This window comes from Macrotis lagotis, chromosome X (genome assembly GCF_037893015.1).
Source record: "Macrotis lagotis isolate mMagLag1 chromosome X, bilby.v1.9.chrom.fasta, whole genome shotgun sequence".
NCBI classification, from domain to species: domain Eukaryota; kingdom Metazoa; phylum Chordata; class Mammalia; order Peramelemorphia; family Peramelidae; genus Macrotis; species Macrotis lagotis.
The window spans coordinates 29,858,222-29,927,190 of record NC_133666.1 but is presented as its reverse complement, the minus strand read 5'-3'; the positions used below and the strand labels follow the sequence as shown (position 1 = coordinate 29,927,190).

Genomic DNA, 68,969 nt, shown 5'->3' with positions numbered 1-68,969 from the left:
TCAGATTTTCCATAGTTTTTTCTCTGAATGTCGATGACATTTTTCCATCACAGGTCTTTTGGAATTGTCTTTGATCACTGTATTGCTGAGAAGAGCTAAGTTGATCATAGTTGATCATCATATAATGTTGCTGTTAGGGTATGCAATGTTTTCCTGCTTCTGCTCAGTTAACTCAGAATCAGTTCAAATAAATGTAAAAGGTTGGTTTGAAATATGCCTGCTCATTCCTTCTTTTTTCTTTTAATTTTAATTTTATTTTTTCCAATTACATGTAAAGATAATTTTCAACATTCATTTTCTGTAGGATTTTGAGTTCCAGAAATATCTACTTCCTTCCTTTCCTTCTTCTCTCCCCATGACAGTGTGTAATATGATATAGGTTAAACATATATAATCATGTCAAAAATATTTATATATTGGTCATGTTGTGAAAGAAGAATCAGAATAAAAGGGGAAAAGAAACCTTGAGAAAGAAAAACAACAAAAAAACTAATTTAAAAAACTGAAAATAGTCTGCTTGGATCTAAATTCAGACTCCATAGTTTTTTCTCTGGATGTGGATGGCATTTTCCATCATAGATCTTTTGGAATTGTCTTTGATTACTGTATTACTGAAAAGAGCTAAGTTTATCATCGTTGATCACCATTATGCAGTGTTGCCATTAATGTGTACCATATTCTCTTGGTTCTACTCACTTCACTCAGCATCAGGTCATGTAAGTCTTTCCAGGTGTGTTTGAAATCTGCCTGTTCATTATTTCTTTTTTATTTTAATTTTACTCTTTTCCAATTACATGTAAAGATAGTTTTCAGCATTCATTTTTTCTTTTTTTAATTTGTGAATTATTTATTTTTTGTGTTAATGGAATGACATAGAACACATAAATGTCACATTAAAAACACAAAACTATAGTTATACGTTCTGAAAACATCACAATATATAGAAAACCTGAAGAGACCTGAAGTTCATTGCACTAAGACAGTTTTTCAGTCTTTTGTCATACTAGATATTTTTATATTGTTGACTTTTGAGAGAAATAAAACTTGTATTTTGCTCAGGGGGTAGAAGAAGAGATTTTTACATGGCATATATGGCAGCTTAATTTTTAATACTTCATTCTCAAACTTAATAACAATGGTAAATGATAACCTAAAGTTTAGGACTTCAACTTTAGAATCTTCATTTTAAATCATAAAGACCAGAGGCCAATCCTGACAGAACTTCCAGGACAGGATCTCAAATTCAATCATGAGTACCCTAAAGATGACTGGGAAATGGAAGTGTCTAGTTTCTGGATACTTTTCAAATTTTAAGATAGCTTTGATTCAATATTTAGCTTAACTAGTTGCTCTAGGGTAAATAGAGTCAAAAAACAGTATCTTTTAGGAGAAAGAAATAAGGAGAGACAGGATAGGTGATTTCTTGGTGATGAAGAACTTGTAAGAAAGAAACTTCTCTAACTCAGCAAAGGTTCTATAAATTTTGAGGTTAAATGATATCAGCATTTATTTTCTGTGAGAATTTGAGTCCCACAGTTATTTACCTCCCTTCCTTCCCATGACAGTGAGTAATTTGATATGTTAAACATGTACAATCATGTTAAATTTATTTCTATATTAGACATTTTGTGAAAGAGGAATCAGAATGAAAGGGAAAAGTAAAACATAAGAAAGAAAAAACAAACAAAAAACAAATTTTAAAAAGTGAAAATAGCGAGCTGTGGACTGCATTCAGATTCCATATTTCCTTCTCTGGATGTGGATAGTATTTTCCACCAAAAGTCTTTTAGAGCGGCGGCTAGGTGGTGCAGTGGATAGAGCACTGGCCCTGGAGTCAGGAGGACCTGAATTCAAATCGGACATCAGACACTTAATAATTACCTAGCTGTTCGCCTTGGGCAAGTCACTTAACCCCATTGTCTTGTAAAAACCTAAAAAAAAGTCTTTTAGAATCGTCTTTGATACAAAGTGTATCATAGTTGATCATCAACGATATTATTGCTAAGTACAATGTTCTCTTGGTTTTGCTCAGTTAACTCAGCATCAGTTCATACAAGTTTTTTCCAGGTTTTCCTAAAATCCCCCTGTTCATTATTTCTTAGAGAAAAATATAAACTTTAATTTCTTAGACAAATTTATGAAGTTGTTACCCTAATACAAGAGTTTCTAACCTGGAGTTAACTATTTTGATAAATATATTTCAATATATTGTAATTGCTTTTCTTTACAATCTCCTGAGTTTTATTTCATGCATTTAAAAATCTTATTCTGAAGAGGTTCATAGGCATCTCCAGACTGCCAAAGGGGACCAGGTCTCTATAAAAAGTTAAAGGGGGGCGGCTAGGTGGCATAGTGGGGACGGCTAGGTGGCGTAGTGGATAAAGCACTGGCTCTGGAGTCAGGAGTACCTGGGTTCAAATTCGATCTCAGACACTTAATAATTACCTAGCTGTGTGGCCTTGGGCAAGCCACGTAACCCCATTTGCCTTGCAAAAACCTAAAAAAAAAGTTAAAGGCCTCTGCTTTCGATGAACAAGGGTCCAAAAGAGGGATCATTTTGTAATTTTATGGCCATTCTTTATACCAACTGAGCAGTATAGAATTTAACATCTATTGAGCAGCTAAAATTTCCTTGAGAAATAAATCTCCAACTGGAGTTTGCATTTTCACACTCCATAGGAGGTCAACCCCATCACCCCCACCTTGTGTGCCCCAGACTGCCAATGCTATTGCAGGGACTGCCTTAAGCTGCCTGCTTCTATCCCGCATTTTCCCTTACTGAAATGAATGGAAATCTAATCTTCCTCTTTCCAACAATTGTTGCCTCAAACCCCTTCCCTCATTGGTCTGCTCCCTCCTTGTCTTTTGGGCAAAGGGAAGGAGATGAAATGTCTGAGAAAAACTCTGCTAAACTGTAATTTTTTTTTGCAAACTTTCTTCTTTCACAACATGATTAATATGGAAATAGGTTTTACATGATTACACATTTATAACCTATATCAAATTGCTTACCATCTTTGTGGAGAGGAGGGAAGGCAGGGAGGGAGAAAATTTGTAACTCAAAATTTTATAAAAAATGAATGTTAAAAATTGTCTTTACATATAATTGGAAAAAAATGAAATACTATCAATAATGAAAACTTTTTTTTAAAAAAAACCATCCCTGTTAGAGGACTGTTGATGAGATTTTTTTTTTTATTTTGAAAGATTTTATTTGTTGGTGAGATTTTTGAGCAGACTACAAAAACCTTAGCCCCTTTCCCAGCAAATGTTAAGAAAACACTCTTCTTTCTTCAGTTCCTAACCAAGAATCCATGGAGATGAGGGCTCAAAGAAATGTTTTCTGCTAATGCTAAATCAAAACTCAATTTATAACCTATGCCTGCTATGCAGAACTTAAAAATAGGCCTCTTCATTGAGGATGTAGTGGAAAGAACACTGGCCTTAGAGTCAGACTATGACACTTTGCATGAATCACTTGCATGCCCCAATTTTTACCTCTAAAAAATAGGCAAATAATCCTTTTATTACCTAATATAGAAGGCTATTTATTGCAAGAAAAGTACCCTGTGAGCAAGTCCCAAAAATCTCTGAAAAAGTACTCTCCATAAACTTTTTAAACAATAGGAGTATTTGGTTGGAAATCAGCTTTTATAATAAACCCACCTTTAGTATTGTATTATTTAAAAATACAGCAGAATGGTTATACTTGGGAGATTTGTTGCCTATCACAATATAAGAAGTGAAATATAAAAAAGCCACACAATCAATCAGCTCAAAAGATTTCATTTGGAGAAAAATTTTGGGAAAAAACCCAAATGCTGATTTCGGAAAGTGTGAAATTTTCTCTTAAGTCATCCCATTATTCTTGAATTTGAAATATGCTCCCTCTGGAATGGGTTAATTTTGTCTATAGACTTCTATTTCTGCATGACTTTCTTGGGTGCATAAATCTGATAGGATTGCTGGGTCCAAAGGTAGTTTAGTCTTTTAGCTTGCCTATTTCCAAACAGATATCCAGAGGAGTTAGACCAATTGAGAGTTCCATAGACAGTGTGTTAATTGCCTGTCTCTCATAGTCTCAACAACATTGACTTTTCTCATTTTTGTTTCAGCTAATTGACAGTATTCGAAGAAAGCAACCTTCAGATTTGTTCTAATTTGCATTTCTTTTACTTTAATCATTCAGAGATGTTTTTGAATGACTCTTGAACATATAAGTTGTCCCAAAAGTCTTAGTGAAGTCTCAAGCTAAACCTAAAGACTTTGCTTTTTAAAAAAAATAATGTTTATTTGTTTATGGATTTACAAGGAATCAGCATGGTATTACTTGAAAGAGAAACAAAGGTTTTTTCTTTTTACAAACTTTCATTGATCTCATTATTCACAGGATGAAATAGTCATAATTATTTCTGAGGAAAAAATTTCATTACTGTAAATAAATTGAGGCTACCAAGGAGAGTCAAAACGTTTTACTGCTATTATATGTACCATGAAACTTTATTCTGATATGTTGGCATTTTTTGGTGGTGACCCTCAGTTCCCCAAGATGAAGTCAATGGGTAGCTCTTTATTATTATTATTATTATTATTATTATTTAAAGATTTTATTTATTTTTTTGAGTTTTACAATCTTTCCCCAATCTTGCTTCCCCCCCTACAGAAGGCATTCTGTTAGTCTTTACATTGTTTCCATGGTATACACTGATCTCAGTTGAATGTGATGAGAGAGAAATCATATCCTTAAGGAAGAAAAATAACTTATGAGATAGTAAAACAATAGTGTTCCATGACATACATATACCACAGTTTGCTAAGCCATTCCCCAAATGAAGAATATTCACTTAATTTCCAGTTCTTTGCCACCACAAACAGGGCTGCTAGGAATATTTCTGTACAAGTGATGTTTTTACCTTTTTTTCATAATCTCTTCAGGGTATAGACCCAGTAGTGGTATTACTGGATCAAAGGGTATGCACATTTTTATTTCCCTTTGGTAATTCCAAATTTCTCTACAGAAAGGTTGGATGAGTTCACAGCTCCACTAAAAATGTAATAGCGTCCCAGATTGCCCACATTCCTTCCAACATTGATCATTGTCCTTTCTGGTCATATTGGCCAGTCTGAGAGGTGTGAGGTGGTACCTCAGAGAAGCTTAAATTTACATTTCTCTAATAATTAGTGATTTAGAACAATTTTTCATATGACTATGGATCCCTTTGATTTCCTCATCTGTAAATTGCCTTTGTATATCCTTTGACCATTTGTCAACTGGAGAATGGCTTTTTTTTTGAAAATTTGACTCAGTTCTTTGTATATTTTAAAAATGAGTCCTTTGTCAGAAATACTAGTTGTAAAAATTGTTTCCCAATTTACTACATTTCTTTTGATCTTGGTTACAGTGGTTTTGTCTGTTCAAAAGCTTTTTAATTTAAAGTAATACAAATTATCTAGTTTGTTTTTAATGATGTTCTCCATCTCTTCCTTGGTCATAAACTGCTCCCCTTTCCATAGATCTGACAGGTAAACTACTCCTTGATCTTCTAGTTTGCTTATAATATTGTTTTTTAGGTCTAAATCCTGTATCCATTTTGATCTTATCTTGGTAAGACTCAAGGTTTTTAATTGCATTCATCAAAGTCTAAAGGCTTTCAGTGTTTTTTTTAAATACTATTGTCATCATATAAATTGTTCTCTTACTTCTGCTCATTTCACTCTGATTCAGTTAAATATCTTCTCAGACTCTTGTGAAAATGTCTATTTCATTATTTCTTATGGCACAATAATATTCTAGTACATTTATATACTATAATTTCTTTAGTCATTCTCTAATAGGAAGACATTTCCTTCATTTTTGCTTCTGTGAAAAGAGCTGTTATAAATAATTTTGTACCCGGTTACTTTTCCTCTTATCTAATCTTTTGGAGGTACAGGCCTAGTGGTGATATTTCCAGGCCAAAGGGCATAGGAGGTTTAATGATTTTGGAGGCTTGTTCCAAATTGCTTTTTTTTTTTAGGTTTTTTTTTTTTTTTGCAAGGCAAATGGGGTTAAGTGGCTTGCCCAGGGCCACACAGCTAGGTAATTAATTATTAAGTGAGTCTGAGACCGGATTTGAACCCAGGTACTCCTGACTCCAAGGCCTGTGCTTTATCCACTACGCCACCTAGCCACCCCCCAAATTGCTTTTTAAAAAAATTTTTCATTTATTTAAGGCAATGGGGTTAACAGTGATTTGCCCAAGGTCACACAGCTAGACAATTATTAAGTGTCTGAGGCCAGATTTGATCAAAGTGTTTTTCAGAATGACTAGATCAATTAATGGCTCAACTAAGGTGCACGGTTTACCTGCAGTCCCTCCAATGTCTGTCATTTTTCTTTTCTCAACTTTGCTAATTTGACAGGTATAAGGTATGACTTCAGAGTTGCCGTCATTTGTATTTCTCTATTATTAGTGATTTAAAGTAATTTTTCAAATGGTGGTTGCTGTTCTTCCTTTGAAAACTACTTGTACATGTGCTTTGGTCATTTATTTATTGAGAAATGGCTTTAATTCTTACCAACTTAAATCAGTTCTTTTTTTTTTAGTTTTTGCAAGGCAAAAAGATCACATAGCTAGGTAAATTATTAAGTGTCTGAGGCTGGATTTGAACTCAAGTCTTCCTGATTCCAGGGCTGGTGCTCTGTCTACTGCACCACCTAGCTGTCCCAGAATCAGCTCTTTATATATCTCAATCAGAGAAAATTGCTATAAAGTTTTGTTCTCCAGTTCCCTATTAATTTCCAAATTTTAATTTAATTATGTTTGTATTAAATCTTTTTAATTTTATACAACTTAAATTGTCCATTTTATCTTGTATTTTTTGCTATCCTTGCTTGGTTATTACTTTTCTGTATTTTAATTGGTACAAAATAGTGCTGGTGATTACTGCTTCATAATGTAGTTGGAAGTCTGGTAATGCTAGGTCCATTTTATTCATACCTTTACTAATAATTTCCATTGAAATTCCAGACTTTTTGTGGAATGAATTGTCTAACAGGTTCTGCCATGGAGGAGTTAGCATCATCTGCCTCCCCACACATTTACTTTATATATACATACATACATATATATATATTTGTATATATGATTTAATTTTTTAAAATTTATTTAAGGCAATGGAGTTAAATGACTTGCCCAGCTAGGTAATGATTAATTGTCTGAAGTCGCATTTGAACTCAGGTCCTCCTGACTTTAGGGCCGGTAATCTATCCACTGCGCCACCTAGCTGCTCCCCAAGTACTTACACTTCTCCACTCCTCTCTACCAGTCACCCTGAGCAGGAGAGCAGGTCAGACCACCATTCACCATCCCCTTTAACTCCTCACTCCTCATCTCCACCTCTCCCCATGTTGCCACCCACTATTATTCCTGTGGTTCTTTCTGTTTCTCTCCTTATGACTGCAATAATTAATTACAGGCCATTTAGGAAGAAAATTGTCTCCTGTCTCCTCTTTCTGTTCTCTCATAGCCAACCCCCCCCCCCAACTCAATCCCACTTATGTCATAGGACCAATCTTGCCCATACCTTTGTATCCATATTTAATCCTCCATCCTCCTTCATCTTGGGCCACTTTCACTCACACTCTCTATTAGAATTCATGAAGACTGGATTTCCCCTTGAGGTAGGACAGTGCATCTTTGCCTACCTTCTCCAGCATTGTTTGAATTCCTCTCTGCCTTACACTGGACTAGAAAGAACACCAGAATATTTTTTGTTCCCCACTATTACTCCCAGATTCTCCTTTCCCCTGTCAGTAATTTTTCTTCATTTGAAGTCCAGATAATTAAAATTTTCATCCCAATCAAAATTATGATAGTATTACAATGGCCCCCAGGTGGTATATAAACTCCCTTCTTTTTCAAGGAGTTCCGCATCCGACTCATCATTTTCTTCTTCTTCTCAACTCCTATCCATATTGCCCCAAATTTTTAACCTTTTTAAACCTCATGACCTCCTCCTTTATTCCACCTCAGTCTCACACATAGGCATGCATGGTCATACACAAGATCTGGAGATTACTCACAAATGTTCCACTTCCCTAATTAGAAACTCTGACATTCTCCTATCTGACCATAACCTCCTATCATTCCACCTCTCCTTTTGCTTTCCCCCTTCACCTGTTCTCCTCTGTCATCGAGATATCTATTCTTTCCACCCCTTAGTACTTTCTCAGGCCATTGCCCCTGCTTCGACATCTTTCACCAAACCCAAATTAGTAGTGTGCCATTCCAACTCTACCCTTGATTTTGCTCTTGAATCCCTTGCCCCTTTGTCTTATTATCTCTCTTCTTTGCCATATCTCAGCCCTAAATTATGTTCATTCTTTACCACTCCTACCTCTACTCATGAGCTACTGAAGGAAGCTAGAGGAAAGCCCACAACTATGTTGACTGTGTACATCAGAAATTCATGTTATCCAAGCAAAATTGGGCCCTCACTACAGCAAAGCAATCCTTTTATTCCTTGACTACTGATTTCTTTCTTTCTTTTTCTGGCACGGCAGTAAGGGTTAAGTGACTTGCCCAAGGTCACACAGCTAAATATTTATTAAGTGACTGAGGTCAGATTTGAACTCAGGTTCTCCTGACTCCAGGGCTGGTGCTCTATCCACTGTACCACTTACCTTGTCCTTGACTACTTATTTCATTTTCTGTAGAAGCTTTTTCAGTTTCTTCTTTCCTCAAGTCTCCCCTCCCATCTCCTCCTTGCTCCTTTTCTCAAAACTGAGTCTTGACTCTTTATTGAAACAAAACAAAACTGAGGCCATTCAATATAAGCTCCTTCTTTGCCTACTTTTTTTTTACAAGGCAATGGGGTTAAGTAACTTGCCCAAGGTCACACAGCTAGGTAATTATTACATGTCTGAAGCTGAATTTGAACTCAGATCCTCCTGAATCCAGGGCCAGTGCTCTATCCATTGTGTCACTTAGTTGCCTCTTTGCCTACTTTCTTGATGTCAAAACCACTTGACACCCTCCTTTCCCCTAATTGCTGACAAAAATGCTCTATATGGACCCTTGGATCCATTTTTACCCATCTCCTTCAGATAACTGTATTCTTAGTTATCTTTCCTCCTCAGGCTTTTTTGAATCTTCATCCTCTATCACCTGGTTCCTTCTCTGCCTTCAAACATGCCCTTCTCCCCCATCCTTTAAAAAAAACTCCATTAGGATTTTCCAGCCCCTCAAGCTATCCTCCTATATATCTCTCCTTTTTCCATCCAAACTCCTTGAAAAGGTTGTCCACACTCACTACCTTTAGCTTTCCACTTATTCCTCAACCCTTTCCAATCTGACTTTTAATCCAATCACTTGAATGAAAATCTTTTCCAAAGTTAGCGGTGTTTCACTAATCTTCCCATCTCACGGCATTTTCTCAGAACCAATCCTTACTGACCTGCCTGTAGTATTTGACATTGCTGACTCTCTTCTTTTCCTGGCTACTTTCTCCTCCTATGTTTTTGTTACACTGAGCTTTTCTGCTTTGCCTTCTGCTTAATGGACCACTCTTCTGTCTTGTTTTCTAGCTCATCGCACCTTCCTTCTGGCTTCCCTTTGTTTCTCTTCCCTTACTACTTTTCTCTTAGTCAGCTCAGGGACTAAGCTCTCAAGGGATGTGGTGGAAGACTCTCAGTTGTATATATTCAGCCCTAATCTCTCTCCTGAGCCTTAGTTCTCTATCACCAATTGCAAATGGCTATTTTTTTTTCATCTTGTTTTTTTTTAGGGGTTTTTTTACAAGGCAAATGGGGTTAAGTGGCTTGCCCAAGGCCACACAGCTAGGTAATTATTAAGTGTCTGAGACCAGATTTGAACCCAGGTACTCCTGACTCCGGGGCCGGTGCTTTATCCACTGTGCCATCTAGCCGCCTCTCCATCTCATTTTTATATTTATTTATTTTCCCAACCATATTCAACAATCACATTTTGTAAGGTTTTGACTTTCACATTTTTCTCCCATCCTCTTTTTCCTCCCCCTTCCTCATTAGAGAACAATCTAATATAGGTTATACATATATAATAATGTTAAACATATTCCATAGTAATCATGTTGGGAAAGAAGAATCCAAAGAAAAAGGGAAAAAACATGAGGGAAAAATCCATAAAATATAAAACAAATTTTAAAAATTGAAAATAATAAGCTTTGGTCTGCATTCAGACTCCATAGATCCTTCTCTGGATGATATTTTCCATCACAAGTCCTTTGATTATTATACTGTCGAGATGAACAAGTCCATCATAGTTGATCATCACCCTATGCTGCTGTTAGTGTGTATAATGTTATTTTTTTCTGGTTCTGCTCACTTCACTCAGCATCAATTCATGCAAGTCTTTCTGGCTATTCTGAAGTTCCATCCCTCATCATTCCTTTTCTTATTTTTTTAAAAAAATGCTTTTTTTTGGTCCTTTTTAAAAGGTTTTTGCAAGGCAAATGGGACTAAGTGGCCTGCCCAAGGCCACACAGCTAGGCAATTACCAAGTGTCTGAGACCAGACCCGAACCCAGGCACCCCTGACTCCAGGACCGGTGCTTTATCCACTGCACCACCTAGCCTCCCCCATTCCTTTTCTTTTCTTTTTTCTTTTGGTTTTTGCAAGGCAATGGTGTTAAGTGACTTGCCCAAGGTCACACAGCTAGGTAATTATTAAGTGTCTGAGGCCAAATTTGAAATCAGGTCTTCCTGACTCCAGGGTCAATGCTCTATACACTGTGCCATCTAGCTGCTCCATTCCCTCAATTTCTAATTCTTTGCCACTACAAAGAGAGCTGCTATAAATATTTTTGTACATGTGGGACTTCCCCTGGTTTTTTTTTTATCCTTTTGGGATACAGATTTAGGAGTGGTATTACTGGATTAAAGGGTATGCAGTTTTATTTCCCTTTTGGCATAGTTCCTTGCAAACTGTATGTTCTGGAAACATCTAAAACTCGAAGTATCTAAAAACTTGTTATCTTTGTTCCTAAACCATCCTGTCTTCCAACCTTCTCTATTTCTGACTAAGGTATAACTAACTATCCTTTCAGTTTTTTAGGCTTGTAATCTGGGTTTTATCCTGGTCTCCTCACTCATCGTTTACCCCATATATTTACTCATCAAATCTTGATATTTGTGCCTTCATGACATCTCTTGAATCCAACCCTTTCTCTTCACTTATACTTCTACTACTGTGATTGAAACTCCCATCCTCCTGACTCCAAGGTCAGTGATCTATCCACTGTACCACCTAGCTGCCCTAATTGTATGACAGCTTCCTATTTGGTCTCTCAGCCTCAAGTCTCTCAACCAATCCAAGAACATCCTACACATTGCTGTCAAATCAAATTCAGATCTAGCTATGCAATTCCTCCACTTGCCTCTAGGATAAATATAAATGCCTCTTTACTTTTTAAAGCCTAAACCCAACCTATGTTCCCAGCCTCAATGGATATCATTCCCCCTCCCACACCCTGTGATCCAACCAAAATTAGTTTCCTCTCTAGTCCTCATATGACACTCTGTCTCCCATCTCCCTGTGTTTGCACTGGTCATCTGTTTTATGCCTTGATTACAGTTCTGCATCACCTGAACTCAAGTCCCTTTCTTTCTTTAAGACAGCTCAAATACCATCTTTTGCCTTATGACTTTCCTGATTTTCCCAAATGGCTAGTGCCCCCTCCCAAACTACCTTAAATCTAACTACTTTGTTATCATATAGATGTGTATTTATTTATTTATTTTCCCAGAGATTTTATTTATTTTGAATTTTACAATTTTTCCCCTAATCTTGCTTCTCCCCCCCCCCCCCCACAGAAGGCAATTTGCCAGTCTTTACATTGTTTCTTTACATTGTTGCCATGGTATACATTGATCCAAATTGAATGTGATGAGAGAGAAATCATATTCTTAAGGAAGAAACATAAATTATAAGAGATAAGAAACTACATAAGATAATGGTTTGTTTTTTTTTCTAAATTGAAGGTAATAGTCTTTGGTCTTTGTTCAAACTCCACAATTCTTTCTCTGGATACAGATGGTATTCTCCATCACAGAAACCCCAAATTGTCCCTGGTCGTTGCACTGAAGGAATGAGCAAGTCCATCAAGGTTGATCAGCGCTGCCATGTTGCTGTTAGGGTGTACAGTGTTTTTCTGATTCTACTCTAGATGTGTAGTTATTAACTTTATATATATATATATATATTATATATATATATATATTATATATATATATATATATATATATATATATATATATATATATATATATATATATATATATATACTTGTTGTCTCTTCCATTAGAATGCAAGCCTCTTGCCAGTATGGATTGTGTCATTCTTCATACTAGTATTTCCATGTACCTAGCATGGTGTCTAGGATACAGCAAGTGCTTAATAAATGCTTGTTGATTGAAGGTAGGATTATCATTTGCTTAATTTTTAAGGACATAACTAGAATAAATGAATAAAAGAAACTTTTAAAAAGAAAATCAATAAAACTTCCACTTACAGGAAATCCATTTTGTCTCTGGACATTCAGGTTAAGTCTTTGCTAAAAATCTTCAGCTGAAAAGTGAAACATTTAATCAATCTACTTTTTAAAAAAAACATATATATTTTTTAAACTGACCAGTTGTTAGACCTAATTGTAACCTTAGGAATAAGAAACATCACCCTGTAGAGGAGGGTCATTTGATCCCTCCACTAGAACAGTACACTTCAAGTGTACTGAACAGTCTACTACATTTAATTTCGCACGTATGGAGCAGTGTCTCTATATGGGTTCAAGGAACAGCTGTTGGGCAATTTGTTCCACTAGAGAAGTGAGGGGGAAGGGAAATGCTCTAGCAGTTCCCTGTTGCCAAACCTTAAAATATTGCTGTTAATAATAAATAAGATGGAAAACCTTTTAACCTTAACCCTTTCATGTATAGAAAGTAGGGTTTTGAGTTTAAAATGTACTCTAGTTCCTAAGGCACTGACAAGTTTGAAGGTTTAAGGCATTTCTTTTTTCATCCCTGAAGTAGGGGGATATGAACATTATTGTTTCTATTTAGAGGGAGAAACTGAGGTTTGGTTCGGGAAACAACTTCATCCTATTCAGTTTGGCCAAATGCTCTAGCCTGCTCTTTTTTTTTAAATTTATTTAAGGCAATGGGGTTAAGTGACTTGCCCAAGGTCACACAGAGAGGCAGTTATGAAGTGTCTGAGGCTGCATTTGAATTCAGGTCCTCCTGACTCCAGGGCTGATGCTCTATCCACTGAGCCAGTGGAAAGCATGTAAGATCTGCTGAAATCTTTCCATTTCCTGATTTTCTGAAATAGCTATTCACATTTTGAGAGTACTTTTCTCACAGTCACAGGAGGGAGGAAGTGGGGCAAGTTTAATGATCATCTCCCCCTCATTTTACTATCTAAGTCGGAGGTTTGGAGAGGTAGCTAAATGGTTGAGTTGTGTCTTGAATTCAAGTATTCTGACTCTACTTCATGGCACTGCTTCTCTAACACAATCATTATTGAAAAAATAAGTACGCTGTGAACTCATCCAACCTTTCTGGAGAGAAATTTGGAGCTACGCCCAAAGGGCAACAAAAATGTGCATCCCCTTTGATCCAGCAATACCACTACTGGGCCAATACCCTGAAGAGATGATGAAAAAGGGTAAAAACATCACTTGTACAAAAGTATTCATAGCAACCCTGTTTGTGGTGGCAAAGAATTGGAAATCAAGTAAATGTCCTTCAGTTGGGGAATGGCTTAGCAAACTGTGGTATATGTATGTCATGGAACACTGTTGTTCTATTAGAAACCAGGAGGGATGGGAATTCAGGGAAGCCTGGAGGGATTTGCATGAACTGATGCTGAGGGAGATGAGCAGAACCAGAGAAACACTGTACACCCTAACAGCAACATGGGGGTGATGTTCAACCTTGGTGGACTTGCTCGTTTCATCAGTGCAACAATCAGGAACAATTTGGGCCATCTGCAATGGAGAATACCATCTGTATCCAGAGGAAGAAGTGTGGAGTTTGAGCAAAGACCAAGGACTATTACCTTTAATTTAGAAGAAAAAACCTGATATCTTATTGTCTGATGTTGCTCTCTCTTATACTTTGTTTCTTCCTTAAGGATGTGATTTCTCTCTCATGACACTCAATTTGCATCAATGCATACCATGGAAACAATGCAAAGACTGACAAATTGCCTTCTGTGGGGGGGGGGAGGGAAGTAGGATTAGGGGAAAAATTGTAAAACTCAACATAAACTCTGAGTAAAAAAAAAAAGAAAAAATAAGTTTAAAAACACCCTAATATTCTTGACCCCCCTAAAACCCCATTTACTTCAGGCAATTTTAATCTTTTTTGATGTCTTGTGCCTCTTTGGGGATAGTCTGGTGAAGCCTATGGACTCCAAGTAATGTTTTTCAATAATTAAAGGAAATGTTAAATTTCATTTAGAGGTAAATTAAAATAAAGATGTAAATTTCCCCCCAAGTTCACGCACCCTTAAAACTTTTATGTGGTGCTCTGGGACCTAGAACTCCTGTTCTAGTCTAAATATTCATAGGGTACTGATCACATTATTGAAAGTGAAGTATTTTGAATTAAGTACCATGAAAAAATGTGGTTTATTCCTTTCAGTATTTGGGTAAATGAAAATGGAGCAAATCCCTTCTATATTTTAGTATTGATGGCAATTTCCCTTTGTTATAGCATATGGACAGAGGCACATGGCAGGCAGGGTCTTAACAGATAAGCAGCAGAATTGAGTTGCTGACTTGTGAAGCAAAGATCTCAAGGCCACTGGCTACATAACGCACACGTGGCCATTGTAGGCAATGTTCCCAGAGGCTCTGAAAATTCATCAGCAAGAATACTTCCTTTGCCTTCATAGATGATAATCAAGCAACTTAACGAATGGTCTTGAGAGATGCTATGGCTGAAAAATCCATCCCTTTTGTAGATAACCTGTTGATGAGTCTCTCTAATAGTAGTGATAATAATATTTATTGAACATTTACTATCTGCCAGGCACTATGCTAAAATGCTTTCAATGATCTTATTTGATCTTCACAATAATCTTACACTGATGCTGTTGTTATCCCTATCTTACAGATGAGAAAACAGGCAAACAGAGATGAAATGACTTACCCAGGGTCACATGGCTAGTAAATGTCTCAGGTCAGATTTGAATTTGGATCTTTCTGACTCCAGATCCAGTGCTCTATCCATTGTACCTCTGGCATGATTTACTTAGGTTGGTTCTTTGTACCAACTTTGTACCAACCTGTTGCCTGGCTCATCCAATCAAGTTTGGTAGGAATCACTGAGCTTGTGTTCCACAGACAGATACTTAAAAGAGTCCAAGGATGAGGCACTGAAGTAGGGTCACTTAAAAGGTAAGCCAAATCAGCACACTGGACACATTGAGAAAGTTTTGCCCCCCCTCTTAGAGATGAACCAACTTTAGGTTTTTTTTTTTGCAAGGCAAATGGAGTTAAGTGGCTTGCCCAAGGCCACACAGCTAGGTAATTATTAAGTGTCTGAGGCCGGATTTGAACTCAGGTACTCCTGACTCCAGGTCTGGTGCTTTATCCATTGTGCCACCTAGTTGCCCCGAGATGAACCAACTTTAAGAACTTTTCTAGGAACTGCTATCAAGTTTTTTTTTTATTAACTATAACATAGGGGAAATGGGATAGATGACCTCTAAGGTCTCTTTGAGTAATAGGGAAGTTTGGAAAGGGGGTGGGTTTAATGGGGAAAAAAATAACGAATTCAGCTTTGGGCATGTTGAGTTTTAAGATGTTTATGGGACATCTAGCAATGTCCAATGTGCAGCTGGTGATACAGGATCAACCTCAGGTTAAGACTTAAGAGTTCTATGTGAAGATCTGGGAATCATCTCCATAGGGAGAATTCAACCCAAAGGAGCTAATGAGGTCACCAATGAGATAGTATATAGGGAGAAGAAGGTTCAGGATAAGAGTCTTTGAAGACACCCATGATTACTGGATGTGACCTGGATGAATATCCAGTAAGAAATTGAGATAGGAGAAACCGAAGAACACAATGTTAATAAAAACTCAGAGTATCCACGAGAAAAGGGTGATAAAGCCAAAGGTCACAAAGAATGAGGATTAAGAAAAGGTTTCCCATTTCATGAATATGAGAGATCAATGATAATTTTGAGAAAGCAGTTTCAGTTAAATATCAGAAGCCAGACTGATTAGGAGAGGTAGTAGGGGCATTGATTGTAGATGGCTCCCCTCAAGGAATTTAGCAAAGGGAGAAAATATACAGAACAATACCAAGCACTTTTTTAGGGTTAGAAGAGCCTGGATGTGTTTATTGTCAGAAAGAAAGCAGCCAGTAATCAGGAGAGGATAAAAAATCACTAAGTGGGAAAGACAGAGGGGGAACTACTGGAGAAAATGAGATGGAATTGGACCAAGGGTTTATACAGCTGGGTTAGAGATTGGAATGAAAAAGTCTGGAAAATTTGCTGTGTAGAGTGGGACAGTGAATCTGTTGGGAGGTGAAAAAGGCCATCTCTTTGGGAGACAGAGGTAAAGGAGGAGAGTGGAGGAAGACATCTGGGTGATATGAAATGAAAAGAGAAGAAAGAGCTCTCAAGGAACAGCCACAATTTTAAAAAGTGAAATATCTAGCAGTTGTTAAAGAAAAAGGGTGGCCGTGGGGAGGCTTGAGAAAGATGAAAAGACCTCATAAAACCATTGTAATGAATAGGATAGTGAACTATGGAGGTGAAAAAGATGACCTTAGTGCAGTGAGGTCCTAGGTGAAATGATGTAACATAAATTTGCAGTGGACTCAGTCAGCATGGTTTCATGATTTTTTCACTCTCCATTTAGCAAAGTTATGAATGGAAATCAAAGGCAGCTGATGGAGGGAATAAGCCAAGGCTAAGGCTTAGCAAGGCCTGATCAGTGAAGAATAAGAGAGCGAGGGAGTATATAAAAGTGTAAGGTTGAATACAGTCACTAAGAGATTGATAAGAAAGAAATACTGTAACCAGTTCCAGAAATAATGCTGGGAAAACTGTGTAGCATAGATTGGAGGTCATGGTATGGACAAAGGACAAAGGAGCTGTAAGAAATCGATTAATATGGAATAACAGCATTTATGAACATACAAGTGAAACATTTCTGGGCAATGGAAACTATAACTGAGGTAAAGTGGAGGAATAGTCATGGAAAATGGTAAGTTGTATGGCAAATTATGATGTTAGATGGAGCATCGCCATATAAGTCAAAGTCCTATAGTATGAAGACAGGAATTTGAATGGAGTGAAAGACACTTGAACTCAGGAAGAACGGAGTGTATCCTCCGTTTTGGGAAGTAACTGTTACTAGAATCTTGACTGGGTAATAAGTATGGATTGAACGCATCTCAAAGGGACAGAGGTTGCAGAGTGATGGTAGAAAAGGAAAATCTGAAAATGGCAATGGAGTATTTTGACAACCCCCCATCCAAAAAAAAACCCCAAACCCCACTGAAATTCAGTAAGTTGATAGGTATGAGTGAATTGGAACAGGTCACAAGAATTCATTGTGTGCTAGAGGATAGAAGGAGTAAGAAAGGAAAAGATTTAAGAAGAAAACAAGTTGGTTAACTATGGAGCAGACAGATGTTCCAATGGTAGGGGTGGGCAGATTTCCAGTGGGGTCATTTGAAAGACTATGGGAATAAAGGAGTTAGGTAGAAAATGGGGTTGCTGCAGGTGATCCCGGGGGTGGGAGGGGCGCGATGGCTTCAGAATCGCTGGGATAAAGAAAACTGAAGGTGAATGAGGAATAAGTTCAGGGGGCAGTTAGGTGGCACAAGGCATAGAGCACTGGCCCTGGAATCAGGACCTGAGTTCAAATATGACCTCAGATACTTGATAATTACCTAACTGTGTGACCTTGGACAAGTCACTTAACCCTACTGCTTTGCAAAATCCCCCCCCCAAAAGTATTCAGGCACATTATCAATGACTAGAGAGAAGTTCATTGAAGAAGGCAGGTGGACAGTAGGCTCATTCATAGTTAGCTTAAAAAAACCCAACTGTTGAAGGATCTACATTTGAACTGCTCAATAAAATATGATCAAAATGGGGCAGCTAGGTGGCACAGGGCATAGAGCACAGGCCCTGGAGGTCCTGAGTTCAAATCTGACCTCAGACGCTTAATAATTATCTAGTTGTGTGACCTTGGGCAAGTCACTTAATCGCAATGCCTTGCAAATTGCCCCCCCCCCCATGATCCAAATAAGATTTTCACAGAAAACATAAAAAAAAAATCTTCACACACTAAACTATATCAACACATAGCAAGATGCTTTGTCATGTTCTATCAATTTAGATCTGTTTGGTTTTGCATGAAATGCTGCCTTCATTGATGCCTGTACATCCACCTTGGGCCAGTCATCTGGACCCATTGGGAAGAATCAGAGGGAACATAAGTGGACACATAAATAATCTGCTCCCTATCTGAGGTGCTGGCACTTTGAGCAAATATACTGTTTGCACATAGTGTCAAGCCAGCCATAGCATCAGTGGACATTTTGAAATTATGAGTGAAGGCCTCCCCAACTTTTTTAAACATTGAGAAGATTGGACTGCTAGCCACTATAAACATGGGTAATGTCAGATTTTTACTGTATCATAACAATGATAAGAGTAACGTCCCCATGAACACATAGTCAGTATATCTAAATCCGTGTAATAGTAGGCTAAAATGTAAAAGGTTGAGGTAGGGGAGAGATGTAGGAGGGGAACTTTCACTGAATTTTCAAAAGGAATAAAAATACTTTTATCTGGTGCAAGATGATGATTCTAATGGTGAAATCTGAGAAAGAGTAGTCAATCTCTTAATAATGCTTTACATTCTGAGCCTTTTCATTTTCCTTCCTCCCATAAATGGTTAGCAACCAGTTATTAAACTTAACTATCTTACCACAAAATAATGCAAAATTAAGAGGAATTCAGCACATAATGACTCATGGAGCTAAACCATAAATTTCATCAAATGTTCTCATAAAAAAAAGACATATGCCAGTAAGAAAGTTTTAACTCATTTATTGAATATATGCAAGAATACCAATAAAAAGAAACTAATACTGCAAACTACAATTTTGGAAATAAAAGCCAACAGAACCAGAACAAAATATACATAACATAGTTGAGAGGAATGTTTTTGTTTGTTTGAAACCCCATAACACATTCCTTGTCTTAGTATTTAGTGTAGTTGTATGTGAGAGCAAAAACTACAGGCTGTGATCTAAACAAACTTCAGTGCTTTTCAAAAAGCACCATGCCAGGATCCTCTCTAGTTTGTTTTGAGATAAGATTGATATTTCGCTGATGATTATTTTATGTGCATCTATTTATATAGACAAAGGTTGACTTAATGGAGGGTTTGTGTTATTACTTGCCTAGTAATAGGATGCACTCCTGAGCAAGAAATGACTGAAATCTTAAAATTAGAGATCTTGGAAATAAATTATTTTCAATTGTGGTCTTTAAAATTATGAAATGAAAGTAAAACACACCCATCAAATTGTTTTCTTTTCCAGGAACAAATAGATCTTATTAAAAGTACAGAAATTCAAGTCTATCTTTCTACTATAAAGAACTTTCTTTACTAACATTTCTGGTAAGGCAGTAAATGCTCCAGAATAATCTTCAATATATGCTTGCAAAGATTACACTGTTTAAAAAAAGGAAACAGAAAAGACACTCTTTAAAATTCCAAGCTAAAATACGCATAAAAGACAGTAATGGCAGTATTGTTTGCTTTTAAAATTATGTCGATGCTGTATACTGATCAAATAATTTTCATGCTTAATAAAAGTACAATTAAGGACATAGGAGATGTATAGTAAATACACTGCTGAGGTACATTTTTCTAAATATTGACACCACAATGTAATTACTACCCAGAAGATGATATTGGGAACATAAGTACTGTACAATTTTTACATTGTAAGGCACTTTGACTCAGCATATGACAAAAATATGAAGAGAATTAGAATATTGTAGGTTTATGACCCAAAGTGATTTTTCATGTGACTTTAGTTTACACTTCATTACGAATGAAAAATCATTTAGCCAAATCATCACACCACAGTGAAAGAATAGGTAGCCAGCCACTTGTTCTGTCAACCAAAGTTAAAGTGCTATTCTGGTTGCTAGTGGCACAGAATGGATTGAAGAAACCCATACACACTTAATTTTACTAAAGACCAAATCCAGCAATTGACACCGAGAGCATTGAAAGTCCTTGTTTATACAATAGTTATATTAGACTGGCCATAATACCCCAAACACCTTGCATTTTCCTTAATTCAAAGCAATACAGTAGTTGTTCAGAAATGAAGGCGTTCTGTTCCATGGGTAAGCCATGCCTGTGGCACACAATATAAAAAAAGTGATCGAGACACAGTGATTTCAAGATTTAGACTAATCCATTTTCAAGCTGTTGCAAGAAACCGAAGCACAGATCTTTTAGGGGAAAAGTCACATACCTTGGTAAACAATTATCTAGAGATCTGTCATTGCAATTCAAGTCATGTTGAATTTTGAAAATCATATTTACAAAAAAAATCAATGGCATGAATAAGAACAGAAAGAAAACATTTATAACCTACAAGACAAGCTCCTACTAAAGCTACATGATCCTTTTAGAAAAAAAAAAAAAGAAAAACAGTTTTGACTATAGCCATAATTGGGTCCCTTGATTTAAGTATATGCGTGAAAATATATTTGACAAACGTGGCTTTAAAATCCTAACAGTAAAAAAGCAACAAAATCTTAAGCACAGTGTAAGTTTTCACCTGTTACATAAAAAAGAACGGTTTATATCAGCTGCAGAATAATCTTCTCAATGTACAGTCAAGTTGTCAATGTGTCTTGCTTGTCATTTTGCTTCAAATGTAGAAAATCAGAATTCCTATCTTGCTACTGAGGTGCTATGGTAGTATCAGGCAGACCACAAAGGTTTTTTGGTTTTATTAGAAAGAAATGTACTCATGTGCTTCAACAAGTAAATGCAAGAAACTAGCCTTATCACTCACTAGAAGGGCCAGTGGAAAAATACTCTTTTTTTTTTTTAAGAGAACTGAGCAGTTGGCCACTGATTAACCCCAACCTACGAAACCAACAACCAGGAGCACACAGAGCCAGCCCTACACACACAAGATAACAGTAGGGCATAAAAATCAAAGCAATGACTCCAAAGAGTCACAAATCTTAACTATGGTTTCTAAAATAGTGGTCACATACTCAAAAGAAATACTGCTGCTTTATGAAAAGAGTCTTTATTATTCCTATAGCACACAAGACCTACTTTCATACTTGGGACCAATATGCGAAGTGTTCCATACAACAGGGCACTTGAGAGGTGTGGGTTTCAGACACGGTGGCTAAATTCCTCAATGAATAATGACCCTCTAAATTTCAAGGAGGTTTAATTTGCTGCTTCCATATATTAGTAGAAAGATTTCAACCATTTTTGCCCAAAGCTCTTGGTATATTTTGGAAAGAGGAAAGGTATATGGGCAAGGGGGGAGGCTAGGGGCGTTAGAAAAAGAAAATACACACAGCCCTTTGGCGTAAGCACTGGAGCTCACCAGTTGCTTGGAGTCCATGCTGGTAAGTGGGAACAACTTCAACTGGAACAAACTGAAAAATCTTTATTTAGCACACTTTGTGGTAAAGAAAAATTCTTTTATGCATGTGCTTTCCAAGCAAAGAGAGGACGAACAGGCAGCCATCTTGCTTTGTAGCCTTGATTGTTTGCGTGTGTAGAGAAATCACAAAACTCATAATTAACTGTGCTGTCACCCTGGCCACGTCTGCAATGTGAAGTACAACTGGCTTCAACTTTTCCTTGATACTGAATCCACTAAACATTTTACACATTCCAGATCTTAGAATTTTATTCAGTCCAGAAATAGAGCTTAGTTCATTTCAATGTCTGCCTTAACTTTTGACACTGTACATATCATTGAGTGTTTCTATTTTTTTTCCAGACACTGCAGACTACAAACTACATAATATCAACAAGTAAAACTCTGCCACTTATTGAAGGCTCACACACATGAACATCTCAGGCAGCTCAATGAAGGATCTAATAGCGTCAGGCAGTAGAAAGTTCCTAACCCTTTCTGATTTTTAGAAAACAGTGAAAAAGAATAGTAGTTATGGATGTCTTATTCATTCCCAGTTTTCTAACTCTCTGGCCCTTGAACCTGTTCAAAAGATGATGAAAACAATTGTAAATTTAAAATAGAGAAAACAGGATTAAAAAAAGAGTATCTTACAAATTTGACATTATAGCTACATTTATTGATAAAATGGCTCACTCGCTCTCTTTTAAAACTGTTACAAATATCAACTAAGGTTACAAAATCTTCCTCAGGTCTACAGGGTTCTCTAACAACATGCAGTCAACTAAACACATTAGTATTTTTGAATCTACTTGCATTTAGTCATATCAGTAACACACTGAGTGACGGACATCTCTGTATCAGGAATAACTTCCATACCTAGTTTCCATTGAGTTGCTGCTGAGGGAAGCCACTAGGATCATTTCCTATCTTTCCGCGGCTTTTGCTTTCTCGTTCTTCATCTTCTTCATCTCGCTCATCATTTCCACTATGGTTTTTACAGTATAGTCTACAACAATGAAAGCAACAAGGGCAAATTCATTAAGAAACAAAGTTAGACGACATATGATTTCTACTGTTGAGAACCTGTATGTTAGTATTAGTAGGTGAAATTCGCTTGCTCTTTTATCCTGTTTGAGGGTAAGTATACTTATATACAATTACAGGGGTGCTTGTATGCTTCTTAGACATTAATAAATGAGCTATTTCCACTACGCTCAGCGCAGTTTACAGATATCAGTAAAGCAATTAGTTCTGAAGTTAATCTGAATAATTATCTTATTGCAAATAATTGCTAAGGTGATTTGGCCGGCTTCTCAGGTACCCCTGATGAGATGATTGCTTATTCCACTGAAAATCCTTCTACCCTTGGGGCAGCTAGGTGGTACTGTAGATAGATCACCATCCCTGGAGTGACCTGTGTGACCTTGGGTAAGTCACTTAACCCCATTACCTTGCAAAAACTAAAAAAAAAAATCCTTCCACCCACAAAAGGCATTAGAAATAGACTGAGTACACTATTCAGGGCTTGCAGAAAGGAGCATAAAAAGGGAAATGAATCCTTCAAGATGGTGGTATTACACAGTTCATAGAATGCCCCTGTGACTATGATCCAAGATAAGCGATGATCAAATAGGATAAGTTTATAAACATAAGGTCTTAGTAGGGAGATACAACAAAAACAAAACAAAAAAGATTCCATACACCAAATTACTCTGCGGGGAGTAGAACCTAGAAGTTACCTTTATTAAATCAAACATAAGTTAAATATCCTCAAAATTCAAGGAGATAAAGGAGAAGGGCTACTGATTTGATTACCTTGACTCATACATCACCTTTTTTTCTTTTCTTTTTAAAAATTTTTTAAAATTTATTTAAGGGTTAAGTGACTTGCCCCAGGTCACACAGCTAGGCAATTATTAAGGGTCTAAGGCTGGATTTGAACTCAGGTCCCCTGATTCCTGGGTTGATGCTCTATCCACTGAACCACCTACTTGCCCACCTTTTTTTTCTTTAAAAATATATATACACATATAAAATATTTGTATAATATTTATTTAGTAGTCACTAAGAAATCATGCCTATTAATATTGCACCTTGAGAATGAGAAAACACTTCAAACCTGAAAATGGAATCAGGGTAAGTATTTCACCTTAGGTGGAATCTATCTCAAGACTCTGCTTCATTCTTAAGATCCTTGATGCAGAAAGAGTTCCTGTCATCTCCCCTACTTGAACCTGGGTAACACCCACCCTTCTGCTCACCCTACAAAACTCCCCTTGTATTCTGGTTCACTTCTGGGGTCTAAGTATTTTCTGTGAAAAACAGAATTCAGAATTCATTTAAAGAGCACAACAGGCTTTTGGAACCCAGTCTGAATGTGGGACCAAAAAGGGAAGGGCAAATTGTAATTCCTAGTGCCCAATTTAGAAGTCAAACTGAAATAAGTTTGGCCAATCAACCCAAAGGAATCAGCAGAGGTGGGACACAGCGTTATTTTCATCATTAATTCCAGTAGATTAGGTAAACAAAGATTATCTTCTAAGAAGAATAAAAACACCCAATATATTCCAAGTTTCATTATAAACAAATCAATTTTGTGAGCAAGAATTAGACAGACCCTGCACAATGACCCTAACATCCTGCTTGCCTGAAAATCATACTGGCCAGGTTGTCAGATACTGAATAAACAGAGTTACAAGCCAAGTCTTTGTAAGTAAGAACATATTTAATGTTTCTTAGAAGTAAACCATCAACCGATCTGGTCAATGGGAAGTTGACAGCTAACTCGACTTTGAATAGGATAGGACAGATGTCAAGGCAATGAATGAATGCCCACTTTTTCCTTTCTGTGGGGAAAAGTAGCTACACAAAAATCTGAGGGAATAGGTCTGTGGCAATGTTGCTCCAATGTGGAAATGCACCACCAGGGCATGGACCCAGCAAAATCCAAAGGCTGATATCATGCCCAGTTGCAACTCTCTTTTCAGATATGTACAGCCAGGGTAGAAATGGCCTGTGCACCTCCCTCTGACTATGAAGAACACCAATATTAGCATGAGGTGAGATGTTCTTTTGAAACACGATTACTTGTTATGTTTATACAAGAAAAATCAAGAACTGGAGCTTCTTACTTGTAAATTCCTCGAGACATATTTTCAATATATTTAGCTTTGTCTTGCACGCCACAGTGGTAATGGTAAGTCTTGACACAAGCTTTTATTTCACATCCGATGGTAGCGCCAGGCTGGCTACAAAGTGTACACTTCTGTTACCAGAGACAGAGAGGAGTACTCATAAGTAGGCTTGACAGTTCACAAAACAGTTTACACATAATACAAATACAGATAATAAATCACCATGTGAAGAAAGGTAGAAATCACAACCAAAGAAATCAAGACTAATTCAACTTTAAGAGTGGCATTATATACTTATTAAACTAGTGAAATAAATGAAAATGATAAACCTTCAAGCTGAAACAAATCTGGGGATGTGGTGATACTGCTGTCCCAGGGATGATCCTAACACAAAAACGGTAGGGGGGGGGGAGGCAGGGTAGAAAGAAGGGACATCAATCTGTCTGGGTCAGTTCAGTGCTCTAGATAACTTTCTAGTTGAGATCAGAAAGATGCCGAGAAGGCACTGATCTGCACTGGTAGAGAGTGTGTTCGTCCCCGAAAATTTCTCATACTAGTTCTCCCTATTATTATTATTATTTAATATTTTATTTATTTTTCCAACTATATGCAACAGTTGTTTTCAACAAGCAAAGTTTTATATATATTTTCCCTTCCTCCCTTCCCTCCCCACTCCCCCTGACAGAAAGCAATCTAATATGGCTCTATGTGAATATCCATGCTAAACATAGATCCATATTAATCATATGAAAGAAGAATCAAATCCAAACAGAAGGAAAAAAATTAGAGAGAAAAAAATGACATTATACATAAGACAACTTTTAAAAATTGAAGACAGTAAGCTTTGGTATGCATTTAAACTCCACAGTTTCTTTCTCTGGATATGGATGGTATTTTCCACCACAAATCTTTTCGAATTGCCTTTGATTGTACTGCTGAAATGAACAAGTCCATCATAGTCGATCATCACAAAATGTTGTAAGTGAATAAAATGTTCTTTTGGTTCTGCTCATTTTATTCATTATCAGTTCATGCAAGTCTTTCCAGGCTTTTCTGAAATTCCATCCCTTATGATTTCTTATAGAACAATAGTGTTACATCACATTCATATATCACAACTTGTTCAGCCATTCCCCAATTGATGGGCATCCCCTCAATTTCCAATTTTTTGCTACCAGGATATGAATATTTGCTACGAATATTTTTGTACATGTGGTCTCTTTGGGATACAGACCTAATAGTGGTATTGCTGGATCAAAGGGTATGCACAGTTTTATTGCCCTTTGGGCGTAATTTCAAATTGCTCTCCACAAAGATTAGATTAGTTCACAACTCCACCAAAAATGCAGTAATACATTTTTCTTACATCCCCTCCAATATTGATAATTTTCCATTTTAGTCATATTGGTCAATCTGATAGCTACGGGATGGTACACTTCAGAGTTATTTTAATTTTCTCCCTATTATTATTGCTACAATTTTAAGCCATATTTCATTTTGATAAATGTCACCAACACTTTAAATTTCCCACTGACATTTCAAATAAATGAAACATTTACTAAAAAGTCAGTTTGCATTCATTTAATAATGTCACTCCAAAGATTTGTCCCCTCAAACTTCTGTCACTCAATGGTATAGGAAAAATGAATAATATCCAGTATAAGGTCTCATACTGCATGCCCAAAAGAAGACTAAAATGTATCCTACAGAGTCAGAGACTACTTCATTATAAAGGAGGTTGACATCTAGAGGATTAATTGATAAATCACTATGGTGACCTGGTTCTAAAATGAACCAAAACCAAAGTTAATAATTCTCACAGAAACTCTCCTATATTCTATCAGTCCACTTTTATTTAAGAAAGGTTTTGGGGTGGCTAGGTGGCATAGTGGAAAAAGCACGGGCCTTGGAGTCACGAGTACCTGGGTTCAAATCCAGTCTCAGACACTTAATAATTACCTAGCTGTGTGGCCTTGGGCAAGCCACTTAACCCCATTTGCCTTGCAAAAAAAAAACCTAAAAAAAAAAGAAAGGTTTCTATTTGGTCAAGGGCAGTCTGGCATAAGTGATAGAAGGCCAGCCTTGGAGTCAACAAAACCTGGATTCAAGTCCTGCCAATGACAGATACTAGCAGTACCATCGCAGGAAAGTCACAAGTTCTCAGGGCTGCTGAGTGACTAATGAAATCACCAATCTGTTGAGAGCACCTCTGAAATGAATTGGGCCATTTAATTCAGTTTCTCTTTGTCTACATGTCCAAAATAACATTTAGAGCTGGGAATTTTAACCTTGTTTGTGTTACAGAGCCCCTTTGGCAGATAGTCCCCTTCTCAGAATCATGTTTTTAAATGCATAAATAAAATATAAAAGGTTCCAAATGAAACCAATCACATTGTAAAAGTTAATCAAAAATTTAAAAAAAAGGACCCCAGGTTAAGAACCTTTGAGTTAAACCACCAGTTCAATACCACTTTTAAAGACAAGTATTAGTCTGAAAAAGTTTGTGTATCTTCTACAATTCAGAGTACCTAATAAGCACTAATGGAGGTAAGTAATTCATAAGCACACAGAAGTTACAGATAAGAATGAGCACGTAAATACATCTAGCATATTAGGAATTCATTGTATTTTAAAAACATGTAAAGGAATATTTCCCAAACAATGGGAAGGTGAAGACAGATATTTGAGAAACTAGGCTGTACAAATGTACTTAAAATGGATGCCTCACTAGGGGATCACTAAGCTTGGTTTACTTATTGAAAAAACAACTCCTTTTGTTTAAATAATGGTTAGAAACACTTGAACCTGCATCACTGACTGCTAGTTCATGTCCATTGCTCACAAAATAGCCTGAAATCAATCAATCACAGTTCTTTTAATGATCCTACTCTGTATAGAATTTATGCTAAAAGAAAGTAGTCAATGCCACACACTTATTAACTTCCCAAATGGGTCAATATCATCTGTCTGCAAAAATGCACTTTGTCATAAGAGTAGAGCAACTTCATATTCAGGGTTTTCAATGCCTGGCTGAATTTGAAATATATTCTAAAAATATAGCAGAAACAGAAACATCAGACATTAGTATCCAAAGGACAGAAAAGACCATACCATCCGTTTTCCACGCTTAATCTCTTGAAGGACAGTTTTAATATCAAAATCACCAAATTCTGCTCTTGATGTTGTTGTGAGTTGAACTGTGCCAGAAGAGAACAACTATAGGAAGAGAAATCCAAGGCATGGATGGTAAGAAAGAGGTATAATAGAAAAAGACATCCTATTACTTTTATTTATGGATAAAATAGGAGCATTTTAGTATTCTCACAGGCAGGTCCACCAAAAGGACAACCAAGGACATCAACTCTAGGGTTAATTTTGAAATTCAGTAATTTTTTGATTGGAAATAGGCTCTGAAGGTAACACCATGTTGCTTCCTCTTTTCTCCACATTTTAAAGGCTTGCCTAAGTGATAAAACTCTCAGAATGAATAATGTGAAAAGCTTGAAAAAAATGTAGGATTTATGAACATGAGCCAAGTCATGATTTTTGGTCATTGTAACATTCACTAAGTTGTAGAATTTTGGGGAGGGGGACTAGAGAATGATAGTTTCTGCAAATTCTGACTAAGCAAAACAAAGATACACTCATGAGCTTAGAGACCTTTTTATTTTGGCAAGACTCCATGCAACAGAATAGCCCGTTTAAAAAAATCCAAACAAACCAAAAAAGAAATAGAGCAAACTCCTACTCTGGCAATTCACCAAAAAATTATTTGAAAATTTTATCAGAAACCCTTGAACATAAAATTTTATAGTAATTAATACAATTTATTTGAAAGAAAGGGCTAATTCCGGTAATAATAACTTAGCCAAAAATACATTTATTAACCATTTCAAGGACATAGTTACAAACCATACATAAGAAACCATGCTTACCATGCACTTATAATGCGCAGCTGCCTTTTTGGCATTAAATATATGAAGCTTTCCTCTTGCTTCATTCTCTTCTTCACCTACATGACAAAATCCACATTTAGGTCTGGTATCACTGGGACTGCTTCTGTGTGGAGATCGCTCTCTCTGAAAGTTAACCCCCATCCCCAAAAAAATTTTTGTTATTTCACATTAGGACATCCTTTCACTTGTGAAATCATAATATTAAAAGTGACAAAATGAACAAGGATACACTTTTATTCTACTTACATAAGAACTGCTCTCTATTTCATCTGTGCCATGAGAGGATGTAGATCTATTATCTTCTGATTGCCCCTTTAAAATCATTTTTCTTGGCCTTCCTTTGCGACTTTTCTTTTTTCCCATGGGTGATGAAGGCTCCAACTCATGTTCATTGATACTCTCTTCTACGTCAGTGGCTTAAGATTTAAGGAAAAGTACATATAAATCAATCTAGCAATAATGACGATTTGTCCTTAGAGTTTTAAGTTTTTACTTAGCATGCAAGTTACTTTCTAGGAGAGGGACTAACTTTGATATATTTCAAAGCATCTCACCCATGCTACAGGAATTTAAAAAATGTTTAATTTTTAACAAATGTGAAAGTGCTTATCTAATCATACCCTTCTCCAAAAAGATTAGTTAGAAAACATGCATTTAATGCTCATATGACCTAAACACACAACTCAATATCCAATATCTTCAAATTTTCTGATCAATTAACATTTTAAAAAAATCCTATAAAACCTAGTTATTTTAAATTCTTAGAAAGTTTTACTTCATACTGTTTTTTTATTTGTGAAATTAAATGCCTTCAATCCTAATGGTAAACCTACCTAGATACTAATTTATATATATAAGAAGAACTACATAATTGACATGTGATAAACAGAAGGACTGATATTACTTTAACAACTGTAAAATAAACTTATGTTTGCCCAAGGAAGTGATGTGACTGAATTTAGCAAACTTGGTTGCTTTCTTTTAAGCTCTAAGCCTTTTTTTTGATCAATCGAATCAAGCCAGCTGTTAAAATACTAAATGCATTCCTGCAGTCCCTGGAAAGGGAATATGCAGTAGAAAATTTCAGTTAGCAATGACTTCTATATATTTTAACCAATTTTAAAAAAATCTAAAATTTTGTAAGTAATTTTTATTAAGTTAGATGTGGGTAAGGACTCAATAATTTTTCTAGGTAGTTTTTTCAATATTTCACAATTTAACCTCTTATTTCTTAGACTAGGATAATTGCCATTAAAGAAATATATCCATTCATTCATACATTTATGTCTAGCATATGTAAAATGTTAAATTATACTGAAAAATCTCATACAAAGCATTATGCTTGAAGAAAGCTCACCTTGTAACTGAACAGTCACTTGCCTAATATTTGGCCTACAGAAAATGCTTTTTCAAAAGGGCCTAACTACTGACCATCTAATACCAAAAAAAAAAGGGAAAGAAAAAGGAAAATTTGAGAATACTATTCTTATCTTCCTGTTTTCTTTTCCACAGTTCACTGCTAATCTGTCTTACCATTTCACTGATTAATTTCTTACTAAGAAAAGATAGTGATCCCTATTCTTGCAGATGCTGATTCCTTTCCAAATATTTAAAAGGTATCATGTGTCAAGTAATAGAAGGTAAGGTCTAAGATGCTACATACAATGGGATCTTTTGAAGGGATTATATTTATATACCTTACTACAAGCAATAACTAACTTATTCTTCACAGAAACAGATAAAAATATTGAGTTCAAAAGTATTCATCTTGCCTTCTAGAAAACAAAGGAAGCTCAATGATTTTCAAAATGTAAATATTTTCACTATCTCCTCTCTCAAATGTTTTTTTAATAACTAACTATATCTGTTTCATGGTTCAAGAAGGACCAATGCAATAGAATTATTTTAAACTATAAGAAACATGAAATATTAAGATTGTCTTTAAATTTTGAACTAAATTCTTCCATTACTTACCTTTTCTGTGTGTAGGATTCCTATCAAATGAAGAAAGATCTCCTCAGGCCTGAAACATTTCAGCAACAGTTGCTCCAGGCAAAACCTTATTAGCCATGGCTACAAATTCTATGAATTTTCAAGAATCACTAGATGTACTCCCCAATGTAATAGCAGTTATGACTGCTCTCTTATCAGCGGTCATGATCTGAACTACTCTAGCACGGTGGCTGCTTTGGTCTTTTGAAGTAGCAACAGTGGCTAGTGCAGCAGCTGCTGGGAGAGGACCCATTGCAGAGGACTTGGCATATCCCAGGAAGCCCCTCCAGAGAAGTCAAACTCCAAATTCCTAATCATCAGCTTAGTGTAAAAATTCTTAAGTAGTGACTAGGAAAGAATACAAACTGGGGTGGGCAAGTGCCTGCATTGTTCTATATACCACCTGTTACAAGGCCAAGTCCAAAGGGTCCTTGATTTTATGCATTCTTTTCTTTTGCTGTTGCCACCACTATTCCAATGACAATAGATAGCTTGGTTGAGAAAGCAGAGAGTATTCTTTCCTCTCTTCCAGTGTTCTAGCTCCTTTACATGAAGGCACTCTCTCGAGTAATCCCTGAACACTGATACCACATGTCACATTCTGGCATGGAGAGAGGGGAATTATAAAGGGGAAATAAATAATGGGAGAATTAAGCCATTAAGAAATCTATCCACAGATGGATTTCCACAGACCTACATACTTTAAAAAAAAATTTATTTATTTAAGGCAATGGGGTTAAGTGACTTGCCCAAGGTCACACAGCTAGGTAATTATTAAGTGTCTGAGGCTGTAATTGAACTCAGGTCCTCCTGACTCCAGGGCTGGTACTCTATTCACTGCACCAACTAGTTGTCCCCATGACCTACATACTTATAAATGGCATAGGAAGAATAGCAGCAGTTCACATTCGGCCATGACTTGAAGGTTTACAAAGTGCTTTCTTCACAGTGCTCATGTAAGGTAGCTGGATAGCAAATATCATCTACATCTTACAGATGAAGAAACTGAGGCTCAAAGAGTTAGTAAAATGACTTGCCCAGCTAGCAAGCAGCCAAGCTGGGACTTGAACCACACTCAGAATTATAACTTACTTTTTCTTTTTTAGAAATTATAACTTATTATAACAGTTATAATAATTAGGACAGTTACATGGGAGAAAGGGCAAAAACTTATGTAGAGCAACTAAATAACTTAATGTGATACTGAAGGTGAATTTAACTGCTAAGCAGACTTAAGTTTGTCATAGTTCACATTCAAAGGTGATTGAAAATGTCCAGATTTTATTAAAATGTTACAAAATAGCCATACATGTAAATTAAATTCTGAATATTCCTTTTCAACAGAGATCCCTAGTGCTAAAGATGAGAAAAGATGAGATTTTTGAAATTATTTAAATCTGCTGTAGGTGATGGAGGTCTCAGAAGAATTAAAGTGAAGACAGTTTAAAATAGAACTTGGTTTGTGATCATGATCTGCTACAGATCCCTAGGGTGGTTAGCTTAAAGAGGAGTATCTCTACAGTGGGTGACATTTTTTTCCTGCCTCAACACAGATTATAGCACTCACCATCAGAGATGAGAAATTCATGATGGTATCAATCTCCCTTCAATCACTAGCACAAAAGCCTGCAATTCCTATGGTAAGTGGTAGAAAATGAAACAAGAGTGGCTATCTAAGAACTAGCACAGTTCAGTGAGTTCATTACAGTGGCAGGTTCTCTGTAGTCACTCAATAAATATTCGATGGTTTTTAGCACTTTAATAAAGCACTAATATGAAAAAAAGTGACAATAAAATTGTTATTGCCAAAATGGTACTTTTCCATAATAGGGTAACACTGGAAATCCCTCCCCCCCAAAAAAACCCAAGGCACCCAAACCACTATGATTATACTTAATGTTCTCTAGACAAAAAAAAGAAAAAAAGCATAAAATGAGGAGAAAATCAGCAATACACTGGCCTGCATAGCACCCTGATCTAATGGTTGGTTGGTTGGTTCTGGTCCTTCGTTATTGAAGAAGACCAAAATGACATCACTATGTTTGAGACAAATGACAAGTGTGTCTGACTGTGACTGATCAGACCAATATGAGCTCAGAAGGTTCTACCACAGTTTAGGCAACAAATAGTCCATGTAAACACCTGGGATGGGTACTCTAAACTTACATGTTTCAATTCTGCCTTCCTCATAGAGCCCAGCCCCCTCACTGATGAGGGCACGCCATGCTGGGCATGTGCCAGTGTCTCCCATGCTGGACAATCAATTCTAAAGTTCTTCAACGATACTTTCAGGGGGGTCTCGGTACTGCTTCTAATAACCCTGATCTAATAATTCTAGTAGTATAGGGCATACTTTTGATTACTGTTACTAATTTTTAACAGTATGTATTACTTCTAACAGGCTAGGCCTTTGGAGAAACTGAAGGGTGGGTAAGCGCAACCTCCATTTTGGTCTTTAGTGTCTTGCAAATGGTACTTAATGTTTATAGAATTATTAGGTATTGAATCTGTCCTTCATGATATCTCCCCATCACATGGACACCTGGGATCCCTAATTGTGGCATCTCAACCTGGATTTCCCTCCCCTCCCCCTCCCCCAATATCCAATCCAGAAGGGCCTTGCAAGCTAGTTCCCACAGGCCAATGGATAGAAGTGAAGGAGGGGGAGAGGTAATGATATACTCATAAAGACATACCATATTGGGAGTCATTCTACATAGCAGGTTGCCCTATGAACAGGTATTAACAAAGCAAGTGAATCACATATATTTCGTTTCCAAGCTTGTCATTGTAAAATGTCCATGACTAGTATTCTAGAATGGCAGCTCAAAACTATTTTTACTATTCTGGGCTATAACTCTGAGAAACAGATTACTTTGAAAACTCTAGGTGACCTAATTACTAGGCTTACTACTTTAAAATTCTATTACGTTAAGTGGAAAAATGAACATCATTGCATATCAAAGTGACCTGATATAATAAGCTGGAATGGCCTACATACAAACCATTTTAAGTCCTAGCAAAGTGTCTATCTATCTATCCAACAGAGAGCCCGTGGTTATGAAGCTAGCATGCAAGGCCAGTGCATTCTTATATAGAGGTAGTACTTGTTCATTCATGCAATAGATCCCTGGAAACCAGACCACAAAGTAGATTCTGTTTTCTCATAGGAACAAACGTTATGTAATAGAAACAAAGCAACAGGAAAGATATAGCTTTATAACCTGACTGAAGCTTTGCCTTATTCATCTTTAGTGTATACCTTGGTTCTTTTTCCTTTCAAAGATCTTACTTTTAGGAGTAGGGTCTATATTGAGATGAAAGAGATAATAAAATTAAACTCAAAGTCTTGTACATCAGTGCCTCTTTTGTGTTTATGCTCTGCAGTATATAGAGACTGACTGCTTATTTCACTACCTCAAGGACCTGGAATTTCAGCAGTGAGTACTCCCTCTGCTAAGACAGATCACAGTTTCTCTAGGATAAAGGGGTTTCTTTACAAGAGTTGCTGGGCCTGAAAAAAATCCATCACCTGTGGCCAGCTTGGTGACAAATCTTTCTCTTCAAATTGAGATAGGCTGGGTTTGTACTGTACTATACTTAAATTATCTATCTATCTATCTATCTATCTATCTATCTATCATCTATACTGATCAAACCTAATATTCATTACTATAAAAAATGGTAAGCATTTAACTAACAACAGTTTTTCTTGTTTTCTTGGAGTAAGATAGACTTTCGGGGGAGGATGACAAGGCTGGCTTAAAGCCTTCTACAAAAAAAGGCTGTCCAGGGAAGTCTGAACACATGCCTTCCTTTACTCTTGGATAAATTTTCCTGTTGCATAAAGAGGCATTCAAAATCATTCCTCAAACCTTAAATCTGTTTTCCTAAAACAGTAAAGCAAAACAAAACCAATTTCTTCTTTTTTTAAAATCACAAGATGGCAACAACCCACACCAGCAAACCAAGAAATAAATCTGTAAAAAGGTAAAAGGGAACCAGTTTCTATCAGGCAATGTTTCTGAACAAATATATTAATAAAATTCATAGCAATAGCAGAAGTGGGTGCCCTTTATAGTCATAATAAAAAGTTTTAAATTTCAATGTGGTTTTTTTGCCTTTTTTTGGCAAAGCAATGGGATTAAATGACTTGTCCAAGGTCATACAGCTAGTACGTATGAAGTGCCTGAAGCCAGATTTGAACTGAAATGCTTTATCCACAGCTGAGATTTTTGGTTTGTTTTCAATTCTAGTTTTAAATTAAAACTCATAAAAGCTTATAAATCTAAATTCATTTATACTGCAAAAGCATTCTGTACTAATCACTTATCTACAATTTACCTCGGAAAGAACAGTGTTATACCTTAAGCTTTGGACATCAAGGTATTTAAATGGTCAAAATACTTCCTTATATCCATAAAAGTTGAAGTTATTTTAATTCGAATCAGACTTTTAACGGGCATATTTGCATTAAATGAACAGTCACAAATGGACAGAACAAGATGCAATAAGTCACTTATAAAAGACCAAAATTCCAGAGAAAAGAGTACTGAAATATTTTGATTTGTATTAACACATTCAATGAGGCTAGGAAAGAGAACTATCAATTGTTTATACATCACTAACCTCAGTGGTGGGAGGAAAAGAAGCATAATGGCTAAGGGACTGATCATGGAGTCTGGAAGTCCTAGGCTCATGTCCTGCCTCAGGCCCATACTTGCTATATGGCTGACCATGGCTAAGTCATCTAACCTCTCAGTGCCCATGGGTAACTCTGAGACTATAAATTACAGATAAATTGCTAGTCTGCATTAATCGAAGGAGTTTCTACACAACGATGATAAGTCTAGAACCCCCAAAACCTGGATAAGAATAAAATTCAATAAAATCCCTCATTAAACTTAAATATATTTTTACCTTGGCAAATATAAAAGAAAATTGTTGCTTTTTCATGCTTTCCAAAAATCATGCGCAATTTGCTTAAGTATACAGAAACTTGACTATCCAGTTTTATACAAACTTAAAGGAAAATCACTGTATAGTGTAAGTGCACTCATTTTCTGCAGGATCATGCTTACAGTTAAAATGCTTTTTTTAAAAAAAAGTATCTTAATGTGATTTTTAATTTACTAAGTTTGACAATCATAGTAACTATTCATCTTCTGACTCTCAACATATTCTACAACAACTGAAATATTATGGTCAAGAGTAATCCTAATTACTGTTTAGGAAACCTACTAAATTCACTTACCTGCACTTATAAATTATCCACCCAAAATTTCTTCCTAAAGAAAAGCATATCACCTTCAACAAGAACCTTACAACAACTGTTTATTCAAGAATTCACTATGCATATTAAACTTATCCTAACGTTTTACTTAACTCTTCTAATTTCATTTTGGATTTTCAGATATCACTTAACAATATGTATTAGTTCAATCCAATTCACTCAATTAATGCATCTTCTTAAAACCAGAAAATGGTTGAACAGTTTTTACCTTCAGAGTTATGTGGAGTTTTCTTGTGTTTTCGGCAATAAACCCTATAAAATGAAGCGGTTAAAAATTATCAAGTAAGGAAATGATATTAAGCTCATTTTCAATTAATAAAACTAGCAGGATGTTTCACTCTTCAAATCATGAGAAAGTTAGGTTAGGAACTGAGTATCAGACTTCCTACAGTTTTCCTCTGTGCAGTAAACTCCATTATAGTTAAAGTATTTCCAGAGGATGATATGCTTTGGCTATATAGAAAAGACTTTCAAATTTTTGGAGATTTCTTTACAAAGAGGGGAAACACGAAAAAATAATTACATGTAAATTCCTTGTGAAGGTTTCTCTCGTATTTGAGCTTTGTCATGTAATGCGCAATGATAATGATATGTCCTGCGACACGTTTTCACATCACAGCCAATTGTTGCTCCTGGACAGTGGCATAAAGAGCACATCTAGAGCAAAACACAGAAAACACCGCCCCCCCCAAGGAATATTATTAGTGTGTAAGATTTCATTTAGACATGACATGATTGAACTAGAAGCACATCGATTTCCACCAAGACAAAGAGATGAGTCAATGCAATATTTAAACTAATAATGTTATTTCTCTTCTTGGTCTTTCCAAATAATTTCCAATTAATCTCAACTGTAAGGTCATTTTTCTGCTTTCTAGTTAAGAACTGACAAAGTCTACACTGTTAATATAAAGCTTCATATAGAAAGCTCTGCAATAAGAGCTGTCCTAGGCCAACTGTCCTAGAAGTAAGACTCATAAAATCCATGGAACCTACCTCAGAATCATTTTAATTGTATAAGATCAAATATAAGGATTATTTTATATAAAGGAAACCAATTACAATGAAATACAGCTAGCAATACGTTTTTAAAAATTAAGAAAGTTCCAAGGTCCTAGGTTAAGAATCTTTGCTCTTGATAAACAAAACAACACAAAAAAGCATGAAAGAAAAAGTACATTTTATCATAAAAATAAATTTTCTCATACAAGAACACAAATAATTCCTATCTTTGGACAAAAACTACCACTAATGTTGGAGAGTTTTCAGAAAAAGACATCACAAAGGATATGGAAATCTAATATCTCTTTTTTCAGAGGTGGCTGTAAGGGAATAGGTTTAATATTTAATAACTCAAGATATTTGAAGTTTAATGAAACTTCTTTAATCTCAACGGTCTGCCTATTTAATGTTCACATCATATATTAAGGTCAAATGTATGTTTCCATAGTTATACCTCATCTTCTGACTGTTCCCATGAATAGTTAACTCCTAACTACCTCCTTAAAAAAGTGTATTTTTTTCAAAAGAGTAAAAACATTCATTACAATGAAGTATTTTGGAATTTTGTTTTAGTTAACTGAGGATTTTTTTGACTAGATGAAAGTGTAAGCCATTAAATGAACTTGTTTCTTTTTTTTCATCTCTGACGGTAACATTCCCAGTTCAGAAAGTTCTTTCTATTTTGTTCCCTTAATTCTAATGTATAGAATATGCCCATTAATATTGCTGCCATGCTGGCAGCTAGGTGGCACAATGGCTAATGTTTTAGGCCTGGAGTTAGGAAGACTGGAGTTCTTCAGACACTAACTAAATAACTTTGGACAAGTCACTTAACCTCTACTTGTCCCAGTTTCCTTATCTGCAAACTGAGAATTAAATGAGATAATAATTGTAAAGTGCTTAGCTCAGTGTCTGGCACATAGTAAGTATTACATAAATGTTAACTATTATTCTGTATTTTAAAAAACCTACACCCTTAAATCCATCCCTGTGAACTAGAGATGATTATGCATTCAGTAAAGTTTGTTTTCCAATCTTCTCCACTCTTGTCCAATCTATAATTTTAGAACACATGAATGTGTTAATATGTTCCTTACTATAGGTTATTCTTAGAAATCTGGAAGTCATTGTATTAATGTAATATTAGGCCCCATCACCAATATTCAGGAAATTCTCTGCTTGCCAAAATACTTGCAGGATCCTCAGACTTACTTCAGCAATTCCCATAGATAGAGTTAAGAAAGTCACTCATTGTGAATCCCAATGGTTTCTTCAGTAGCAGCTTGTTTCAAACTCATTTAGCCATGATGACATGGAGGAGCAGAAAATTAAGATCTAACAGGAATCTTGAAGGTCATCTAAACTAAAGACTCACATTTTAGAGAGAGGGAAACTGAGGTCCACTGACTGTAAATGACTTGTTCAAAGGTATTTAGTAGCAGAACTATTGCTGTTGCCCATATAAATAATGTGAGACATATGGAAGAGGTATGATCATTTTGAAAAAAATAAATTATTCTGTTGACATGCAAAAATAGGGAGAACAACATAAAATGGATGAAACATGGCTTCATGTTTTGAGTACTCACCCTTTGTTGGAAACAACCCCCCAAAAAATAGAAAGCCTAAAACATGCTAAAAGATTTCAGATGTAGTTATGCATTTAAATCTGCCACAATTAAATGGCTTAAATTACTTCAAGTCAGTGAATGAAAAATCTGCTGCTTTTGTTATCAGTTTATCTTCTGGGGTGAGGATGATGATGATTTTGTTGAAAGGATTGGTATAAATCTGCACAGACATTTTATTCATCCAGTGATCATGAGCACTGGTTTTATGCAGTATTCACAGTAAACTCAAGACTGGTGAAGAAACTGGAGAGCATACCAACAATTTTCTAAACTATCTAGCCTACCCACAGCTATTTAAAAGAAACAAAACAGTCAAAGGAAAAGGAGAAGAAATTTAAATTTCCAATTTACATCTGCTGAAATAGTTGCAAATGTGTTATAGAAGAGTTATTGAGATATGCATAAATCCATTCCCAGTAAGTCATTTTACCCTGTTCAAAAGCCTGAATTCATTTACTACAATAGTATTTCTAACCTCCAAGTCCTTAGCCTGAAATCCAAAGTACTTCTCATTTGGTTCCAGCTTTAGATCTTACTATACTTATCTAATAAAAACCTACGTACAACTGCTCTGACTGTGCCCCAAATCCACCTTCTATTTGCTCGACAATAGCAATGTCTAATACATCAGACATACTATATTCAATGACACTTCCCCCCATCCTCCACCTCTAGCATACTTTTCTTCTCAAGAAATAATTGTGTAATATATATGCTAGTTACATTTTTTGATTCTAAATGCCACCGAGTTAACTTCCATTGAGTACAAATAATTGACAACTCAGTATAGACGACAAGAAGACATCAATTTCTTTATTTTTTTGGGGGGGTGAAAATTATCTACAAGATTCCAGGAGTCAAATTATCGGGGTTCAAATCCTAGATTTGTCACTTACTATGTGTGCGACCTCAGGTAAGTCGTTATAACCTCTCTGGGTCTCAGTTCTTTCCATTCAAATGAGAGGAGTAGATTAGAATGCCTATAAAGTCCCTTCTAGCTCTTAAGTAGGGTAACTAGGTGGTGCTACAGACTTATTAACTTTGATTCTGTTTCAAATTCTCCAGCAAGTAACATAGTAAAATTTGAACTAATCAGATCTTCAGTTAACTGCAACTGTCCAAGGGAAACAAAAAACTGATTTCGAGGATACACTGTATATATATTATAGTTAACTTTATACCTTTTGATGACTAAAGTTAAAATAACAGCAATGAGATGTGATATTAAAAATAGAGCCAAGGCACTCCAAGATTCTAGGAGAGATCTATATATGAAGATTTCTTAGAAAGACTTGCAACGAAGTTAAAACACGAAAGGGTCTGTGTCGAACTTTTAGTTAACTGCTACCACTACTGCATCTATACACCTCATTTCTTCCTCTGTTTCTATCCTCGCTTTTTAATATTGCTCCAATTTCAATATTGCTCCAACTAATTGGTTTTTCTTTCCCTAGTTTTCTCCTATTTTCAACACATTCTTCCTATAGTTGCCAAAATAATCTTCCTAACACATGGGGTCTGATCAAATTGCATCTTTGCTCAAAAATCTTTAGTTGTTCTAATGTTGGTATTGAAAGTCCCTTCTTATACGTCTCCCAAGCCACCTTTCCAGACTACTCGGCATATTAATCTATGTTTCATCCAAACAAGGCTGTATCGTGCTGTAGCTAGTTCTAGCATGGCATACCTCCATGCTATAATTTGTATATCTGTCTTATTCCACCCCCTCTCCTGTGGCCAACCCCAACTGGACTGTAAGTTCTGTCAAAGGAAGGGTCTATCCTGGTTTCAGCTTTGCAATCCTAATGTCCAGCACAATCCAGTGGATATAGAAGATGCTGAACACTCATGAGAGAGAGAGAGAGAGAGAGAGAGAGAGAGAGAGAGAGAGAGAGAGAGAGAGAGAGAGATTGAGATTTAGGTTAAACATAACATGAATTTTCTATATAATGTAGAATATTAGATACTGGAAAAATAAGAATCTCAGTTCCTAGAATTACTTTAAGATGCCACAGACAATCATTTTATCTAGATTTGATCAATCCAATTTATATCTAGAGGCAAGGGGACAGAACTGAACCAACTTCTGAGCTACTATTTTGTTCTTGGATTCTAAGATGCTACACTTTTTATCATCTTGATAACCAGTTTGTCAGTCACATAAGGCAGATATAATAATGATTCTATCACTTAGCTTCATCTAGGGAAAAATATGCTTTCGACATACTGTTCATACAACCTCAAAAAATGAAGACAGCATAAATAGAGAATGTTATACTATCTCTGGAATCCACATTTCTTAGGCAGGGTCAACGTCTGGGCCAAAAACCCCATTCAGTGTTTCTAGGCTACTGCCACAATGAAGAATACTTGACTTACCAACAAGCTGCATTTTGAAAGTTTCTAAGTCCATTGTTTTGAACTTTAGAATGGATTTCCCCAGCAAAACAATTTTGGTAAAATGTTTGGCCTTCATTCTTGAAGACCATGACATCAGGGAGGTGATGCCATGACAAGCACATGAACTGGATTAGAGTGAGGGGATGCTGGGCTAAGTTACCAGCCTCACTTTCACCTCCAGTCATCTGGGTCCAGTGGCCAGATATGATTAAGGACTGAAGATGCCCCGGAGGAGAGGCAATCAAGGTTAAGTGACTTGCCCAAGGTCACACAACTAGTGCGTTGTCTGAAGCCAATTTTGTATTCTCGTCCTACTGACTCCAAGGCACTCAGTGCCCTATCCATTGTATTATCTAGCTGCCCTGAGCAATGCCAACTCCAATAAAAACACATCTGCAACATCTAGCCTTAGAGTTAACCTATAACACTAAGAGATTAAAGGAGTCCTTCAGCCAGTGTGGTTCAAGAACACATTTTTCATCCCCATAAACCCTTGAAATAAGATAATAATGGATAGCAGCTCACTCTTTTTACTTTTCAGGAACTTAGTGACTGACCCTCTCCTGTTCCTTTCTTGCCCCCATTTCCTAGTCAGAAGGATGACGTACTATCCTGAGGTAACTAAGTGGCTCAGTGGATAGGGAACTGGGTCTGCAGTCAGGAAGACCTGATCTCAGACCCATACTAGCTATGTGATCCTGGGCAAGTCACTTACCTGCTTCAGTTCTCTCAACATAAAATGGGGATGATAACAAGACCTACCTCCCAAGATTGTTGTAAGGATCCAGTGAGATAATATTAATAAAGCACTAAGCACTGAACCTGGGACATAGTAAGTACTTAATAAATATTTGTTTCTTTCTTCCCTTATCTCTAGCTCTAAACCACTACTGGTAGAAACCATGGCCTGGATCAAACCCCCCAGAAGGAGCAGTGTGGAAGGGGAGAATATGGTAAAGCAGATAGCATAAGAAATCTAACTCTCAGTGTAAATCTATCTTGGATTGACTCTTGAACAGCACTTTTTATTCTAAGCACCTTGAGGACTGGTCTGCCTGCTTTGCTTTTGACCGACTGAGGTATACTTAGGTGATATCTATCTTTGAATAGACAAAAGATCACCTACATTTTCAAGACACTACCAGATTCAGAGAGTTCCCTACAGAATCTGGGAACCTTAAAGAACAGTCATGAGAAAGAATCTTAGCTTTAGAAGGAACCTTAGAAAATCACCTATTCTATAGGTTCTTAATCTGGACTTTGAATTTTTTTTATTATTTTGCTAACTATATTTCAATATAATTGGTTTCCTTTGTTATCCTGTGTATTTTATTTTATACATTCAAAAACTTTCTGAGGAGTTCATAGGTCAAAGGTTTAGAATCCCTGATCTGAACCCTTTATTTTAGATAAGTTGGAAATGTCAGGCCTGCCTTGAGAAGTCAATTTTCATAGGGTCATATGGTGATCATAAAAGCAAGGCCTGTCACATCCTCGTCTAGTGAGCTTTTTATTCCATGGCTGCTCCCTACGAGATCACCACTAGGCTCGGCTAGTGATATGGGCGCTAAAAAGGACCAGGGAGAACGTAGGAGAGGGCAACTTTGTCTCACTGTTACTTTTCCCCCTGTGTTTAAGACCCTAACCTGCAGAGTGCCAGATACCATGGTGTTCCAGAAGGAGTACTGGATTTGGAGTTACAGGGCCAGTGTTCCAATTTTGGTTCTGCCACTGAACACTTTGGTGACTGTGATAGAGCAATTTAACCTCTCATCTGTAAAATAAGGGAGTTAGATAAGTGAGTTCTAAGGTCCCTTTCAGCTATAAATCTATAATCCTAAAAAGCAGAGTTTGGAATAACAGAAAAGGAAAATGAAGACATGCCAAGTATCAGCAGCTGAGGAGGAAGAGAAGTTATTATGGGGCCACCTTTGTGAAGGGGCAGACACAAGTCAGGGGCTCTGCTTCTCTTAAGCTTCAGCCACTTTCCCCACTCTGGGTAGCCATCTAGCTTCTTCCTTTCCCCAAGGTGCCTGAGCAATCCCAGGTGTAGGCTGTTTGAGAAAGCACTAGGCTCAAAAGCCTTTGTTCTTTTCCAGAGGTAATTGCTTTCAACTGGCACCCATGTGCCTAGAAACCGAGATGAACAGGCAGCCCGCTGTGCTGACAATAGATATGAGATGAACAGGCAGCCCGCTGTGCTGACAATAGACATGCTCACACTCTGAAATGTCTCTCTCCCTCTTCTCTCTCTCTCTCTCTCTCTCTCTCTCTCTCTCTCTCTCTCTCTCTCTCTCACACACACACACACACACACACAGTCAACTTGGGGGGCTAGAAGAAAGGAAGGCTGTATTTATCCAGTTGATCACTCTGTCCTTCTGCCGGATTTTGGCCTTTTTTATTGCTCACTGAAGACTAAACAAAGCAACTGTAGTTTGTCAATTTTGCTATCTGCTAACACTTCAAGGTTTGTTGGAAGTAAAAAGAGACTGGAAATCATGTGGATTTTATTTATTCAGGCTATCCCCCTGGTTTCTTGTTAGAACTGATGCTTGAGAAATGACTGTTCTAATTATTATGGCAAGAGGGGCGCACGCGCGCGCGTGCGTGCGTGCGTGCGTGTGTGTTCCTGTTCTCAGTGATATTCAGTAGCTCCTACTGGTACTACATAAAAATTCACCACCAAGCATTTATGAAGCACCTACTACATATCAGACACCTTTAGGAGCTGAGGTTGCTAAGACAAAAACCAAACAGTGCCAGCCCTTAAACTTACATTCACTCAGAGGGTACATGTACAATTCAGTAAATATCAGATGCCTGGGGGAGGCGGAAGAAAGACCTTAGGTAGGAGGTGTTACTGAGTTGAGCTTTGAAGGAAGCTAGTGAGAGATTCTAGGAGTCTGAGGTGAGAAGGGAGACAGCCTAGGCAGGGGGATCACCTACATAGGCAAGGCATCAAAAGATGTGGGAAACTGAGTGTAGTGTTTGAGGAACAATAATTAGGCCACTTTGGCTGGATTGTAGAGTGTATAAAGGGAATGAGAAGGATGAGCTTGGAAAACCAGACTGGGAAGGACTTTAAATGCCAAATAAAAGAATTCATATTTGATCCTGGAAGCAACAGGGAGCCACTGGAGCACTCTGAGCAGGGGAACATCAGGTCTTTGCTTCAGGAACAACATTTTTGTAGAGAATGGATTACAGAGGGGAGAGCTTAGAGGTAGAAGATTATTACAACACTCTAGATGGGAACAGATGAGAGCCAGAGTGCAGCTAGATATACTATGGGGTTAGAATCAATAAGATTTGAAATTCAAAATAGACTTGACAAGGTATTATCTTGCCTTTTATGCAGCACCAAATTATTCAACATCATAATATACTTGTTTAGTAGACAGTGGTCAGTCAGTCAGTCAACATGCTCTTATTAGGTGCTAAGCACTGGAAATACAAAGAAAGGCAAAAGACAGTTCCCAGCTCCCAAGGATTATGCAAATTATATACAAAAAACATGATAAGCTTGAAATAATCTCAGAGCAAAGGTATCACAGAAGGTGTGATTTGAAATTGAGACTTGAAGGAAGCGGGGGGGGGGGGGCGGGGGGAGACACATGCTAGGAGTCAGGAAATGGAGTGTGTTACTGTGCAAGGAACAGCAAATAGGCCAGTGTCACTGGATTGCAGAGTATGTAGAAAGGAGAAATATGTAAGAGTTGAAAAGTAGAAAAAAGGCTAGGGAACAATGAGCTTTCAGAAACGACAAAAGACTTAATATTTCCTCCTGGAGGGAACAGGGAATCACTAAGTTTATTGAGCATGGGGTGTGACATGGTCAGTATTATCCTCAATTTACCCTCAAAATAGAGAAGTATAATGACTTATCCAAAGAAGAGAGCTAATATTAGAAGCAAGGCCTTTTGAAGAATGCATAGGACTTTCTTAGTCTGTGACACTACATCTCCAAAGTCAATGTTATGTTTGATTTCTTCCTTTTACCTCATGAAAAGATAGATTTAAAAAAATGATGTATGGCCCACTCCACTAGGAGCACACTTGCCCCCAACAATTTCTTATGGTATAATGTCAAGACCTTTTTAGACTGATTTCCACCATTTACAAGACTGTATCTATGTCATCCTTAAGAAACTCTGATGTCTCCTTCAGAGGGCCCAAGGAACTAAAATTCTCACTAAATTGATCCGAAGTAAAATATAAGGTGCCTCAATTAACAATGACAGGAATGAAATGCATACAGCAGTGACATAAGGGTTCCTGAAATTAAAGCTGTGATACTTAGCCTGCTAATGGAAAAGAAATGTGTCCACATTCCAGAAACATTTACATTTTAAACAAACAAACACTGAGGTGATGTCATTCAAGGTTCAAATGGGTTCAAGCAAATATCACTGTTATACATTAGACCTGAATAGAAACAAAGGATAAAGAATGTTGCTCAATTTCAACAATGTTGCTAGATTTCATCCTCTTTCTTTAAGCTAACTTTTCAGTGAAAATCATTTTTAAAAACCCCAAAACTCTAAATATGGGCTTTCCATTAAACTCTATAAAGTTTGGAGGGGCATGAGAAAAATTTAAGTCTCTTAATATTCTTTAGCTTCAAAAATAAAATCAGATGATAGAAAATGTTTGCTTTTTTGAAAACTCAGGATATTAGTTTCTCTAGTCTGATCCTAACAGGAGGGACTAAGGAGAAAAGAACCACTACCCTTCTCTCCACCAAAAGTAACTTCCTTTGACTACAATTTTTTAAAATTACTTTTTCCTTATCTCTGGATATAGTATTTTCTTGCCTCATCAAAATACCTGTCTGATCATCAACACGATTATCTCCCTTTCCCTATCACCATTTCATTTTATCCAATTGGTTTAGATTCTGAAATGAATCTTAGATGATAAACTAGACCACTCTTCTATGGAACTAACCGTCTTTAGAACAGTGAGATGACAAGTTAGAGAAGTACCTTCAATACCAGTGAGCACAGGGGATACCAAGAATGAGATGAAACTGCCTTCAATGAACTTACATTCTGCTCGAAGACAAAATATGTATACAGACTAATTGATGGAAAGCAACGTCACAGGGTGGGGGACAACAACTAAGCAGACTCAGAAAGGCCTCGGGTAGGCGGTGGCACTGGAGCTAAGCCCTGAAGGGAGGCAAGGATCCCAAAGGGCTGAGAGGAAGGGGCTGGAGGGGAAACATTCCAAACCGGAGGTACAGCCTGTGTAATGGCACCAGAGTGGGAAAGATGGAATGTCATGTACAGGAAATAGCAATGAGTTCGTCTGATTGAAACCCCAAGTGTATGGGGGGGGGGGGAAGTAATATGAAATCAGACTGAAAAGCAAGGCTGGAGTCAGCCCATGAAGGGCTTTAAATGTCAGAGGATCTGGTGTTTTGTCCTAAAGGCAACAGGAAACCACTGAAGCTTTTGGAGCAGGGAAATGCCATGAGCAGAGTGGAGCTTCAGGAACACCAACTTGGCAGCTGTGGGTAAGATAGACTGCAGAGGGTCACTGGAAAGGCACATCCAATCATTTTACTTTCTTTTTTTAAATTTTACTTTCAATAAACACATTTTAATAGAGACTAGACTAAGAAATATTCAGATTGAGAAAGAAGATTTTCTGAGGAAAATTTTCAAGATTAAAATAGAAATGATTTGGAAATGTTTCATCATTTCAGAATTTTTAAATGAGATAATACTACTATGCTACAAAAATGGGTAATAGCAACTTCCCAGTCATGTTACTGACAGCAAGAACTGCTCCTTTATTATACTATTATGGCTTCAGTGAAATTTCCACAAAGTTCCTCAGAAGTTATTAAAATCTCAAATAACTAACTTCACAATCATTATTTGATATCCTCTATCACCAGAAAATCATGTTTTTTCTTCAATGATAAACATCTTAGTAAAACTATAGTTTCTTTCTCATTTGTATTGGTCACAATTATTTTATGAGACCCAAATACATCAGCATTTTATGATGGGGGAAAAAGAATTCACATGAAGACTAATTGCTTCGTATAAGAAACTTTGCACATTATGCCAAACTACTTAATTGGCTAATTTAAATAAGAATGCTTATTGGATCCTCCAATTCTTACTCTTTCTGTGAATATGGAAAACACTATACCCATCTGAATAAGCCGTGTGTGTGTGTGTGTGTGTGTGTGTGTGTATTTGTGTGTGTGTATGTGTGTGTGTGTATGTGTGTGTGTGTGTCTGTATGTATACACACACACTATAAATATATATTTAAAACTCTTTTGTACTGCATTTGAGCTAGGTTATCTGGCATACCTTGGATTTCAATGGCCTATAAAAAGGTTGAATGTTTAAAGGGCACACCATAACTAGCAAATAATAGCATACATTTTGAAATGAGTAAATTTCATCTTTGTCAGTTCGTACTGACTTACCAGTTTAGTGCCTCTTTTTATTTCCTTTTGCACATCTTCAATAGAAAATCCACCAAGACTCTCATTATCAGAGTGTGAGGTCACCAACGCAGACGAAAAAAGCTATAAGTTATACCAAAAAACAATATTTTAAAAGCTTTTTATATTAACACATTAAAGTAAAACCCAACACGGGAATATTTCTTATCAAAACAGTATGTTGTCAGTCATATGTGATTTCCAGAAAGTGTTAGTTGAGATTTTAAACACTAATTAATAGTTTTCTAGTCTAATGAATGACTTCTTTTTGTATTTTACTGTACTTACCATACATTTGTGATGTGCTGCCACCTTCTGGTTTTCAGATATCAATAACTGTCCACATTCTTTGTCTCTATTAGATTTACAAAAGCCACATTTGCGCTGTCTTGTAGACCCTTTTTTCTGTCCAACTGAGCTTGACATGATTTTTAAATTGCCTTTAGAATGCCACTTTAAGTCTCAAAAAATGCTACAGAGAATAAAAAAAGGCAACAACTGTTCATTTCATCTTAAAATTGCCCCCCTTGTCTAAATTCATTTGTATCTGCCACATAGTTAAAAAAAAATTCGTTTTGAGAAATCTATCTAATAAATACATAAATTCACATTGAAGCACAAGATGCAACCACAATCAAAAGGAAATACAAACGAACATTTCCCAGATAAAGTTTATAGAAATAGCTTCTGAACTACAATGCTAGAATCTTAAAATCTAGAAGAAAATCTATCACTTAGCCCAAAAGAAAGTAGAAAATATTTTAATTATGTACCCAACATCTCTACTTGACCTATGTGTGTATGATATAAAAAAATTAAATCAACATTTTTGTCAGAAGTAGTAATATTTAAAAAAGCAAATTTAGTTGCCCCTGGGGCAAAAAAGTACAGGTCATAGTATACAATGATAATAAAAAAAAAAGTATAATTGACTAACACTTCTATACTCACAATAGTCAGAAGAAAGTTAAGCTTCATGTCTCAATAAAATAATGAAAGTGAAATAAATTTATCTTTTCTTTATATAGACTTTCAGAGATAAGGAAGCAAGTCACAGTGACATTAATTAGAAACTATTTTTAAAAGGTGTGAGGTGAAATGGTACAAGGATACAGATCTATAATTTTATAGGCAGAGAGACCAGCAGAGCTTTCACTTGTGATCATACTGTGAAAAAGAGATTAATGGTAAACATCTCATTACTCCTTTTCCCAAAAAGGGCCCTCATTATGGTATGATTATTACATGGTTACTAATCATAACAACTTTCCTGCAATTATCTTTTTTAATAACCCAATTTTCAATTATAAAGAAATATCTTGAATTTTTACTTTGTGAATTACTTTTGTACTACTGAATTTCTTTTCTATGGTAAAGGAAAATTTAAGTTAATAATACTACACTAAAAAATTTAGGATTTTAGAACTTGCTGATTTATACATCAATACTATAATCTCTTTCAGTGACTCACAGCTTTGGTGTTAATTAGGTAGTCCTTAGGGGTAAAAAATGACAGTGACCTAAATGCAGAGACCTCAACAGTAATAAGTGGAAAAATTTTCCAAATGAACCTTAATTTTAATTAAAGTAAAATAATGATAGCAAATGGCATACTTAGAAACAAAGGGAAGAGGGGAAAAGTATCCCATTTAGAACCACAACTTCATCGTGGAGAAAGCATTCAAGATAAGTCTTGACTCTGATTTACATTAATTTTCTACAATCTTAAATCCAAGGGATTGTATACTTTTATGTTCCACTGAAAAAGTTCAGGGTCCACGGTTTGCTTAAGACATAGTACATCCTCTATCACTTCATTAAGATTTTTGCTTTTAAAATAATCACCATTACTACATTTTATCCTTTGTTGAAGACTTCAACACTTGGTCTACTTATGAGAACAAGAGAGTTGTATTTTGGGGGGGGGGAGGAAGAGAAAATTTTATTTTAAGAAATTTTGTAGCATTTTCCAACAAGATAAAAATTAAAATATTATATCACATGTTAAAGTATGCCAGAAACATGCTTTCTTTTCTTATTCTTTATTCATAGTTTTCCTTTAAATTTCAAACTTAAAAGAAACTGAAAGTTTCTGTTTTAGGAGTTTAAATTTAACTTACTGCCATCCGATTTTTAAAATGACATTCCTAAAGGTTTATAAAAGTGTTTTATTCGTGGCATTATTGATAAACTTGGAAACTGATGGAAATCAATCCTAAAATAAAAAAAGAATATAAAAGAGAAACAAAAGTAGTATTTGCACATTTGCTCATGCCAAGTATATACAGCTGCTTTACCCTGTTTATGTACAGCTGCCAAAATCTTTAAATTATCTATTGTAGATAAATATGCAAAATACAAAAATTTAGAAGCTGGCCCAAGATTTTTCCATCTAATGGTCAAATTCTAAATTAAAAATTTTTTGATGCCAAGCAATCATTCCAAAACCAGCATCCTGTATTTTCCATATTCCCCTACCAAAGGAAGAATGTTACATTATAGATTTAATCTGTATAATAGGCATTTTTGTTGAATTTAATTTTTAAAGTAGTTTCTATAAATTCCCATCATTGGCTATAAAATGGCTTATGAGAAAAAATTATTTTAGGTTATGAGGAAGAAGATCTGGGACTGGAAACGGGAGTATTTTTTAATCCTCAAAAAGGGTAACTTTTATCCAGTCTTGAAATCCTCTCAGTTTATGAACGAGTCAATTTCCTCATCATAATTTAGATAGCCTGCTGCTCTTTGTATCAAAGACTGCAAAATCTGAAAGAGTAATTTGAGGGCATAAATTCAACTGATATAAAAATATTTATAGATTAAAAAAAGCACAAGCTAAAACTAGCTTAGATTCATAAGGAGAAAAATAGGCAAAGTACGGATCAAACCAATTAAGTTATTTTCCTAAAAGATGGAATAAGTGGGATTTTCCACCCTAACTTGAATAATGCTTATGTGAACAGACCTCATTAAAATTTTTGTGGCCACCTTGTAAAACCTGAAAAGGAGTTCATTGAGGAAACAATGGCTCCCCAGCAATATGCCATAAAATACAGATATTGAGCTCATAGCACCATATTTGTGATCTCTACCTAGGAAGATCTGGGGCTTTGCCAAGAACGTATATTAAGGGGTTCATAGCCAGATGGGAATTTATTTTTAGTTCAAAAAGCTTTTTTTGGGTGTGAGCATATAAAGCTCAAAGTTGGATTCTCTCATCCTGCAACGGAACCTTTTTTTCCTTAAAAGTTTTGTTCTTCAATAGTCTTTTAACTGTTTATTGCAAAACATCATTTATATGTCTGGAAAATAATTAAGAGCTAGATGGGTTTGACTGAAGCAAATCAATGCTTTGGTGATTTCCCTAGATCATTGTGTAGCACCCTGGTACGGCAAGTAAACCAAACATCAAGGAGAGCATTCAGGAGCCCAGCATCAGCTTCAAGAGCACAGAATCAGTTCATTCAGTGCCTGAGAATGACATTCAGTCTCATCTTTATTTTCCGTGAAATTCCACAAACATTTATTGGACTTTTACCATATGATTTTTGGATCCAGATGAATTAGAAGTCTCATGAAAAACCAAGCTGTGGGGCAGATAGGTAAAAGCAACATGTAAACGCGATTGTAAGATTTGTCGATTACAGAGAAGTCGAATTCGGAGAAAACTTGTGGGTACGAAAAAATGTGCTAAATGAATAAAATGGACCGGAAGGGCCTTTGAATTGGGAGGGCTGGTTAGTATCAGATTTTTCTTTTCTGTCTTCTGCACTTACTCAGAGGACAGGTGGGAGGATTTTCCAGTTAGGAACCCAGAAATACAAAGAGAGCCAGTCTGAAGCACCCCAGATGCTTGAGTGAGGTTGACCCTCGAGGCCGTAAGACCACCAAAAATGGGGGGGGAGGGGGGAGATTTTTCGAAGGAGGCAACAATTAGCCTATCTCCCGGGGCCCGGGAGTTGCACAGTTCCTTTTCGGCTGGCCTGATGCACTCTTGGACAAAAAAAGACACTCCAAAGCACGAGGATCCAAAGGAGGCGCCTTGCACTCGATGCTCCTTACCTGGATAGCGGCCCCTTTCTCTCATGACACCTTTTCCCCACCTCGGGGCCTCGAGGAACTCTCCAAGACTTGCTGAGAGCCCGCTCGGGGGGGGGGGGGGATCCTCCCCTCTCCCTCCCCCCAAATCCCCCCCCCACCAAACCGGGGCTGCTTCTTGAACCCTTCGCAAAAATTGGCAGCTCTGCGATGCCCCCCCGAGACTGGATCCCGCTTCGGCCACGCCGCTGGAGCCTTCTCCCCAATAGTTTCTTTTCATCTTTCCTCGCCCCCCTTCCCTTCTCCGGCCCGGCCGGCCCCTCCCCCATCCGTCCCTCACTCCCCCCCCTCCCCGCGCACTCCCCGCAGACTAAGACCCTCCCCTTCCCAAGCGCCCAGCGCCTCCCAGCTTCTCCCTCCAAAAGGACGAGCCCCCCTCTACCTGGGCACCCGTCCTCCCCAGCCCTCGAAACGCCCCCCCCCCCTCCCCGGGCTGGGCCCCTCCTGCAAGAGGTCGTTAAGGCTGGGGCCCGGAGTCCCGCACAATGCGGCGGAGCCCCCCCACCCCGAGAGCCCCCCCCCCCCCGCAGCGGGAGCAGGGGCGGCGGCCGCCATCCTCCTCCTCCTCCTCCTCCTCCTCCTCCTCCAACTCCCGGGAGCGGGACTTGGGGCCTCGGGGTAGGCACCGGGCGAGCCGGGGGGCAAGCGCGCGCGGGCAACTCACCCACTGGACCCGGGCACGAGGCAGGGCCGGCGGAGCGGGCGGAAGCGAGCGGGAGCGGGCTGGGCGAGCGGGGCTCCTGCGGCGGCGGCGGCTCGGGAGCAGTTCGAAGCCGCCGGAGGTTGTTTCCTTTCATTCGAGGAGAGACGGGGCTCCAGCCGAGCACCCTGACGTCGCCCCCCTCCCCTCGCACGCAGCCGACCCCGAAGAGCGTAGGCACGTTCCCGGGGCGCCGGGAGCTGCAATTGGTCGCCCAGGCGCCTCCTCTGGGGCCGAGTGGCGCGGTGGCGCATGCGCGAGAGGTGCGGCTCGGCCAGAGGCAGGGCTCGAGCCCCCATCTCTGCCGCTTGGCTGCTACCGCGGCGCCCAGCCTGGGCCCCGGGGGCGTTGCTTTGAGACGGGGCCCGGGAAGAGAGGGGAGAAAGGGAGGGAAATCGAGCCCTTCCTCATTGGCGGCGGGAGACGGGGGGAAGAAAGCCAGGGTTGGGGCTGGAAAGCGTGTGGGGCGGAGGCGGGCCCTAGCATTCAAAGCACTTTCCCTTCCATTTTGTCCTTCTCCTCGCCCAGCATCTCCGCGGGGCCTCCTTTTGGGGGCTGCGTCCTGCTGGGGAAATCGCCTTCCTTCGGGCTGGCCCACAGCTTAGGGCTAGAGCCCGGGCGGCCCGGGCTCCTCGCGGGCCCCGTCGCTCGGCGGATCAGCCCCGGGGCCCCACTGGGTGAGCCACAGAAAGCCCCACCATGTCTTGTCACCAAAGATGGCAGGAAGGAAAAGGCTCTGAGGTTTTCGGGCTTTGCTTTGATTTCCCAGCAGTGCAGGCATGGGCTCGCCCGGGCACCCTGTGTAGCCGCGGGGGTTTCTCCGCGTGCCTCTGTGTGCGGGTGTATATATTCTATACATTCTACAGAGTTTCACTCCCCACTGTCTCCAGAGCGGCGGAATCACGCACGGCCCCGGAGACCAGGTTAAGCAACATCAGGGCTTGAAGATGTGCGAATTTGACAACTGGAGAGAATAGACAGCTGCTGATTAGCAAGGCCTCACCGAGGACCTACTGTGTGCCGAGCTAGGGCTACCGAAACAAAAAGGAAGCAGCCCTGCCCTTCAGAGAGCTTTAAAGGCGAGGAGGAGGAGGAGGAGGAGGAAGCAAAGGCAAAGGAGATTCCAGGGGACCTGCATGTGCCATAAGAAAGGCACCTCACAGCCCATAGAACTACTTCGGTGAAGTAATTTGGCCACTCAACATTAATAAGGGGCAGTCAGGATCTGAATTCCGGTGTCCAGACTCCAAATACACTTACAAAAGGGGCTGAAAGAAATCAAACAATTCTGCTCCAGGTCCACTATACATTCTTCTCTACAGCAAAGACATTCCTTTCCCTTCCTTAATTGGGTCTTTATCACCCTCCCTGCAGAGCTATTCTAAAGCATTTTCACTTGGGACCTCCCACCACCAGACCAGTAGCTTTCACCTTAGCCCTCTTGTACATCTCAGAACCCTTTGGCTTCATCGCCCACTCTCTCCTTTTCTCCAATCTTGGGTAGAGTGGCAGCTCCAAACAACACAATGTGAATTCCTTCAAGGACCTTTGATCACCTCCACTCCGGAAACCTTCAGCAAATTTTTCCTCTCTCTAGTCTTCAATCCCTTCCCATTTAATAGACTGTTGGGGGGGGGGGGCACACTAGATCTTATACATGGGTCTAGTGTTATAGCAAGTGAGGCTGTAAAGTCTTTTATTAAGAAGACTAGAACCCGCCTAGGTTCAAAACATTTATAGTACATTTGAAAACAGGTTCAAAATATGTCCCTAAGAAGCAATTTGCACTAAGTTTTTTACCATTTGCCAATTTTATGGAAGTGATGGGGGGGATGCCTGAAGAGCTAGGGTACCTATACAATGAACTGCCTTTTGGATTTCTGTAAAATTTCTGTTTACTTCCATCTTGACTGCTTTTCTTCATTCATTCGTTATGCAGCATGGACCGGTATTGCCCAAAGAAACAAACTTGCAGTCTGAAGATAAGAAACTTTGACTTAGCGTTAAGCTCCTTCAAATGTTGTTTCTTTGTGTCCAACACAATTCGGGGGTGGGGGCAAGTAGATAGTGTTATTTTCCCCAGTTACCAGTTGAGCTGAGACAAACAGGGGTTTATAATTTGTTCCAGGTCACAGTTAAGAACTGTCTGAGGCTCTGTGTGAACTCCTCTTTCTTACTCCTAACTCAGTGCTCTATTTCCATGTCATGTACAAACAGGATGATCATAGGAAAGTCACTTAGCCTTCGGTTCTCTAGGCAGCTCTCAAACTGTAAGTTGCAGCTGAGTTTCCTGTCTTCATCAGTGGAAGTAGCTTGTGTACCACAGTTCTTCCACATTGATAAAATCACAGACGTAGACAAAACAAAACCAAAAACATGCATTTATCAAGTATGCTTACTTGGTAACTGACAGGAATACAAATCACAAACCACAGTGGAATCCCATAAGAGAAGAACAAACTAGTGCTGTAGGAGTTGGGGGCAGGGAAGATCAATAAATCCACTTTGTTTTCAGATCTGAATCAAAAGCCATTTAACTTCAGGTTACATTTATTAAACCCAATTGTTCTTATTTAGATGCCACTAAAAGTACTCACATTGCGCTAACTTGGTGTGGTGGAGACTAACAATGCATGATATAATTTTGAATATATTAATTTCTTATCGTGTTCTAAGTGCACACCTAATATTAAGGTTCTTTCGGACCCTTTACATTTACTTAAAGGTCCCATTTCCATTTTTCACCCTTCACTAACTGGGTCCTAAGCTGTTAACTCATATCTCACACAGAAAATCTAGGCTTTCTTCCTAGTGTTCTCATAAACACGACTGCCTCAACATTTCTCTGTTTCTTTTGCTTCAGTTTAAGAGGTGTCCCTTCTCTTTTCTAAAGCTTTATCACCATTTGATAATCTGGTAGAACCATTTTAGCTAAAAATTTATTTGGGTTAAGCAAAATTAAATATTTTGGGGACGGTAGCATGCCTTGTGTGGCAAGAGAGTTCAAATATGCAGAAAGTATTAAGCTAGATTAGTTAAGTGCTTAACGAATAACTTTAATGATGAAAATTTCCATATCATCATGCTGAGGAAAACAGTATTTATTTATTTGGTATTTTATTTGATTTTATTCCCCCCTTCTCTTACATACAAAAACAAGTTTCGACAGTCACTTTTATTTATTTTTAAATGAATTTTTTTATTTTTTTATTAAAGATTTTGTTTATTTTGAGTTTTGCAATTTTCCCCCTAATCTTACTTCCCTCCCCCCACCCTCCACAGAAGGCAATTTGCCAGTCTTTACATTGTTTCCATGTTATACATGGTTCCAAATTGAGTGTCATGAGAGAGAACTCAAATCCTTAAGGAAGAAAGACAAAGTATAAGAGATTGCAAGATCAGACAATAAGATACCAATTTGTTTTTCTAAATGTAAGTCCTTGTTCTTTGTTCAAACTCCACAATTCTTTCTCTGGATACAGATGCTATTCTCTGTTGCAGATAGCCCAAATTGTGCCTGATTGTTGCACTGTTGGAATGTGGGAGTCCATCAAAGTTGATCATCACCCCCATGCTGCTGTAAGGGTATACAATGTTTTTCTGGTTCTGCTCTAGATGTGTATGTGTATTTATTAAATATATATATATATATATGTATATATATACATATATGTATGTATATATATATATATATATATATATATATATATATATATATATATACACATATACTTGTCTCTTCCATTAGAATGCAAGCCTCTTGCCAGTAGGGATTGTGTCATTCTTTATATACTAGTATTTCTAGTATATGCTCCTTCTAATTGCCCTACTAAATGAGAAAGTTAATGAGCTATCAATATCATCTTCCCATGCAGAAATATAAGTTGTTCAACATCATTAAGTCCCTTATGATTTGCCTTTCCTGTTTACTTTTTTATGCTTCACTTGAGTCTTGTATTTGAAGAGCAAATTTTCTGTTCAGCACTGGTTGTTTCATCAGGAAAGTTTGAAAGTTTCCCTATTTCATTGAATATCCATGTTTTCACCTGAAAGAGTAAGTTCAGTTTTGCTGAGTAGTTGATTCTTGGTTGTAATCCAAGTTCTTTTGCCTTCCAGAATATTATATTCCAGATCCCTTGTAGAAGTTGCTAAATCTTGTGTTATCCTCACTTTGGCTCCATGATATTTTCTGGCTGCTTGTAATATTTTCTTGTTGACCTGAGAGCTCTGAAATTTGGTTATACTATTCCTGGCAGTTTTCATCTTGGGATCTCTTTCAGAAGGTGATTGTTGGATTCTTTCAATTTCTATTTTACCCTCTGCTTCTAGAATATCTGGGCAGTTTTCCTTGATAATTTCTTGAAAATGATGTCTAGGCTCCCTTTTTTGGTCATGGCTTTCAGGTTGTCCAATAATTTTTTTAAAATGATCTCTTCTGGAGATGTTTTCCAGTTCATGTGTTTTTCCAATGAAATATTTTACCTTTTCTTCTAGTTTTTCATTCTTTTGGTTTTGTTTTATTGTTTTTGATTTCTCAAAAACTCATCATCTTCCCTTTGCTCCATTCTATATTTTAAGGAATTATTTTCTTCAGTGAACTTCTGTATCTCCTTTTCCATTCCATTCCATTCCAATTCTGCTTTTTAAGGCATTCTTCTCCTCACTGATTTTTTGGGCCTCTTTTTTCCATTTGGCCCAGTCTGGGTTTTAAGATATTATTTTCTCCAGTATTTTTTGTATCTCCTTTATTAAGCTGCTAACTCAGTTTTCATGATTTTCCCACATCATTCTCAGCTCTCTTCCCAATTATTCCTCTACCTCTCTTACCTGATTTTCAGAATGCTTTTTGAGGTCTTCCATGACCTGATACCAATTCAGTTTTTTTTCCTTGGAGGCTTTGGATGTAGATTTGACTTTGTTATCTTCTGAGTGTGTATTTTGATCCTCCATATGATCATAGCAGCTGTCTATGGTTGTTGTATTTTTTTCTTCTGTTGTTTGCTCATTTCCCTAGCCTATGACTTGATTTTAACTCTTTGTTAAGGTAGGGCTCTGTTTCTAGGGTGGAAGATGCACTGTTCCAAGCTTCTAAGTGTTTTTACAGCTGTTTTCAGAGATAGTTCTTGAGACCTGTGAGTTTCCAATTCTTCCAACGCCTTATGAGAGATTATGATGATTCTTCTGACCTGTGGTCTGGTCTGTGGGTGACTACAAGCACTACTCTCTACCCTGAAATTGTGAATAGAGTCCCTGCTCCACTGGGGCAGTAAACTCTGTTATACTTCAGTTTCTCTTTCTGGGACTGGGGCCCCAGATTTCAATCCAGATTTGAATATGGGCAAAGCAACAGAGTCCTGCCTCAGTGATAACAAAGTGTAATCTCCTGATTCCCTTAGTATTTGTGGGCTAAGAGCTCTGGAAGCAATTACTGCTGCTGCTGATTCAGTGGTTCCCAAGACTGGCTCATGATCCATTGGGCCCGGGTCTGCACTACTGAGGTCTGTGCTGGACTTTTTCTGCTGATCTTTCAAATTGTCCTTGACAATCTCTGGACTGAGCAGTCTGGAACCATCACCTCTGCCACGACCCAGTAGCCCTGTGGTCTGTTCCTAGATAGCTGGGGCTGGTTCTTTCTGACACAGATGAAGCTGCACTGTGGGTTCTTTCTAACCTTGGGCAACAGATCTTCCTGCTGATTTTCCAGGTTGTCTTGGGCTGGAAAACGGTTTCACTCTGTCTTTTTGTAGGTTATACCACTCTAGAATTTGTTTAGAGTCATTTTTAAAGGTAATTGGAGTAGTTTGGGAGAGATCTCATGTTAGTCCCTGCCTTTACTCCAATATCTTGACTCTGCCCCCATTATTATTTATTAATAGTAGTATTCTTTTAAAATATGGTTGCTTATCTAAAACCAGAGAAAGAATTATGGAGTTTGAACAAAGACTAAAGACTATTACCTCTAATTTAGGAAAAAAACCCCACAATATCTTATTATGTAATTTTGCTATCTCTTATACTTCATTTTTTCCTTAGGGATATGATTTCTCTCTCAACACATACAATTTGAATTGGTGTAGAGACTGCCTTCTGTGGGGCATGGGGGGAGGGAAGCAAGATTAGGGGGAAAATTATAAAATTCAAAAATAAACAAATTTTAAAAATTAAATAAAATTAATATGGTTTCTTAATGCCTTGTCTCTTTACATCAAAATTATCTTCCCTTCTCCTACTGAACCCTTTCTTGTGATGTAGAAAAAAATTAAGAGAAAATATTCAGTACAGAGACTGTTTCTGTTTCCTACAATGTATACCACAGTCTTTGCTTGCAATTCTGTTTCAAGAGAAAGGAGATATGGTACATTGTCCACTCTCTAGAATCTTCAATGGTTTTCCCGTTAGTCTATTAGGAGGTTATCAACCAAACTATCATCATTTAGGTCCCACTAAAAACAGTCATATTTGCTAATACAGGTTGGTGGTACCCTTAACAATGCACCGTATAATATTGAATGTGTTAATTACTTCTTAGCTCCCCAGTTAATTTTTTCAGACTCTTTTTTTCTTTCTTAAAGGTTGCATTCACACTTTCTATCTCTCGTTGAAAGACCTAAACTCTGTTACTTTCTTCATTCCACCTTTCTTATCAGCATCAGCAAGAATTATTGATCAATTGCTACCAACAGGCCAGAGCCCCGGGAGTAGCAGCACCTCACAGACCACCAGTTCAGATTCCAGCCCATACACACAGCATATAAACACACACAGACACACACACACACACAAATTCAGGCAAAGCAGCCTAGCTGAAGCAGCAAGGCACCTTGAGGAAGAGATTAAAAAAAGGCAGCATGTGCCAGGTAAGTCAGACTACCGCTATCACCAATCTTGAATACCATTTTCCCTCAGATCCTAATGGAGTCAGTCCAAGACCCTGTATTCAAGGGCCTTATAAACAACAGTGTTTCCAATCCAGGGCCCACTGCTATTATACTGGGAAGCAACCCCTGAGGAGGTACATACATCTCGCATTTACTCCTGCAGGTGCTTGAAAAGAAAGTTCTTGCCATCAAAGTCCTTGGTCCTCTTAAATGGATCATCATCAGAAACTGATATGCTTTTATCAGTGGAAATTATATGAAAGAAGAGGAATTACCACCTGCTTTACCCCTGTACCCTAAGGACTATGGGGCTTTTCCATCTCTACTATTTTCCTTGATGATCCCATAAACTCCTATGGATTTAATTATTATCTCTGTGTAAACTCTAAATCTACTTATCCAACCCTAACCTTTCTGCTGCCCTCCAGTCTCTAATCTTCAGTTGCTTATTGGACATCTCAAACCTGATATCCTATAGATATCTTGTCAGCAGGTCAAAAAACAAACTCGTTTTCTTCTCCCCAGAAACCTTTCCCTCTTTATAACTTCCCTAATGTTGGGGCAGCTAGGTGGTACAGTGGATAGAGCACAGGCCCTGGAGTCAGGAGGACCTGAGTTCAAATCTGTCCTCAGACATGTAATAATAAATAGTTATGTGACCTTGGATGAGTCACTTAACCCCATTGCCTTGCAACCCCCCCCCAAAAAAAAAAACCAAAATAATTTCCCTAATGTTGTGGTGGGCACCATCATCTTCCCAGTTACCCAGACTCAAAACCTGTCATCCTTGATTCCTCATTCTCATCCCTCTTATTCAATCTATTGCCAAGTCCTGTTGTTTTTAACTTTTTCATATCTCTCATATACATAACCTTCTAGCTTTACCTTGCCACCATGTTGGTATAGACCCACTATATATAGACCCATCAGCACTATTGGTCTTTTATTACAGGCTATTGATTAGTTTCTCTATCACCAGTCATTCCCCACTCAGTCTATCTTCCACTCAGCTGTCAAATTCATCACAAATGGTCTGACATGTAAGGAAAAATCAGAAAACTGACTATTCAATTATAATATAAAATGAAGAGAACCCTGCCCTCTACACACACACACACACACCAATTTTCTCCAAAGTTTCCCTATGAACTAGGGAGAGAGAGAGAGAGAGAGAGAGAGAGAGACAGAGAGAGAGAGAGAGAGATCTTCAAGGATCTTTCTAGGGAAATGCAAAAGGCTCCCAAATTATGCCAGATGAAGTCTCCACAGTGTAAAAGCTGCTTTGTACTCACTCCCTCAAAAGTCACACTTTCATTGAAAGGATAGGGACCTAGGGTGGTGGTAGTACATTATTCTCTCTTATAGTTCTGGGGAGGGTAATTGTGAAAAACCGATTTTCTAGTGCTGTCACTCACAAGCTCCTAAGTGATGTGTTTCCTATTAACTCAATGAGTTTTTAAAATGTAATTTTATTTTATTTTTATTCTAAATTTAATGAGCACAAAAATGAACATTTCTATATGAAAAGAGGTTTATATATAAAACTGAATCTATAAAGCACAGCTTCCTTAAAAAGACATGTATAGGGGTGGCTAGGTGGTACAGTGGATAGAGTGCCGGCCCTGGAGTCAGGAGTATCTGGGTTCAAATCTGGCCTCAGACACTTGATAATTACTTAGCTGTGTGGCCTTGGGCAAGCCACTTAACCCCGTTTGCTTTGCAAAAATCTAAAAAAGAGACATATAAATGTGTAATATATTACTTCCTGAGCTTTCCTATTTCTTTTTTTTAGGTTTTTTTTTGCAAGGCAAATGGAGTTAAGTGGCTTGCCCAAGGCCACACAGCTAGGTAATTATCAAGTGTCTGAGACCAGATTTGAACCCAGGTACTCCTGACTCCAGGGCCAGTGCTCTATCCACTACATTTGTCACCTAGCTGCCCTGAGCTTTCCTATTTCTCTTTTCCCCCTCTGAACTCCCTTCTATTCACCTTTGTGCATTTCTAAGGATGCTTCAGTGATCGTTCTTTATTTTTGTCTTCATTTTTTGGGGGGGAGGGGCAACATTTTCAATTACTGCCTTCTTTCACAAGTCCTCTCTGTAATATAAGGAGGAAAACATAATCCTAATATAAATATGATATATAATCCTAATGTGAAAGGGAAAGATAGTCAAGTAAAATAAATCCGCAAATTGTTCATGTCCAAAATTGTATATCTAATTATGAACCTCATGTCTATCATGAGGTAGGAAGGTAGGAAGCATGCTTCATCTTCATTCTTCTGAAATCATGGTTGCTTGTTGATTCAGCTTGTCAAAATTGTTTTTTCTGATGTTGTATAAATTGTCCTCCTTGTTCACTCTACATCAATTCACAAAGTCTATCTAATTTTCTTGGAAGCAATTTCTTTCATTATGTCTTTTTTTTTAAAGTTTTTGCAAGGCAATGGGGTTAAGTGGCTTGCCCAAGGCCACACAGCTTGGTAATTAAGTGCCTGAGGCCAGATTTGAGCTCAGGTTCTCCTGACTTCAGAGCCGGCCCTCTATCCACTGTGCCACCTAGCCACCCCTCTTTCTTTATTTCTAATGTTAAATTAGAATATGTTAAATTCATATATCATAGCCATGCCTACATGATAGACACTTACCCTATTTCTATAACAAAGAAACCACTAGAAATAATTTTTGCACATATGAGTTCTTTACCTCTTTGGGGTTTTTTTTAGAGGCATAGACCTTGTAGTAGTATAGCTGGATCAAAGAGGTTACACAGTTTAGTGACTTTCGGGGTCTAGTTTCAAATTACTGTTGAGAAGGGCTGGATTAATTCCCAGCTCTACCAGTAGTACAATAAGGTGCCTGTCTTCCTTCAATCCCTCCAACAATGATCATTTTCCTTTTATGTCGTCTTTGCCAATCTGATGAATATGAGATAAAACCAAAGAGTTGTTTTAAGTTGAATTTCTTCAATTAATAATGATTTGGAACATTTTTCATGTGACTGTTGATTCAATGAGTTTTTGTAACTGAGGTTTTGTTTTTCTTATTTTCTTAATGAGGGGAGAAGTTGGAATAGAGATAGAATAGACCTTAGGACCAGGAGAACTGGTCCTATTATTTTATTTGTAAAATAAGTCAGTTAGATTAGATGGTTTCCGAGTTAACTTCGAACTCTGACATTCTGTGATATCAGGAGTACGGGCAATGCCATTGAGAAATTATGAAGAGTGGAAGATGTTCAACCCTTTACCTGATAACTTTTTTACCTAAATCTTTGCCTGCTGTACTAACCTTTTATCTGAAGTCCTCCTGTAGTTTTGGCTCCAAGCCATAGTTAACATGATCATGTTCCTTATGTTCCTACTGCTATACATTCTTGATGTTGACTACCTGTCTGGAACTCTATGCTTGCTATCTACTGCCAATTTCATCTGCCACCGTGTACAGCACCCATTTCCAATGTTACAGTTAACTTTGCCAACTTTCCAGGATTCCCTAACCTCAATTTCCTTCTGTTCGCTCACACAGCCTCTGCCTTAGTTCAAGCCCTTCATTGCTTCTCATCTGCATTATTTTTTTGTTTGTTTTTGTAAGGCAATGGGGATAAGTGGCATGCCTCAGGCCACACAGCTAGGTCATTATTAAGTGTCTGAGGCCACATTTGAACTCAGGTTCTCCTGACTTCAGGGCCAGTGCTCTATCTACTGTGCCACCTAGCCACCCCTTCATCTGCATTATTTTAACAATACCATTGAGTCTCTCTGATTTCACTCCTACATCCGTTCCATTCTCCAAAAAGTAACAAGTTTATATTTCTAAATCACATTTATGATCAAGGTTATCCCTTCTTATCCCCCTCCCCCATCCTTTAATACTTAAAAATCTGTAAAAATACAAAATTCTCAGCTTTGCCTTTAAGGTCTTCTACAATCTGACTCCATATCCCTTTCCAGTTTTAACTCATTTTAACTCATTTTAACCCTATTCAAACACTCCCTATTTTAATCAAATTGAACTGCTAGCTGTACTTTTTGCCGCTCTTCTTTTTCTTGGAATATATCCCTTCCTCACTTCTGCCTCTTGGAATTTTTAACTTTTTAAATGATATTGTTCAAGTGTCACCTCCTACACAAGACATTTTCTGTGCTCTGCCCTCCCCCAACTGTTAATGATCTCTCCCACTTGAAATTTGGCCTTGGATTTCTTTAAATATACTTAGTATTTACTATATATTATAGTGTCCTCTCAGTAGAGTGTTAGCTCCTTGAGGGAAAGTAATGGTTTATTTCATAGTTGTATTCTCCATGTTTAGCAGTGTCTGATAAATAAGCAATAAAAAATTGTTGAATTTCCTTTTGTGATAGGGAACTAGACTAATAGATCAGGGGTATTCTGTAGATGGAAATAGACTGACTTTCAAACTCCATATATCCAAAATAGATTAGAAAACAAATCCCAATAAATCCTTGCTTACAAAATTGGCTCTTTGAGAGAGAGGGATTGGAAGGGATACTGGGGAAAATTAGGGTAATATGGAAAATACATGTGTAAAAAGTTCTTTTTTTGTAAAAAAAAAACAAACCAAATTTATTCTCATGCAGATTCTTAGAGGATGGTGTGACAGAATCTTTTAAAATTCATTATATTTTAGATGAATCAAAAAGAAAATGGAGAGGCATCTGGTGACACAATGGATAGAGATCTGGGTCTGGAGTCAGGAAGACTTGAGGTCAAATCCATCTGTATACTCTTAATTACTAAGTGATCTTTTATTTGCCTCACCTTCCTCAACTGTAAAATGTGGATTATAATTATACCTCCCTTACTAGTTCTTGTGAAAATAAAATGAGATAATATATGTAAAAATAAAACTCTTACCAAAGAGCCTGGCCAAGTAGGAGACATTATATAATTATTTATTCCCTTCCCCCTCCTTTCCTTCATGATTTCATGAGATTTTAGGTCATAGCAAGCAGATAAAATTCAGAGAAATGCCTAGAAAAAACACATTATGATTAAAGGCCCCATAAGAAATGAAACATCAAGTCAAGGTTGTATTTAGGAACTCCATTCATCCTTCAAGTGATTATGAATCTCATTTAGGAGAGTCCGTTATCTTCCAAAATGCCATTTACAAACAGGAGCATCTGGAAGACTTTTCAATCAGGAATTTCTTTTCCCTTTGGAGTCTGCACTGTACATTCGCTAAGATAATGACAAACACATTTGGCCAGCATACCTCTCCCTGTATAATCCTTGCTTTTTTTTGAATAGTCAGAGGGTCAAACAAAATTCTCTCTGTTGTTACATATTTCAAGGAATCTTGGAAAATTTTTACATGTCTATGAGAGATGGCCTTGAACCTCAAGCCCTGTTTTGTTCTATTGAGTCAAATTATTTTTAATAAACAAAAATGATAATCTCAGTAGCTTCCTGTGTATTCTATGTCTTTCACTCATTTGGTTGATTGTAAAGATGGGTTCTGTTGTAGAATACGATTTGTGAAAGTCTTCTCATTCTCTTCTTATATCTTCATCAAGGATGTCCTGGATATGTGTAAAGATTATTTTCATAAAATTCAGAGTTTGTATGGAAGAAGCTTAGATCAGACCAACACCTCACACCCTTTACCAAGATAAGATCAAAATGGATACAGGATTTAGACATAAAAAACAATATTATAAACAAGCTTGAAGATCAAGGAGTAGTTCACTGTCAGATCCATGGAAAGGGAAGAAGTTTATGACCAAGGAAGAGATGGAGAATATCATTAAAAACAAACTAGATAATTTTGTTTGCATTAAATTAAAAAACTTTTGCACAGACAAAACCACTGTAACCAAGATCAAAAGAGATACTGTAAATTGGGAAGCAATTTTTACAACTAGTATTTCTGACAAAGTTCTCATTTCTAAAATATATAGAGAACTCAGTCAAATTTTCAAAAAAAAAAAAAGTCATTCCCCAATTGACAAATGGTCAAAAGATATGTGAAGGCAATTTACAGAAGAGGAAATCAAAGCAATCCATAGTCATATGAAAAATTGCTCTAAATTCACTAAATATTAGTGAAATGCAGATTAAAGCATCTCTAAGGTACCACCTCACACCTCTCAGACTGGCCAATATGACCAGAAAGGGCAGTGATCAATGTTAGAAGGGATTTGGGAAATCTGGGACACTAATCTATTGCTGGTGGAGCTGTGAACTCATCCAACCTTTCTGGAGAGAAATTTGGAATTACGCCTGAAGGGCAGCAAAAATGTGCATACCCTTTGATCCAGCAATACTACTACTGTGTCCATACCATGAAGAGATGATGAAAAAGGTAAAAAATCACTTGTACAAAAATATTCATGGCAATCCTGTTTGTGGTGGCAAAGAATTGGAAATTAAGTAAATGTCCTTCAATTAGGGAATGGCTTAACAAATTGATATATGTATGTCATGGAACACTATTGCTCTATTAGTAACCAGGAGGGATGGGAATTCAGGGAAGCCTGGAAGGATTTGCATGAACTGAGGCTGAGTGAGATGAGCAGAACCAGAAGAACATTGTACACCCTAACAGCAACATGGGGGGTGATGGCCAACCTTGATGGACTTGCTCATTCCATCAGTGCAACAATCAGGGACAATTTCAGGGTATCTATGATGGAGAATACCATCTGTATCCAGAGAAAGAATCATGAAATTTGAACAAAGGACAAAAACTATTAATTTTAATTTAGGAAAAAAATCCATTATCTTATTATATAATTCTACTATCTATTATACTATATTTTTCTTCCTTAAGGATATGATTTCTCTGTCATCACATTCAACTTAGATCAATGTATACCATGGAACCATTGTAAAGACTAACAGACTGCCTTCTGTGGAGGGGGGTGGGGGGAGGGAAGATTGGGAGAAAAATTGTAAAACTCAAAATAAATAAAATATTAGAAAAATAAATGGACAAAGTCATACAAAGACACTAGGACATAAGATAAAATCCATTTATCTAATAAAATAAAATATAATATGATATCAGATCAAAAAAGATTATTTTCATAAAGCAATTTGAAGAGATAGAGTATGCATATAGTACAGAAATGATTAGTATTATCTCAGTCATCCCTTTGATATATTTTGCTCTTCCAGATTTCTTGAAAATCAATTTCTCAATTCCCTCCAAGTTTCATTGTTTCTGGCATGAACCTCCTTGATATATATTTGCTCAATGCAGCTCTTCTTCGCATCATTATTTTACTTTCTCTTATAGCACATGGGAGATGCGATGTGATAGCTCCACCGTAATGGATTTAAAAAGTATTGTTATAAAAATTGTTACAGATATTTTTATACTTTTCTTCTGATTAATGTGTTTCTTCTAGTTTTATCCTTAAAGGCCTTTGGAGTGACTTTGCCCAATTAGTTCTTCCATTAAGGATTTTGCAAATTTGTTTTTCCCTCCTCCAATTCTTAACATTTTATTATGTTATATCATTTGTGATATTCTACCACTATCTTCTGTACTATCTTACAAATTAGTTTATGCTGGAAATTGATGTTGCCCTTGACTGTCATATCTTTCTGCTTGGCAAAAATTTCAAGTGTTTTCTGACTGAGGTATTTCTAGACTCTTTTGGTCTACTAAGGTAGAAATTGCTATTTCTTTCATAAAAACTTCTTTGAAAATGCCAATTATCTTTTATAATATCTATTCTTTTATCCATTTTCATTTTTTGGCATAAAACATTTGTTTGAGTTAGGTTATTGTCTCAATTTTGTGCCAAATTTTCTCATATTTATTCCTCTACTTTCATATTGGTTTTGAGCTTAGTCCTAATAAATGTGTGTGACTTGTATATAGACAATTCATTCTATGGAATATGTAAAAAATAATCTTTAAACTACATAGTTTTTAAATTTTTATTTATTTATTTATTTATTTTTAGGCTTTTGCAAGGCAAACGGGGTTAAGTGGCTTGCCCAAGGCCACACAGCTAAGTAATTATTAAGTGTCTGAGACCGGATTTGAATCCAGGTACTCCTGGCTCCAGGGCCAATGCTTTATCTACTACTAGCCGCCCCACATATTGTTTTCAAACATAGAGAAAGAAGTTTCTTTTAAAACCCTTTTAGTGAGACAAATACTATCCTGATTTCCAAATAATGAGAAGAGAAACATAGACCAAAATCAGCAATGAGTATTGATGAAAAATTGTTAAATAAAAACCTGACAAAAACATTTCAGCAATATATCTAAAATATATTCATTGTGAATAAGCCATATTTATGGCATACAAAGATGACTTATCATTAGAAAAGCAGTTAGCATAATAAATCATATAAATAACAAACCAAACAAAAATCACTTATTGACAACATCAGAAAAACCCATTAACAAAATATGACAACCTTTAAAGAAATACAAGAGAGCTAGAACTGAAAGTATCTATTCCTAAAGTGACCAAGTGCATTTATCTGAAGCCAAGTGCAAGCATTCTTTGGTGTTTTTTTTAAAAAATATTTCATTTATCTGTTTCTCCAACTATATGCACTGGTAGCTTTCAACAATCATTTTTTCCCAAGGTTTCCAGTTTTGCATTTTTCTCTCTCTCTCCCTTCCCCTCCCCCAACAGAAAGCAATCTAATATAGGCTCTACATGTCTAGTCAAAGCATTATTTGTAGTTATGATACATTAGAAGATTCAGGTGTGAAAGAAGCATGCTTACTATTGCCATTATTATTTGGAACAACACTGCCATCCCTAGCAATATGATAATAAATCAATTTGCTTCATTTAAGTTCAATTCACTAAGCATTTATTAAGTGAAATTTTGTGCCAGGAACTGTGCTAGGTATTAAAGGACAAATATGAAACAGTCCCTGCCCACAAGGAACTTACATTCTTTTGAAAAAGAAATTAAGGGAATTTGAATTGAAAAGGAAAATGGAAAGTTATCTCTATTTACTCACTTAAAGAATCGTAAAGAGCTCACTCAAATTAGTTCATATTCAATAGCTTTGGCAAAATAATTGCAGATACAAAATAAATCCACAAAACCCAGCAGTTTTTAATATGAAGAAAAAACATTTAGAGAGTGAAAAAGTTTTTTAAATTTTAAAAACTATATTAAAACAATATTATATTAAGATGAGACAATATTAAAATGTACAAAATAATAACTTGAATTAGAAATCTGGGAGTTAACCCACCAAGATATTCATAAGATCTCATATCAATGCAACTCCAAAACGATTTACATAGAAAAAAAGGAAGAACTAAATGAAGAGATTTAATGTTTATGACAATCTAGTAAAGATGATGATCCAAATTTATTTATAGTTTAAATATAATATTAATGAAATTGCTAAGAGGCTATTTCAAAGAATAAATGAAAATAACAACAAAATTCATTCAAAAGGTCAAGAATATATTGGGAAATAATGAAAAAAGTAAAAATGAAGGGCATTTGGTATTTCTATATCTCAAATTATATTTCAAAGCAGTGGATGTCAGACCTATTTGGTACCAGATGAAAAATGGCAAAATTGATCAGTGGAACTGATTATGTAAGCAAAATTTACATGGAGGGGCAGCTAGGTGGCGCAGTGGATAGAGCACCGGCCCTGGAATCAGGTGTCCCTGAGTTCAAATCTGACCTCAGACACTTAATAATTACCTAGCTGTGTGGCCTTGGGAAAGCCACTTCACCCCACTGCCTA

The 68,969-nt window shown here is 37.2% G+C and overlaps 1 protein-coding gene across 3 annotated transcripts; it reads right to left on the bottom strand.

Annotated features, from left to right (window-relative positions):
• Positions 1–19,086: 19,086 nt before the first annotated feature.
• Positions 19,087–52,525, bottom strand: PHF6 (PHD finger protein 6). 3 transcript variants are annotated; one of them, XM_074207567.1, is made up of 11 exons: positions 52,342–52,525; positions 47,865–48,048; positions 47,559–47,660; positions 36,595–36,728; positions 36,280–36,323; positions 29,033–29,202; positions 28,766–28,909; positions 27,942–28,046; positions 24,828–24,961; positions 22,573–22,702; positions 19,087–22,275 (listed from the first exon to the last, which is right to left on the bottom strand). In XM_074207567.1, the coding sequence occupies exons 2-10, from the start codon at positions 48,000–48,002 to the stop codon at positions 22,573–22,575; spliced, it is 1,101 nt and encodes a 366-aa protein (XP_074063668.1). In that variant the 5' UTR covers positions 48,003–48,048; positions 52,342–52,525; the 3' UTR covers positions 19,087–22,275. The 3 variants fall into 3 exon arrangements, with proteins under 3 accessions (XP_074063668.1, XP_074063671.1, XP_074063669.1); XM_074207570.1 differs by lacking the exon at positions 52,342–52,525 and adding an exon at positions 51,642–51,710; XM_074207568.1 differs by lacking the exon at positions 52,342–52,525 and having other exon boundaries at positions 47,865–51,725.
• Positions 52,526–68,969: the final 16,444 nt, after the last annotated feature.

Coding starts and splice junctions, on each gene's coding strand:
- PHF6 (XM_074207567.1), bottom strand. CDS start 48,002: ATGTCAAGCTCAGTTGGACAGAAAAAAGGGTCTACAAGACAGCGCAAA. Junction 29,203..36,279: donor AACTCCACATAACTCTGAAG/GTAAAAACTGTT, acceptor TTAAATCTTAAG/CCACTGACGTAGAAGAGAGT. Junction 24,962..27,941: donor TTAAGCGTGGAAAACGGATG/GTATGGTCTTTT, acceptor CTCTGGTAACAG/AAGTGTACACTTTGTAGCCA.